The sequence below is a fragment of the Quercus robur genome, chromosome 1 (genome assembly GCF_932294415.1).
Source record: "Quercus robur chromosome 1, dhQueRobu3.1, whole genome shotgun sequence".
Classification (NCBI taxonomy): domain Eukaryota; kingdom Viridiplantae; phylum Streptophyta; class Magnoliopsida; order Fagales; family Fagaceae; genus Quercus; species Quercus robur.
Window position 1 is genome coordinate 44,167,217 of NC_065534.1, and position 71,819 is coordinate 44,239,035.

The following is a 71,819-nucleotide window of genomic DNA, read 5'->3' on the forward strand; positions in this document are numbered from 1 at the left end:
GGGCACAGATCCAACGGTTGATTTTTCTCTTGGAATTTTGAGCGGGATAACTCCCACTCATTTCCGCCCTCTATATAAAGCCTCGATGGAAATGATTTCCTTCATTTCACAAGTCTTCAAGTTCTCTAGAGATCCCAAGCATTCGAATTCACAAAGCGCTTTAAATCACTAAACTTCCCACACCTTTTTCTTAAGAGATCCTTGAAAATCTTCCTAAAGGTTTCAAGGACTAATACACATCTTAGTTCTTGTAAGTTTTTATTTCTTTAAACTTTTTTTCTTCTCCTCGGCCAATCTCCTTGGCCTTCCCGTTCTCATTTCTTCATTTACCAATCTTAGTCGTTTCCCTTTAGCTTGTCTAGATGGGTAGATTTAAGCACCTAGTAGATTCCCCCCCCCCCCCCCAAAAAAAATTGAGGCCTTTAAGGATAAATATCACATACCCCAGGGAGTCGCCCTGCAATACTGTTCCCCAAAACAAATAGTGACGCATAAATAAAGGGGAGAAGTCATCATCCTTATGATGGCTTTCATAGAAGGGGGGATGACTCTCCCCATAGGTAGGATAAGACGAGATTACCTCCTCAACCATAGGACATGCTCCCACCAATGTGCGCCCAACCTTTTTAGGGTCCTAGGTAGTGTTGATGCTCTCAACGAGCATTTGCGCTTGGGGCTCACCTGGCACGATGTGGTCCACATGTACGAATGCCACTCCCTTAAAAACGCAGGATATTATCTCAAGTCTCGATCAAACATTGTTAGATTAGTATCATGTCTACCTAAATCTAACAACGGTATGAAAGACGACCATCTAATAGCTTCGGGAGCGTGGCATGATGGCCTTCCCTGCCCCGTCCAAGAGGGTGAGCCAAGTGGGATACCTTAGAGTTAGGTTCTATAGCAAGAGATCTAGATTCTTTGACCCCGACCATGTCATTATTTCTCTTTCATCCTGCTTTCTTTTGATGATGGATTTTAGCTTTCTAACCATGTTTTTTTTCTCGACTACCTTTGCAGATAAGAGGCATGTGGTGCCTAGGCTCAGCTTTACCAACGTTGTCGCTCTCAATTACCTGCTGAGATCCGAGATTTTTGTAAGTGAGGATAGACAATTGCGAGCCATCCATCTGATTTTGGACTTTGAGCCAATCTTAGAGGTATACCAAGATATCGACAACGCCATAAGGGAAGGTGACCCACGGCTAGCCCGTATTGACGTGTCGCTGCCAAGTTTCTTAGCTCGCGACGCCTTTCCACCGGTTGCACTGCCACTCCAACAGAACCCTCCTCTGATTGTACAACCAGTCCATCAGGTTCTGCCCGAAACAGTAACAGCGAGGGAAGAAATCGCCTCCTCGAACTCCTCGCTTGAAGAGGAAATTGACAAGTTTCGTTTTGAAGAGGAGGAGACCCAAAGAGTACAAGTAATCCCTATCTCAGATGCTGCGGGCAAGCCTGACAGGCATTCAAGTGTCCAAGCTTCGGTTCTAGTAGTTGCCTGTCCGAACAACTCATCAAAGGAAGAAAAGGATGAAATGGCCTTGAACCGGGGGAACAAGAGCTTAAGAGAGCTCATGGCTTCCAGGGGCAAGGTGTCAACTTCGAAAGAAGCCACCAAGTCCTAAGTTCCCACTTATCTTCCCCCTCCTTCTCCTCAGATCCCCACTGACCTCAAGCCAATTCTTGATTTAAAGAAGAAAAGGCCAATTGAGGTGCTTGAGGAAGGTGAGGTGGGTCCTCAGAAGGGGACAAAACAATAGAAGGTGGCCAAAGATGCTCGAGAGAAGAGGTCCCACTCTGTGGACAGTCGAGAGGAGCAAAATAGGGCTGATGTGCACATGACACAACGAACCTAGTCTTCTAGGCTGCAAGTGGATGGGACTCCCATCCCTTGGAATGCCTCAGTCCGAGAGTTCTAAAAGGGTCATGCGGGATACATTGTTTAGGCCCTGGAGCAGCCTTTACTCCTTCCAAAGGATATGGAAGCTTACAGGTGCTTCAAGGAAAACGACCTCTTCTTGCCCCTGAAGAGGGACCTCGCTATGGTAAGCAATCTATCATATCCATGAATTTGAATGCTAAGCTGTATTTTCATTCTTTCTTTACTTTTTAACTCATGATTTTTCCGTTGTCTTTAGGCAGATTGCTCAGCAAGTTTTCGTGGCCGAGGAGTGGGTTCGTGATGCCCGAAGTGAGGCCGAGGCTGAGGCCTTCTCCCGTGCTAATGTTGAAAAATCATTAGGGGCCCTCAAACAGAAGTAGGATGAGATGTCCGAGAAGCTGAAAGCGGCAGACCAGGCTCGCCTGAGTGCTGAGGGGGGTTTAAAGACCATAGAAAGGCAGGCTGAGGACCAGCGCCAAAAACTGCATTTGACCGAGATAAATCAGGCCACCCAAAGACAGTTGGTCATTGATCTTAAGGTTAAGTTGCAGAAGGCCAAGGAGGCAGCTTAACTGGCCAAGGAAGCAGTTGAGGCTGAGAATCAGGCGTCTTATCTGCTTGGCGTGGAGGAGACGCAGATAAGGGTAGTTGAGGAGCTTTCAGAATGCAGGGATTACTGCAATGCGACATGGGATAGGGCCCTTAGCGTTGCAGGAGTCCCTGCAAACCTTGTTTGAAGGCAACCCGGGAGTGTGTACTATCATCTGAATATCCGTGAAGTCCCAAGTGCCATCTCCTCTCCCTCTGCCCTTGCTCCAGAGACCTCTAAGCAGCCCCCGGCTATCCAAGCTGCTCTCCCTCTCCCTGAGGCTTTGAAGGGATCCAGCCAAACTGGTGATCAAGGCCAGGGGGCTGAAGGGGAGAAAGACAAAGGTAAGGGCAAGGAGAAAAAGCCCTCTGCAGAAGCCAAGGATGCTGCCAAGGACAAGGAAGTTGCAGCGAAGGCAAAGGAAGCAGAGGCCAAAACCCAAGAAGTTGATCCTAAGGCCAAGGACGCTCCTACCTCCTAGCCGAGCTAGAAAGAGGATCCTCTTACTCCTAAGGCCAAAGCCTAGCACTTAGGATTTTCTTTGTAATTTCTTTTGTAGTTTTTTTTTTTTTTTTAAATGACAATCTGTTAATGTATGTAATGTACTTTCTATTTCATTTAATGAGAATGTTTTTCTCTTCATCTCTTGCATTTTTGTTCTATGTGCTCCAAGTACCACTATTATAAATAGCATTGAACTTTTTGTTATTTTACCTTTAGTAGAAACTGATAACAATACACTGTTAACAATTTGAGGAGTTTAACTAATACCTGTATTGTGAATTGACCTTTTTGCAATGAAAGCTAGATCTAATGAAGATAAGTAATATACTTTGTAAAGAATAAGAGGGAGAGATGTTCTTCACTCCGTTCAATACTTAGATAAATAATTAAGAACATTAACTTACTCAGAGCTACCAATCTGAGGAGTTGGTTATAATACTGGGTTCGTCTTGACAATTAGTAAGAAACAAAAAAGATATCATAGTGTGTTAATTTTTACTAAAGTATGTGGTCTGAAGAGCCTAGCATAACTTAGGTTCTGTTTAACACTAATAAAAATGAATAGATGTCACAGAGTGTTAATTTCACCCAAGTATGTGGTCCGAGGGACCAGGCATAGCTAAGGTTCTGTTTACCACTTATAAAGATGCTATTGAGCATTAATTTCACCCAAGTATATGGTCCGAGAGACCTGACATAACTTAGGATCTGTTTAACACTTATAAAGATGTCATTGAGCATTAATTTCACCCAAGTATGTGGTCCGAGAGACCTGACATAACTTATGATCTGTTTAACACTTATAAAGATGCCATTGAGTGTTAATTTTGCCAAAGTATGTGGTCCGAGAGACCTGCTATAACTTAGGATCTGTTTAACACTTATAAAGATGTCATTGAGTGTTAATTTTGCCAAAGTATGTGGTCCGAGAGACCTGCCATCACTTAGGATCTGTTTAACACTTATAAAGATACCATTGAGCGTTAATTTCACCCAAGTATGTGGTCCGAGAGACCTGACATAACTTAGTGTTAATTTTGCCAAAGTATATAGTCTGAGAGACCTGCCATAACTTAGGATCTGTTTAACACTTATAAAAATGCCAGTGAGCGTTAATTTCACTCAAGTATGTGGTCCGAGAGACCTGACATAACTTAGGATCTGCTTAACACTTATAAAGATGCCGTTGAGTGTTAATTTTGCCAAAGTATGTGGTCCGAGAGACCTGACATAACTAAGGTTCTGTTTACCACTTATAAAGATGCCATTGAGTGTTAATTTTGCCAAAGTATGTGGTTCGAGAGATCTGACATAACTAAGATTCTGTTTAACACTTATAAAGATTGAATAATGGGAAGTATAATGCCTTTAATAAATGAACATGTTGACAAAAGAGACTTTCATTAATAATAATACATTTTCAGGTTGTTTACATTCCACAAGCGTGGTATTACATTTTTATCTAAGTCTTCAAGAAAGTATGCTCCTATACCAACTACCGAGGAGACGCGGTATGGCCCTTCCCAGTTAGGTCCAAGCTTTCCCCATGCTGGATTCTTTGCCGGACCTAGAACTTTTCTCAACACCAAGTCACCAGGCACTAATGGCCTCAGCTTTACGTTGGCATCATAACCTTGCTTGAGTTTGTATTGGTAGTATGCCAATTGAACCTTTGCACTTTCTATTCTTTCTTCAATAAAGTTTAGGCTCTTTTCCAATAACTCATTGTTACTGCTTGGATTGAACGAGGTGGTCCTTAATGTTGGGAAGCCAGTTTCTAAAGGAATGACAGCCTCGGCTCCATAAGTCATTGAAAAGAGGGTTTCTCCTGTTGACCTACGAGTTGTAGTTCTATATGTCCAGAGGACATGGGACAACTCTTCTACCCATCTTCCCTTCGCGTCATCCAGCCTTTTCTTGAGTTCATTCACTATGACCTTATTAACAGTCTCGGCCTGTCCATTTCCTTGAGGATAGGCTGGAGTGGAATACCTGTTTGTGATTTCAAGATCACAACAGTATCTCCTAAAAGATTTGCTGTCGAATTGAAGGCCATTATCTGAAATAAGGGTACAAGGGACCCCAAACCGTGTGACAATATTTTTCCAAACAAATTTTTTAGCATCCACGTCCCTGATATTTGCCAAAGGTTCAGCTTCAACCCACTTGGTGAAGTAGTCTGTGTCGACCAGCAAATATCTCTTGTTTCCTGCTGCTTTAGGGAAGGGCTAATGATATCTAAGTCCCATTGAGCAAATAGCCAAGGGCTGGATAGGGGGTTAAGGACTCCTCCTGGCTGATGTATATTTGGTGCAAATGTTTGGCACTGATCACACTTCTTCACATATTCTTGCGCTTCTTTTTGCATATTTGGCCACCAATAGCCTTGAGTGATGACTCTGTAAGACAAAGATCTTCCTTCTGTATGGCTTCCATAAATCCCTTCATGTAACTCTTCAAGAGTAGCTCCGATACTTCAAGGTGAATGCAGAGTAGGTATGGCCTAGAAAAAGAGCGCTTGTACAGTTTTTAGTCCTCAGATAGCCAGAAACGAGGCGCCTTTCTCCGTACTTTGTCAGCCTCTGATTTATCCTTTGGCAAGATGTCCTCTCTTAGGAATAGTACTATGGGATCCATCTAGCTAGGCCCTACTCTGACTTGGTGAACATGGACCACCTTTCCCTTAACCTCTGTGGGTTTGCACAAGTCTTCTATAAGGATAACTTGAGGTAAGCTCCGCACCGAGGAGGTTGCAAGCGTGGCTAGGGAATCAGCATGTGTGTTTCCACTTCTACGGACGTGCAGTAGGCTGAATGATTCAAATCTTGATTGCAAATGCCTAACTTGACTTAAGTACTCCTGCATTCTCTCATCTCTTGTTTCTAATTCGCCCTTCACCTGGCCAACGACCAGTCTTAAGTCCAGGAACATTTTTACTGCCTTTCCTCCCATTCTTTGAACCATGGACATTCCTTTCAGCAAAACTTCATATTCAGCCTTATTATTTGTAGCCAAGAAGTCTAGTCTTAATGACTATTCAATAGTGATTTGTTCAGGAGAAACCAAAACTAGCCCCACTCCGGAGCCCCTTTGATTTACTGCACCATTAACATATACCTTCCAGAATAAAGGCTCTTGTAGGGAGATTGTGCCAACTGATTTTCCATCCATGTTCTGTGTTGCTGCCACTTCTTCTAATAGGGGTTCAGCGAACTCGGCCACCAAGTCCGCCAGAACCTGGCCCTTGACAAAGGTACAAGGCATGTACTTGATGTCAAAAGCCCCTAGAATTGTGCCCCATTTAGCAATCCTTCTTGTGTAGTCGGCACTTCGAAGTACAACCCTGAGTGGAAGCTGAGTCAGGACGACAACCGTATGTGCTTGGAAGTAATGGGGAAGCTTTCGTGTACCATGCATTATCACCAAGATGGCTTTCTCCAATGGTAGATAGCGAATCTCGGCCTCATTTAGTAACTTGCTCATATAGTAGACTAGCTGTTATATGCCACTGCCAACTCGTATCAACACCAAACTCACAGCATGAGGGGCCACAGCAATATAGGCAAATAGAACTTCATCAATCTCAGGACTGGACATGATAGGTGGATGAGAGAGATATTCCTTAAGTTGCTGGAAAGCCAAAGCACACTTCTTGGTCCACTCAAATCCCTTCCATTTATTCATCAACAGGAAGAAGGGTCTACATCTATCTGCTGACCGAGAGATAAATTGGTTCAAGGCAGTAGTCATTCCGGTTAGCTTCTGAACTTCTTTGGGATTCCAAGGTGGTTGTAGACTATTTATCGCCTTAACCTGGTCAAGGTGTTAAGGCGTAGCTTGTGTTTTCTCAGAATTTCAAAAATGTTTCCAAGGTCTCCCATATGCTCAGACACCACCTTGCTCTTCACCACTATGTCGTCTATATAGACCTCAATATTCTTGCCCAACTGTGGTTCAACATCTTAGTCATCATCTTTTGATAAGTGGATCCCGTATTTTTCAAGCCAAAGGGCATCACCTTGTAATGGTAATTTCTAATGGGAGTGACAAAAGTTGTCTTCTCTTGATCATCTAGGGCTAGTGGTATTTGATGGTATCCTTGGAAGGCATCTAAAAAGCTCATCCAAGGATGGCCTACAGTGGCATCTACCAGCTAGTCTATTCAAGGCACAGGGAAGGGATCTTTTGGGCAAGCCTTATTTAAATCTGTGAAATCCACACATACTTTCCATTTCCCATTCTTTTTCTTCACTACACAGTATTGGCTAGCCACTCAGGGTAGAAAACTTCCTTGATAGCCCCTGCCTACTTAAGTTTTGTCACTTCATCTTTGACAGCATCAGAATGGTCTCTAGATGAACGCTGAGGAAGTTGTTTTTTTGGGATAATAGATGGATTGACATTCAAATGGTGGCAAATGAAGTTTGGGTCCACCCCCGAAGTTTCATAAGCACTCCACGCAAATACATCAACATTTTTTCTAAGGAACTCAATTAGCTCTTCCCTCTCTTGGGGAGGTAGCTAGGAACCGACCTGAAAGAACTTCTCCGGATCATCGCCAACAACAACCTTTTCTAGATCTTCGCATTTCGCTTCCTCGGTTGATCCATTATCGGGAAACACCGGAGTTTTTTATTGCTATAAGCCCCTTTTAGCAAAGGCCGAGGATTCAGCTCCGAGCCGATGTAAGATGGCAGCCACCATGCACTGCCTATCCATGGATTGATTCCCCACAATCTCTTTAACCTAGCCCTCTGATAGATATTTCACCTTCTGGTGCAGGGTAGAAGAGACGGCTCGTAAGGCATGAAGCTAAGGTCTGGCCACAATAGCTGTGTAGGGTTCTAAACCGGTCTGTATGGGTAGTCTAATCTAACCTCTTGGAGTAACAGTCTTCCCCTCAAAACTTACCAGAGGGGAGTCGTAGGCCATTAGGTCCTCTGGTTTCAAATTCAGCCCCTTGTACAGGTCGGGGTACATAATCTCGATAGCACTACCGTAGTCTACCAACACTTTCTTCACATCATACCCCCTATCCTGAGTGTGACCACCAAAGCATCGTCATGAGGTTGGATGGTTCCAATCTTATCCTCGTCTGAGAAGCCCAGAACCGATTGGATTTCTATTCTAGCTCTTTTTGGCTCCGAATTGTTGTCCTTGGTGGACACCCGAGTCACAGACATCACTCTGAAGGAATAAGAGCCGGTCCTACCTGGAGCAGCAAAGATGACATTGATCGTTCCCAGAGGAGGTCTTGAAAAAGCATCTCTCTCGGGATCTGAACCTGTCTGCTTTGCCTGGCCACTGGAATGGTGCAACAGCTGCTTCAACTTTCCTTCTCGGATAAGCTGGTCCAAATGGTTTCACAAATTCCTGCAATCCTCCGTAGTGTGTCCTTGGTCCTGATGGTATTGGCAATAAAGGCCCTGGTTGTGCCTCATGGGGTTTCCAACCATCTTGTTCGGCCATTTGAAGAACAGCTCATTCTTAATCTTCTCCAGAACCTGATGCACCAGTTCTCCGAACACTGCATTAACCGCCTGGGTGTTAGCAGACCCTGACTGTCCAGGGAAATCTTTCTAAGGTTGGTTATTATTGAATCGGTCCGACTTGAAATCCCTCCTCTCTTAAAGGATAACCTTCACTTTACCTTTCCCTTGCTATTGGTCTTCCTCAACCCTCTTATACTTATCAATCCAGTCCATTAATTGAATCACACTGGTAATAGGTTTGTCAGTCAGAGACTTCCTTAAACCATGCTCTGCAGGGAAGCCAACCTTAAAAGTACTGATGGTCACGTCATCAAAGTCACCATCTATCTCATTGTACATCTCCCAGTATCTGTCCAAGTACGTTTTCAGGGTCTCTCACTCTTGTATGGATAAGGACAGTAGTGAGTCCAAGGGCCGAGGTACCCTACTACACGTGATAAAATGAGAGCCAAAGGCCTGGGTGAGCTCCTTAAAGGAATCTATGGAATTGGCCCTCAGACCATCGAACCATCTCATCGCCACAGGTCCCAAGTTGAAGGGAAATACTTTGCACATCAAAGCCTCGTCCTTAGAGTGGACATCCATCCTCTGGTTGAAATGGCTCACACGTTCTATAAGATCCGTTTGACCATTGTAAATGGTGAACGTGGGCTTATGGAATCGACGAGGAAGTTTTGCCCTCTTTATCTTACACGTGAAAGGTGATTTGGAGATTTGATTCAACGCCTTACTCATAGCGTCTTTTCCCAGGCCTTTACCAAGCGAGCTCTTGTATCTTCACTTGTGGTGGTGCTCTTCATCGTACGAGAAAGACTCGCTTTATGGATTTCTTGACCTTTGCCTATAACTAGCATCTCTTTCATCATTAGGGGAGACATCAGAACTAGAAGGGGTTCGTTTCCGTTGTGCATGGCGTAACTTCTACTTTAAATTGTCAATCTCCCTTTGCATGGCTCTTTTATTCTTCTTTTGAGAGACGTGAGTCCCAACTCGAGAATGACTTTTACTAGTATGTGTGGTGTATGTGCTACCTTCTCGATCTAGCTTGCGTTCAAGGTTAAGGAAGTCATCCTATCACCTAGAACCCATGGATTCTTCTTGATGGGGACCTAATCCTACCATAGCTAAATGTCGTACTCACTATCACACAAGTTCTTCCCACAGATAGCGCCAATTGTAAGGACCCGTTTCACTGCCCAAGCCCAAGATGTATGATCCTGGCCCAGTGAGCCCAGTACAATGAATTTGTAGAGAGTGGGTCAAAGAGCTAGGTCTTAATGAGTTGGACAATAGCTAGTACTGGATTAAATGACAATCAAACACAAATAAGAGATTCTGATATCAATGGACTTACAGTCCGAGGAGGTCTCAATTTTATAAATTGATCACAATTGGATACAAGCACAATTTAGATTGCTATAGTATTCTCTCTCTATTTTTTCGATCCCTTCCTCATGGTAGGTCCCTTACATTATATAATTCCGTTCAGATCATCTTGATCCTACACTTGTTGGTCATCTGAGCCCTTACTTGAATATTTGTCTCATCAAACACTCTTTCTAGCTTTCTGTGAGTTGTGGTGGCCAAAGCAGCACTGTTCAAGGGTCTTCTCCACATAAATGTGGCCAGAAAAGTAGCTGTAGTGCATTTAATGCGGTGGTAGCAGTTTTCCCTTAAATATTTTTAGGTTCCCCTCCTTTTCGTATGTTAATGATGCACGTCCCTATCAATGGAGCTTCTTGGAAGGTTACCTCGATTGTTGGAATACATATCTGAATTGTACTTATCGTATCCAAGGAGTTATTCCTCCTAGGACCAACTTCCCATTCGTATTTTGCTCAGTAAACTCTGAGCTTGAATCATCCAATTACCATTTGCTCCTCCTCGGACTGCTCATACTCGAGGCCTAGGCCCAAAGTCCAACATATGATTTGGGCCCTTAACCCTACAATATGTATCACGTTAACTCCCTTTTTTTTCTTTTTTTTCTTTTTTAAATGTAATTTTGAAATGTTAACTCCTTTTTTTTTTCTTTTTTTTTTTAAATGTAATTTTGACACGTTAACTCCCTTTTTTTTTTCTTTTTTTCTTTTTTTTCTTTTTAGATCTCCATTAGTTATTTATTTAAATAGTTGATGATGTGGTGATAAGATTTTAAAAAGTCCATGATAGAGTTAAATTCTAAAAAATCTTTATCTTTATTCTGAACAGTTTTAATAGGATTTTCAAGAAAAATGAACTCATCAAAATTTAAATCAAACACAAACTCTAACAAACTTATGCAATTATCTTTAATAACACGCATGCTAACTATGGTTTGTTGATTAATTTTATTTTTATTTTTTTTATTTAGGTATGTAGCAACCTTGAGTTCTACTCCTTTTTTTTTATGTATCATGTTAACTCCCTTTTTTTTTTCGTTTTCTTTTTTTAAATGTAATTTTGAAATGTTAACTCCCTTTTTTTTTTCTTTTTTTTTAATGTAATTTTGACACGTTAACTCCCTTTTTTTTTTTTTTTTTAAGATCTCCATTAATTATTTATTTAAATAGTTGATGATGTGGTGATAAGATTTTAAAGAATCCATGATAGAGTTAAATTCTAAAAAAATCTTTATCTTTATTTTGAACAATTTTAATAGGATTTTCAGGAAAAATGATCTCATCAAAATTTAAATCAAACACAAACTCTAACAAACTTATGCAATTATCTTTAATAACACGCACGCTAACTATGGTTTGTTGATTAAATTTTTTATTTATTTAGGTATGTAGCAACCTTGAGTTCTACTTTTTTTTTTTTTTTTTTTTTATATGTATCACGTTAACTCCCTTTTTTTTTCTTTTTCTTTTTTTAAATGTAATTTTGAAATGTTAACTCCCTTCTTTTTCTTCTTTTTTTAATGTAATTTTGAAATGTTAACTCCTGTAGGGACACGTTTTGCGACAAACCGCAGTAGAGTTGGGTTCGCACATGAATGGGCCCATACAATATCATTTGTAGAGAGTGGGATCGAAAGGCTAAGTCATGTTTACCCGGCGGTGGTTTTGTTAAGCTGTTCATACATGGTTCAGGTGTATTCACCTTTGGAACCCCTCTCTTCCCCAGTGGGACTGGAGGCCCCCCCTCCCTTTAGGTTACATATTTTTTCTTTTATACTAGCATGCGTTAAATTTCCTTCGTCCACGTGTAGGGTCGACCTTTCCAAGACTGATACTTGTCCCATCTGTCCCGGACCTAAGTCGTTGGGAGTAGTTGATAAAGCTAAAGAACACGGCTCTGTTAGGTGCAAAGATCAGTCTGGGAAAGGCAGTAAGGGCAGCCTTTCCTAGATATTTCAGATTTTCTTTTAAGATTGTCCCAATGCCGCTTTTGCCCCTTTTCTTGGTGGAGCTTTGGATCAAGCCGAGGGCTGCACCGTCCTCGGCTGCCTCTCTGGGCCCATGTGTGCTTTACACTAATGAGCTTGGACTACCATCTTCTTCGGCTTGGGCCTTAAAGCTTCCTGTGAACAAGTGGGCCTGGCCCATATATTGTTGGGCCCCACAATAGCCCCTCAAAACCCTGATGTCCGACCTCTTGGTTGGAAATGGGGGTTTTGGTAACTCCGAGCCTTCATTACTGTTCATTTAATTCGACCCTTCCCTGGCGTTGGCAATTCTCCAAATACCCAGGAAACGCTCCGACCTACGAGATATCCTTCTTGATTTAGCCTTGATACGTTCTGTCCGTTTGGCTACCCGAAGTAGGTCTTTAATGTTTTCCCTTCACGAGACCTCTCAAATTCAATGGCTACTGATGACGTGGGGGAGCGGAACAGGCGCATTCTCGCTGGTAGATTTCCTTGAAGATCTGAACACATTTAATGCCATCCTTTTCGTCCCTTATATAAAGAGGGTGGACATGAGTTGTTTCTTCCATATGTGAATCCCTTAATCCCCCAGAAAACTGAAGTCCTTAGATTCCTCCCAGAATTTACATTTACCCTCTGATTATACCTCGACTCGTAATACGTTCGCCACCGTCATAGGTGATGAAGAAACCTTCTCCCTCCCAAAAATACCTTGTTCTGGCTAAGCTCGAGATGGCTCGATCGGGGCAAGGATGGCGGAGACTCAAGATTTGTCTCGCCTATCTTTCAGCCAAAATCCGAAGCAGGAACTCGTCACGTCGCACCTTCGACGTGACTGAGCCGAGGACACACAGCATCATCACCACCCGCTCTCTCATGAGCATATCTAATGTGGTGCCGGTGTGCTAGGAGTCAGGACTGGGGCAGGGACTAAATGCCCCTGCTTCTTCCTCTCTTTGTTCACTAGTGCCACCCCTTACTTTTCTTTCTTCTTCTTTCCACCACCAGCTCCATCCTGGGGTTTTTCCTTCTCCCTCTTTTGCTCCTTTCTCCTTCTTTTCATTTCTTCCCTCTTCTTCTCCTTCTTCTCTTGCTCATGTCCTCCATCTTCCTCATTCATCTCCTCCATCTTCTGCTCATGTCCTCCATCTTCTTCTTCCTTTGCGCTCTTTGGTGACAAGAGCTTGCTGAAGTGCTTCCATGTGTTCCAATTCTTCTTCCTTCTCCTTTATCTTTTTCTAAAAAGGTTCTTCTCCTGATACGAGCAGCACTGAGGCAGAGATTGGAGAAGCTTTGAAGGCGAGTTTAAAAGGCAGCTGACTATTTACTTATTTGTATTGCGGATGCTAGTGTTGCTTTGGCAGTTCATTTTTTGTATAGGCTTGTTTAAGCCCTTCTTTGTACGTTGTAATAACTTTTCACAATAATAAAAGTTGTTGTTACCTTATTTCGTGTGTTATGTTTTTATGTTTTTACAAGTTTACCAATGCTGCTCGGCACCGTAATATAGTATTTGAATCAATGATAACTAAGGCTAAAATGTTTGCTAATAAAATGGTGTCACCATAACTTTAATAAAATTATTTAACATAGCAAAGCCGACCAGTGAGGAACGAAACTCACCTTAGAATTAGCCAAGATGAGGACTAAGTGCTCGATATAGTGTAGGAAATAACTATCCGAGGACATTTCACTCGCCAAATGGACAGTTTCCTTAGGTTAATGAAAGTTGGGTCGTTTCGCCATCCTTTTAACACATTGGCTTTAACCTTTTACAGTATTTGAGTCGAGAAACTTCCCCATTCGAGTAGTCGATTTCCCAAAAAGCTTGAGTCCGAGGACCTCGTAACGCCTGGGTTCTGTCTAAGACTTAGATTTGTTCTCATTACTTGGTTTCCCCATAGGCTTGAGTCCGAGGACCATGCAAGCCCTAGGTTCTGTCCAAAACTTAGGTTTTTTCTCATTACTTGGTTTCCCCATAGGCTTGAGTCCGAGGACCATGCAAGCCCTAGGTTCTGCCCAAGACTTTTTGAGTTCAATTTCTCCCTTTCCTCAGGTATTTCACGAGGTGCCGAGCAGCAAGTTGTCCTCGGCAACGGTTATTCCTCGGTGTGGGCCATTGCCCTTGGGCCCCCATGCAGAACAGGCCTGGGCCGTGAATTCATTTGGCCCTCAACTTAAAGGGTATTTATGTAGTTTTTGGTTACGTGGTACTTTCTGGCGTCCCAATGTTCGAGGTGCACCTTCCAGAGACTCCTTTAATCCCCTGGTTACAGGTGGCGTTAGAGATTGAGTCTAAGCCATCTTGTCTGTAGCGTTCCTTGGGACGCTGCGTGAATTAAATGCCGCCACCTTATCTCTTTAAATAAATAGGAGAGAAAGTTACTTCACCCTCGCACCAATTCTTTAGTTTTCTCCCAAATCACAGCTCCCATACTCAGTGCTGTCCTCCCTTAGCACAACATGTTTGAGGCGAGGGTTGAGAAGAAGGAACTCTCTCCGCCACAGAAGCGCCGCGCCCTCATGAAACTCAAAATAGTGAGGTATGGGCACAGGAAGCACAAGTTCAAGAGAATACTCCATTTCGATCGAGGGGAAAGGACGTTTCTCCCTCTTTTAGTCAAAATCCGAAGCAGGTTCTGTTCATGCCAGAATTCTGGTGTGTCAGAAGAAAGATTCTCCGCCATCAGCGCCTCTGCCTTGTGGCGGGCAAATATTTAGAGAAAGCCCCTCAACTTCCAACTCCCTGCACCTTTCCTTCAGCGGTGTCAAGCTCAAGTTGGGTCTCTTTTGCTGTTTGAGTTGTAGGCATGCGAAAGCATTGAGGAAGAACAAGGTCTTGGCGCTGTAGCCAACCTCTCCTCTGATCTACTTCCTCGGCTTTACCTTATTCTCTTGTATCTTTCCTTCTTTTTGGTTATGTAGTGAGCTTTGACACAAACTGATTCCAGCTTTTCATTGTACGCTGTACTATTTCTTTGCTTTAGTAAAAAATGGAAATTACTTTACTTGTTTTGAATGCTGTTCCTTTGACAACACTACTTTGTGAATGGGTGTGCTCCATGTGTGTGTTTCTCCTCGGCGGTATTTAAAGTAAGAACTTTTGAAACACAACCCAACTAATTCTAATCTACCGACTCTATCAGGCATAATAATAATAACTAATAATAAGCTAAACTTAGAAAACTAACCGAGATAACGGTTGAACGTTCTGTAATAAGCGCGAGAGTACTGTCTGAGAACGACGAATTCTAAATAATTCATCCGAGGGAGTGACCGAGCATTGCATGACTTCGATTATGCTTTTGGGGAACACGTTACTCCATTCCATACTGGTCCCTTTGGTGTTGAGGATCTGAGGGCAAACTAGAGAATCCATGTAACGCAGTTTTTTCCTTTAAGTAGTTGGTTTCCCCAGAGGCTTGGGTCCGAGGACCATACAAGGTCTTGGTTCTGTCCAAAACTTGTATTCTCTTTTTAAGTAGTTGGTTTCCCCAGAGGCTTGGGTCCGAGGACCATACAAGGCCTTGGTTCTGTCCAAAACTTGTATTCTCTTTTTAAGTAGTTGGTTTCCCCAGAGGCTTGGGTCCGAGGACCATACAAGGTCTTGGTTCTGTCCAAAACTTGTATTCTCTTTTTAAGTAGTTGGTTTCCCCAGAGGCTTGGATCCGAGGACCATACAAGGCCTTGGTTCTGTCCAAAACTTGGATTCTCTTTTTAAGTAGTTGGTTTCCCCAGAGGCTTGGGTCCGAGGACCATACAAGGCCTTGGTTCTGTCCAAAACTTGGATTCTCTTTTTAAGTAGTTGGTTTCCCCAGAGGCTTGGGTCCGAGGACCATACAAGGCCTTGGTTCTGTCCAAAACTTGTATTCTCTTTTTAAGTAGTTGGTTTCCCCAGAGGCTTGGGTCCGAGGACCATACAAGGCCTTGGTTCTGTCCAAAACTTGTATTCTCTTTTTAAGTAGTTGGTTTCCCCAGAGGCTTGGGTCCGAGGACCATACAAGGCCTTGGTTCTGTCCAAAACTTGGATTCTCTTTTTAAGTAGTTGGTTTCCCCAGAGGCTTGGGCCCGAGGACCATACAAGGTCTTGGTTCTGTCCAAAACTTGTATTCTCTTTTTAAGTAGTTGGTTTCCCCAGAGGCTTGGGTCCGAGGACCATACAAGGCCTTGGTTCTGTCCAAAACTTGTATTCTCTTTTTAAGTAGTTGGTTTCCCTAGAGGCTTGGGTCCGAGGACCATACAAGGCCTTGGTTCTGTCCAAAACTTGGATTCTCTTTTTAAGTAGTTGGTTTCCCCAGAGGCTTGGGTCCGAGGACCATACAAGGCCTTGGTTCTGTCCAAAACTTGTATTCTCTTTTTAAGTAGTTGGTTTCCCCAGAGGCTTGGGTCCGAGGACCATACAAGGCCTTGGTTCTGTCCAAAACTTGTATTCTCTTTTTAAGTAGTTGGTTTCCCCAGAGGCTTGGGTCCGAGGACCATACAAGGCCTTGGTTCTGTCCAAAACTTGTATTCTCTTTTTAAGTAGTTGGTTTCCCCAGAGGTTTGGGTCCGAGGACCATACAAGGCCTTGGTTCTGTCCAAAACTTGGATTCTCTTTTTAAGTAGTTGGTTTCCCCAGAGGCTTGGGTCCGAGGACCATACAAGGCCTTGGTTCTGTCCAAAACTTGTATTCTCTTTTTAAGTAGTTGGTTTCCCCAGAGGCTTGGGTCCGAGGACCATACAAGGCCTTGGTTCTGTCCAAAACTTGTATTCTCTTTTTAAGTAGTTGGTTTCCCCAGAGGCTTGGGTCCGAGGACCATACAAGGCCTTGGTTCTGTCCAAAACTTGTATTCTCTTTTTATTCATTTATCTTCCGAAGGTTTAGCTCTTCGAACAAGGTGGGGGAAGCTAGTCTGATGTTTGAAGCCCCTAGACTTGCCCATGCCATCGACACTGTGAGACGTAGCCCCTAATGGGAACTTATATTGGAATAGCAACAATGTGTCGCTGGTCATAAAGGCACCCCCACAGACCCTTGTTCGACAGAAGCTCAACTTCACCACCGCTCGAGCTAGCGCGCAAGCCTCCCCACAGACGGCGCCAATTGTAGGGACACGTTTTGCGACAAACCGCAGTAGAGTTGGGTTCGCACATGAATGGGCCCATACAATATCATTTGTAGAGAGTGGGATCGAAAGGCTAAGTCATGTTTACCCGGCGGTGGTTTTGTTAAGCTGTTCATACATGGTTCAGGTGTATTGACCTCTGGAACCCCTCTCTTCCCCAGTGGGACTGGAGGCCCCCCCCCCCCCCTTTAGGTTACATATTTTTTCTTTTATACTAGCATGCGTTAAATTTCCTTCGTCCACGTGTAGGGTCGACCTTTCCAAGACTGATACTTGTCCCATCTGTCCCAGACCTAAGTCGTTGGGAGTAGTTGATAAAGCTAAAGAACACGGCTCTGTTAGGTGCAAAGATCAGTCTGGGAAATGCAGTAAGGGCAGCCTTTCCTAGATATTTCAGATTTTCTTTTAAGATTGTCCCAATGCCGCTTTTGCCCCTTTTCTTGGTGGAGCTTTGGATCAAGCCGAGGGCTGCACCGTCCTCGGCTGCCTCTCTGGGCCCATGTGTGCTTTACACTAATGAGCTTGGACTACCATCTTCTTCGGCTTGGGCCTTAAAGCTTCCTGTGAACAAGTGGGCCTGGCCCATATATTGTTGGGCCCCACAACTCCCTTTTTAAAAAAAAAAAAAAATGTAATTTTGACACGTTAACTCCCTTTTTTTTTTTTTTTTTTTTAAGATCTCCATCAGTTATTTATTTAAATAGTTGATGATGTGGTGATAAGATTTTAAAGAGTCCATGATAGAGTTAAATTCTAAAAAATCTTTATCTTTATTCTGAACAATTTTAATAGGATTTTCAGGAAAAATGATCTCATCAAAATTTAAATCAAATACAAACTCTAACAAACTTATGCTATTATCTTTAATAACACGCATGCTAACTTTGGTTTGTTAATTAATTTTTTTTTTTTTTAAATACTTGGTTTAACCCTAATTCTTTTATCTCTCTCAGGTTCACATACACACAAATTTTTTGGATTGCATTGAGAAGTCATTGGAATGGAATATTAGATAAGTTTGGGTGAGAGATTTTACAAGAATTATTATATGTATTAAACCTCACATAAAGTGGTTGTTATCTAAGAAATTGTTGTAAAAAAATTTCTTTTGTAATAGAAACTATATTTATCGTTTGTATAATTCTATGTCAAATTCAATTTAAATTTTATCTTTTAAATTTCCCTAAAATTTAGCCTTTTATTTTCTTTCAAAATCAGATATGTTAGTGTCTAAATATAAGGATATGGATGGAGAAGTTATAGTAGTAGTTGTATAGTAGGAGTCTTTTTTTTTTTTTTTTTTTTTCCAAAATATGGAAGAGATTTAAAAGAGAGAGAGAGAGAGAGAGAGAGAGAGGAAAATCGTGAGTTTGGGGTAAAAAAAATGGTGGTCGGGTAGTTTTTAAATGTGGGATAGAAAGTGGGATTTTTTTTTTAAATAGTTCATGGATAGAACATGGGATTTTTTTTAAACGTGTAGTTTTTTTTTTTAATAAACTTTTAAATAAGGATAGGGTCACACCAATTCCCCACCTTAATCTTTTAAATTTTCCTAAATTTTAACATTTTATTTTCTTTCAAAATCAGATATGTTAGTGCCTAAATATAAGGATATGGATAGAGAAGTTATAGTAGTGGTTTTATAGTAGAAGTCTTTTTTTTTTCCCAAAATATGGAAGAGATTTAAAAGAAGAAGAAAAAAACGTGAATTTGAACTTAAACGTGAATTTGGATGCTGTTTCTACTACTATGAACTTAAACTACATTTAGTGTACTTTTGTTCAATAAAAAATTTAGAAGATCAAAATTGACAAATTAAAATAAAAGTTCATTATTATTCCTATTGAGTTTTTGTTAAACCACCTTTAGTAATACTTTTTTTTTTTCTTCTCAACAAACAATCATGAAGATTTTATACAATTTTTTTTCTACATACTTCTAATCATTAATTCCCAATTGTATTAGCCTTTTGTTAAGGTTAAAGCACCATTTAATACTTTATTAAAAAAAAAAATCTCAAAATACAATTGTGGTTTTATACAATTAACGTGTATCTCTTGCCATAAAATTTTCAATTTAAGCTTTTATTTACTTATGTTATGGATGTGTAATAAATGGCTAAATTTTAGGATTAAAAAAACTACATTTTAGGATTAGACAAAAAATGACAACTGTCATACATAAAATTTGAAAAAAAGAACAACATCAACAACACCAAAAAGGAAAAAACACAACAACAAACAAACAAACAAACAAACAAAAAAAAGGTGAATGGGTAGTTACTAAATTTTAGGATGTTTTTAGGAGCATTTCCTTTAACAAAAATCTTATTAATTTACTACTCCATAGAAAATGTTATGTACCTTATAAAATACAATATAAGTATTGACTAGCCTCTAAGCACGCGCTCACGCGCGTGCTTAGAGACTCTTCTATTTTTTGGGTAAGAGTTAATTTAGAGTATTTATTATAATTTGGAATTACAATATTTTCCAATCACAAAAAAATCTAGGGGTGTGATGAAAAATTATTTCTCCACACATGATACTCATCACACCCCTAGGTTTTTTTTGTGATTGGAAAATGTAGTAATCCCAAATTATAATAAATGATCTAAATTAACCCTTACCCAAAAAATAGAAGAGCCTCTAAGCACGCACATGAGCGCGTGCTCAAAGGCTAGTATTATTTAATGTTGTAGTTTATATTATTTTAATAAGTTATATTTAAAAATAGAAATTGAGATGTTGAGTGAATTGTAAAATAAGATGGTAAAATAGATAAAGTAGGTTTTTAGGGCGTAAAATAGAACTTTTTTTAGCATCCCGGATGTTAGTGCTCAACAAACAAGAACTTTGCAGCTCTAGATTCTAAGAGCATTCGCATCCGGAATTTACAAAAAATTCTATTTTACCATCTTAAAATTTACTTTATCATTTATATCATATCATTTTGCAACACACCTAACATCTCAACTTTTATTTTACCATAGACATTAAAATAATATAAAGTATAATAAAAATAATATAAAAATATTCTCACTACAACCACAACTCAACAAGCCCACTAATCAGCCATAACTCACAGCAATGATCCCCATCAGAATCCCATTGGAACCACCACGCACGAACCCCATCAGAACCATTGGAACCACCATGAACGACCTCACCACGATCCACGCCGACCACCACGCACGACCTCACCACGACCCATGCCAATCCCCACCGTTGTACGAACCCCATCGGAACCCATAACCACCAATCCCAAAACCCATTAAACCCGAAACCCATCAACAAGCCCAACCACCGTGAGAGACCCATCAACAAACCCATCACCACCATGAGAGACCCATCACCACGACGGCAACCCCCACTTCCACCACCATGAACCCATAAAAAAATCCAATCCAAAATCAGCATCTACCTTGCATTTGATCTAGCCAATCAGAATTCAAAGCAGAAAATCAAGCAAAAAAAAAAAAAAAACATGATCACTAGAGAGGGCGATTGCCCCATCGGAACCCACATCGGAACTCACCCTTCACTAGAGAGGCTGATTAGACAGAAAGGGAGGAGAGAGTGCAAGATCCGGAGAAGTGGAAAGAGAAAAGAAGAGAGTAGGGAGAGAGAGGAGATGAGAGGCTGTGGAGACAGAAAGAAGTAGATATTTTAAGGAAAATGAATAAAAAATTATTATTTTGGTTTTACAAGTTGCTACAGTAGATTCTAAATGTAGAATACTACTGTAGCTGGATTGTATATTTTTTTACAATTGGCACGCTGGGTGCCGGGACGTTTTTTTGTTTTGATGGTAAAATATACCTACATTTGGCATATGACAGTCCGGATGCGAATGCTCAAAAAACTTTTAGATAAACTTATTTTTTTCAAATCAAACCCTGAAGCTCATTTTGAGACTTAAAAAAGAAACTTTGCTAGAACATTTTAAAGAGAACAAATAGATCATATCTTCGATCCATTCTCAACAAAGGTATATAATTACAGCATGAGTTATATAAACAGTGACTTCACCGCCACAAATTACAATTCAAGTTTCCAGCAAAAGATTATACCTCGCCCATATAAATATACAGTATTACAGTTCAAACTGCCAAAAAAGCAAACTGTATATAATCCAAAGACATTCTAATAGGTGAAGTCTATACAAAAAGTGGGCACAAAATTACCACAGTTAAAATACCCAAACCGGCTACATTCAGTCAATCACCTTGCCGCCACCCCAAGCTATATAACTGTCCTGCGATCCAAATTCCTACACATTCAGTCAATCATTCAGTCAATCACCTTTCCAGAAAATATTGTAATTAATTCCAAGCACAAAAAAGACAACAATCAAAGATGTTCAGAGGAAATATCAGAATTTGATTACTTTTGCATAATGCAAACAAAATGGTAGAGAAGACAACATACAAGCTGACTAAGTCGGAATTCTGTTGGTGTATCAAGTTCTATGTTTGCTGGATCACACGCAAGGTATTGGCACTCCTCTAGATCCTTCTTTAAATCCTCCGGTCCTAATTGAGCATAATCAGAAAGACGAAGTTTGCCATTCCCATTCTCATTTCCATCCCTACTGGGAGACTGGCTCTGAAAAATATCATCACATAGAGACAGCGCTTCCACAAGTTGTTGAGAATCCAAAAGATGTTGTGACTCACTCTCCCACCATTTTGGATCTTCCTCAACATGAACATCATTGTTATCCATCACTTCACCAGTATGATTTTCTACCTTGGGTTGATCATCAAAATCAGGCATTTTGTATTCAGGTTCAACCTCTTTTTCTATACACTCATTTGCAGGATGCTTCAGTAGAAAAACAAAAAAAGGGTAATAAAATATCAGTATCACATTAGCACTTGTGTTAAAATGTAAAAGGTATATATTTTCAGCAATTTGCTTTTATCTTAGAGTTTTCTGTTATCAATCCAAGCATGCCACGTCTCAGTTCTTCCAGACAAAAGGAGTCCAAAAGTACATCAGAAATGGTAGCCTCCGATTGGTAACTAAAACAATTGTGAAGCGAAGGCAGAAAATATGAAACAGCATGTTTTCATAACAAAAGATGAAGAGTATGTTCATGCTGCCAGAAGAGAGAGAGAGAGAGAGAAGACTCTACCTGAGCCAAGGGAACTTCACTAGTAACAGTAATATCTTGCCCAAGGTCATTCTTTGAACAACGCCTTTCAGTATGAGGAGGTGGGTCAGGAGTGACAGGACCGGCTTTTACAGTCACTGGATCAGTGATTTCAGGGAAATCTTGATCAATCTTTTCAACCTGCTTGACTTGCTGTTGCTGCTGCTGGTAAAATATTTTAGAGATAACATACTCCCCATCCTGTTCCTCCTCTGCAGTTCCTAGGTGATATTGATGCATAACCCAGTTAGTTTTCTCAGCTTTGCCTCCTCTTTCCATGCTCATGTAGAGAACCATAATCTTCTTACACCCCCTTTGAACCCCATCTAAGATCACTGGTTTGGTCCTACCAGTTTTGTGCCAACGGACATCACCAAAATCATCACCATGTATCTTTCTACGCTTTCGAGTTCCTGTATTGTAAGCCTTGATTGCTCTATGAAAAAAGTGGGATACACTTCCATCCTGCTTGACACCTAAAATTATTTACATTTCAAAATTAAAATAATGATATACAATAAAGAAAGAAGAAAAACATGCAAAACTCTTCCTGCCAACCTGGTAGATTTTGAGGATGGGCATAACAGATTCCATCATCTTTTTCAACGGTTTGGATAAACTCGTCAATAAAAGGATGGGGCTTTAAATCCCCTTCTCCAACTTTCGCAAGTAAGTGCCAGATAATCTCATGATCAGATGGATCAAACTTCACACCTCTAGGTAATCCTGGCCACTCCTGAGCAACCTAAAAACAGACAGGATTCATATTATTCCGAATACTTACAAGTGGTACAGTTTATCTTACAAACAGAAAATTTCAGCAACTTAAAAAAATTCTTTTGACAATAATTGCTGGACAAGTTTATTTTCTTCTTCTTTTTTTTTTTTTTTTTCTTTTTTTTTTTTTTTTTTTTTGGTGCACTTCAAGCCTACCCCTGAAATTTGGGCTGAGATCATCAAGATCTCAAAATACAGAACCATTTGCAATCCCAATTCACAAAATGTACCATGTATGTTCTTAAGAAACTAGTCATAAGATGCAAAGAGATATGAGTCTATAATATTTCAAACAGGATATGTAACAATTCAAAAACCTAATAAAATAAATTAACCATTTAAAACTACATTGAAAGGTGATCATGGTAATCCCATATGATGCTGATATCCCAGTTGGGACAAATGTAGTCCAAGTTTTGTATGATAGATATCAAACTCATTAGAGTGGGAAAGTGGTTCAATCCCAATCTCAACCCATGAATGTACAACAACCAGCAAAGAGATACAACATATAGAATGCAATCTTTCAATTTTTCCAGCCTGCATTGGCACAGATTGAGTGGCTAATTACATCGCAGGTTTTCTAATTGGTGCATGGTTATTTATTTCAGAGATGCAATCCGCACATGCAAAAGTGGTAATTCAAATTCAGGTCAATTAATAAATGCATCAAATAGAATGAAATCAACATGAGGTTAATACTCTGCCAGTTCCGAAACAAGTGTTGAGAATATCCAAACCCTAACTCAGTAAAGTTCAGGTTGGGCCACTCAAGTTGCATTAAACCATTCTGACTACTCAAATTCAAAACAGAAAAATTTAACTAGTTCTATTCATCCATACAACAACCTGATATTTCTCATATGAAAGCAGGAGGCGGCCATGGGCACCATACAACTCAGTCAGACTTGTGGAAGAAAGGAAAAAATAACACATACTAACACAGAATAGGACCAATTTTGCAACTTCTATCAACTAGCTATAGGCAACATAGATGTTAACCCAAATATGGTAAGTTATGATCATAACACTATGGACTAAAAGCCCACTCAAACAATGTTCTGGTAGTATACATTATCATATATGCCATATAACATGAGGCATCATCTCTCTAATATGCCCAAAAAGTATGAAAACTGAAAAAGCACCTGTTGTCGCTAATAGCAATTGATAAAAACTTCAAACCAATTACATGTTATCGGAGTACATGTGGGTTAAGGACATTTACAACCATGAAAAATACAAGCATTTTCTTTTCAAATGCAAGTGCATTATGTGAGCTCTAAATCAGCACAAGCATGATAACTTGATAAAGCATGGGAAGTACCATGCATTGAGATTGTGGGGGACTAAATGTTGATTCACATAATTACACTACTGCACTTGTAGAGCTGTTGTAGCCCTATTGGTCACCACTCACCATTTTGAATGCCAAACAAGTAGTTAATTGCCTCAATGCAGTCACTAAAGAATATATCAGTAAAAATTTTGACCAACATAAAGTACAAATTTAGGGCATGGAATGCAAAATTTTCTTACCCGAAATCATCTTCATATCTATGGTAACTATAATGATAACATACAATGTTGACAAGTTATACAACATATGTTACAGAAGTTTTCAGGTTGATATTCTTTAATCACAAGTTATAAATTATTTTGCCTTGTTAACAGCAATTTGTAATTGTTAATGCTAGAATCTCAGTTGCAAGGAAACAATAGATGATTGCGCTAAAAATCTTAAAAGCAAATGTCAGGGGTGCCCATCTGAAATTTGTGATGGGATACTATAAAACTGATAATATGCAGTGAATTAGAAAAAAATTTATATGATCATATTTAATTCCAAATGAAGGACAACAATTTTTCATCCTAAATGTTAAAGCATGGTAGAAAGATAAGGAAAAGTGAAGTATCAATGTTTCAAGACTAAGCACCTCAGCTTCATAGCAGTTCCCACATTCAAGCAGTTGCATAAAAGCAACTCCTCATCTCTATTAGTTATTGTGTAATTACAAGTGAAGTGTATGTCACATGTGACATTGGTTCTACACATCAGTAACCATTTTGATGGAAATAACCAATACCAAAAGAAAACTACAGTAGTTCCCCTATTGGGTATTAGTTTCGACTTTCAACTTCATTTTCATAAAAGCTCAGATATAACGTCCTAGTCCCCCATTTGATTGCTAAGCAGTACAAACCGAACTCATAAATAGTTATCAGCTGATTGTTCAATTTCCATAGTTTCATGTACAAAGAAAAAATGTTAAAAACCAAATCAACAAAGGCAATTTCAAATTCATGTGTGACAACTACTAAATTCAGTCTTATCAAGAACCACCACATACTCATATATAAAAATAAAAACCTGGGTACAATCTTTTGTTTGAAGTTCAGGTAGTTGTGGACCATTCTTATCACTCAAGATGCTGAATTATTTTCATAATGGACCAGGAAAAGAAAGTATTCTGTGTCATTTTCTAAATGTATATTTATATATAATTAATCTTGTTTTAACTTTTGATTATGTGTAACTTTTCACCTACTAGACCATAAGAAACTTCAGGATCATCATACAATACTTTTATCGCAAGTACTTTCATAAAAGCTCAGATATAACGTCCTAGTCCCCCATTTGATTGCTAAGCAGTACAAACCTAACTCATAAATAGTTATCAGCTGATTGTTCAATTTCCATAGTTTCATGTACAAAGAAAAAATGTTAAAACCAAATCAACAAAGGCAATTTCAAATTCATGTGTGACAACTGCTAAATTCAGTCTTATCAAGAACCACCACATACTCGTGGTACAATCTTTTGTTTGAAGTTCAAGTAATTGTGGACCATTCTTATCACTCAAGATGCTGAATTATTTTCATAATGGGCCAGGAAAAGAAAGTATTCTGAGCCATTTTCTAGATGTATATTTATATATAATTAATCTTGTTTTGACTTTTGATTATGTGTAACTTTTCACCTACTAGACCTTAAGAAACTTCAGGATCATCATACAATACTTTTATCACAAATTCTACCACCAAAAAAAAAAAAAAAATTCTAAAGCAGGTAATAAAACTTTATGGTGCAAGTTTTCATACTAATCAGCCTTCATAACTAAAAATCAAACTAGTTTCTACCACTTGAGTAAATAAAATAAACAAAATAAGAAACAAGGGGAATGTATGGGGGTACACATGCAAAGAATTGAGAATCAAATAGAAACTTATGACTCATGAGACACAGGAAAGTTCAAGAAGGGGGGGGGGGGGGAGGGAATTTCTTCAAGAAATATAGGAAAATTAAACAGAAACGATGTTAACAAGCCCTGGAAACAGCAGTAAGCAAAACATTCAAACAAATTTTTATCCTCTTAACAAAATCATATTTAAGCTTAAGAAAAGTTAGAGACTGTACATCACTGTTGTCAATCATAAACTGGCAATTAGGGCAAGCTCTGCTGGGGTTGCTTTTCCATGTAACTCTATCAGGATGACATGTTGCAGATGCACTCTTTATTTTCGTAGCAATTCTGTTACTGTCCACCAACCATGATGGTCTGCATAAATTACACAAATTACTTATAATAAGAATCAAGGCATGCTTTTAATAACACAGAGAAATATTGTAATTACACAGGATTCTAATTTCTTTTTTCCTTTCTAATTGGTAAGTTACACACGCACACAATGGGTCTTGAACTCACAACCTCACCCTCCACCTAGCACTTACAAGGGAAAGAGGTACCAGTTGAGCTAGAGCTCATTGAAATGCAGGATTCTAAGTTGTTAGTACAACAAAGATTAAAAAATAAAATAAAAAAATAAAAAAAGAGAGGTGCCAGTTGAGCTAGAGCTCATTGGCACTCAGGATTCTAAGTTGTTAGTACAACAAAGATAAATGTATAGAAATAACTGATGGCGAAAACGAGAATCACAAGATCAAGAAAAAAAATATTAGGAATCTCAAACAGGTTATAAAAGACAAGCCCATTATATTATTAAATCTAAATTGAAATGTTTCAATTATCTACAGTCTCATTAAAATTTTCTTGGGTCTATGGCATGCTGCCTAAACTAGAGATAACAAGAGAAATGCAATGATCATGTGCTTCAGTCTAACACAATCTATACTGACTATTTGGATTTATAGAAAAGGGAATATTTTTAATTAATAAATAGATAAATATGCGGTGCGGATTGGAGAAAACCAATCCTAACTTACTGCTATGCGGTTGTGGTAACCACGTGGAAATATTTGATTCATCCATCAATAAACCTTTATAAGTTGACAGGACCCAGAAATTCTTTGACAGTTGAAGATTGATTCTTATCTTTTTATGTTTTATTTAGTTTTCTCTAATAATCAATTTCTTCAGCTTGACCCATATACATAATCAGACTCAATGTCATGAAGCTTATTATGCTTCAGTTAAATAATAGCAACCAGGAACAACATCAGATGAGGGCCAATTACAGGTTTCCTTTCACATTATCATCACTATAATCAATTGCAGGTCATTTAAAATGACACCAACATGTCTAAGTAAATTAATGAGACCTGTTACATTTTGTTATCACAATGTAAAGACAAAACCAATATTTGCCCAAAATGGAAAGGATCGATGGCTACAATTTCCAAGTAGTCATCAATTGAGTGATCTCAACATCATGATATCAACAAGAAAACATATGATCGTGATCCTTGTAAGAAGTAAATGACACATAAGACTCAAAAGACAAACTTTATATTTGTAAAATGTAATTCTGAACATAGGTGATGCAACAACAATAAACCATTAATGCTTCCAAAATACATCAACGCGTCACATTAAGGTACTTCAGCAAGAATGGTGACAATATCAGCAAAAAGAAGTATTTTATTAGGCAGCTCTATCTGTGCCCAACCAAGGCATATCTTCTTTTTATTTCTTTTCTTTAAACCCTGAAACTAACCTTCAAAGATCACAGATAACACATAAATACACAGGAAGCACAATAAGAAAGATATAAGAATATAAATGACATTGAGTACCAATATCTGAAATTGAACTTCCCAATAGTGCCTAACATAACAAAAATTCTATCTTCTACTTCTTTGTTTTCCCTTTTTGATTGGTAATTACGGACAACCTAGTGGCACCCTCCACATTGCTCGTCCAAGTGGAGGAGATGCCATGTGAGCCAATGCTCATTTGGCATAACATTATTCCTATATTCTAATAATTCTATACCCAACACAACATACACATAAATTGAGCATAGAAACACATAACAATAATTAACCACTTAAGTAGAAGCTCCTACCCTCCTTCCAACTATGATTCTCAGGGGTCAAGTATGGAAAACAAAAATACATGGAAGGCATAAAATGCTTTTCTGGAGGATTGCTGTAGATTGCCTCCCTACAAAGGAAAAAATTGGGAAATTCTCTGAGCTCCCTGATGATGTGTGTCGGTTGTGCAATTCTCAGAAGGAATCAGCACTACACATTTTCACCAAATGTCCACTGACAAAAGCTCTATGGTTTTGTTGTCAGTTGGGAATCAGACTTGATGATTTTAATTTCAACAACATTACAGATTTTGTTAAGTTTTTGTTGAATCCACCATCAGATCCATATATGGGAATAAATGGAGATGATCTTCTACAATTTGGTGCAATTATATGTGATCAAGTGTGGAAGCTAAGAAATGGAATATTGTTTGAAGGAATTGAACTGAGCCATGAAGACATTAGAGCTCGGCTCTCCAGAACATTTGCAGGGTTCAAAGGTGTTAGAACTAACACATCAACATCATCTCCACCAAGAACTAATGCTCAGTGGATAGTGCCTTGTAGAGGGTCATTGAAAGATAATGTTGATGGAGCGGTTGGAAAGTCAAGATCCATCATTTCTGCAGTGGCTAGAGATTGTAGAGGGGAGTTGGTATTTGCCTGCACCAAATGGGCAAACACCAACCTCCCCCTGCAAGCAGAGGCTAAAGCTCATAGGGGGGCAACCTTCCTTTCAATACAACTTCCATTTGAATCCATATGCATTGAAGGGGACTCCAAAGTGTGCATCCAAGCCATATCCAATCTGAACGTAAATACCCCATGGAGGATCCAAAATATATAATCTCAGAAATCATCTCTCTTGCGAACCATGTAAATAGGCCTTCTTTTTGTTAGATTCCAAGAGTAGCCAATAGGGCCGCCCTAATGGTCTATATGTAATAGGATAATTGGTTTTTTTTATGTTAGTAACTGCCCCCCCTGTCTCAATGATGTTCTAAGGGTGGAGACACGTTCGTTGTCTATTGTGTAGTCTTTGTTGTACAGTCTTTTTCTCTTAATAAAAATTTGCAATTCATAAAAAAAAAATAATAATAATAATTAACCACTTAAGTTCACAAATTGTTTCCCACTGTCGCCACACCATTTTCAGGCATAGAGATTCCATTCCAGAGCTACAAAGTATAATCTCTTTTCCTAGTACATTAGTCAGCGATTAACCAAAAATCATAAAACCCAAATAGTAAATTTGATTCAAAAATCATTTCTTTTTTTTTTCCTAACACAAAAATAACTGCCCAGATGGTCTCCATTCCATTCCGTAAAACACCAATGAATATCAAACGAAATCTCAGTTATAAATAATAACTAAAATAACCAAACAAAAATCCCCCAGATATTAAAACCGTCATTCTGATATGAAACCTAAATAACCCATTAACTAGTTGGTCCGTCCGTACAAAAATAATGGGTCAAGTTGGGCAATACCTAACTAAACAAATATCATAACAACCAAAACCTTTTTTCTTCTAATATGATTTCTGAGGCAACCCAACAAAACAAAACAAAAAAGAGTTTTTGACATTCAATTTATACTGAATCAATGTGATTCCTGCGATGAATAGAGAGAGAAAGAGAGAGAGAGTACCCAGCCATGTGAAAAGGTTAGTGATGACTGATGAAGTTCAGAGATTCAAAACCAACGTCAGTTGTTTGTCTTTCACTGCTTCTACCTCAGCCTTCTTTCTTTGTTGGAAGTTCAGTGTTTATTGAAAGTGAAGTGGTAGTATATTGTATAACTATAAAAAGTAATACCTATTTTCTATTTTCCTTTTGCCTTTTTTTTTTTTTTAATTATTATTATTATTTTGAAATTTGAAACTGTGTTACTGTTATTCAGTACGAATTGCTTGGGGGAAAAGAAATATTGTTTGTGCGTTGTTGCTATTTGTTTTTTGTTTTTTTTTTCTTTTTTAAGAAGTAAGTAACTAATGGCGCCATTTCTTCTTGAGATGGCAAGTGGTAGGGTTTGTGTGACTCAATCGTGTGTCTCTAGTTGGAGACTTGGGGTTAATTTCTGTGATCATTTAGTTCTACGGATTTAGATCATTTAAATAGATTTTCTTAAATTTTAACCACTTTTTTTTATGATTTAAGGGTTTAGATTCTGCCATGTCAGTATTCTATTAACAATACCCTTAAAGATACTCTACCAAATAGATTTATTTAAATCCTAACCACTTTTTTATGATTTAAAGGTCTAGATTCTATCATGTCAACATTCCATTAATAATACTCTTAAAATAATAAAATAATATTGCAAACAAAACAATTAAAATTATTATTAATGGAATACTGACATGGCAAAATATAGACCATTAAATAAATAAAGAGTGATTAAAATTTAAAGAAACCTATTTGGTAGAATACCCTATGAAATCTAAAGGATTTGAATATCTAATCCTACTTATCAACAGTTGACAAGAGTTGGAGTTCAAATTTATAAAAGGGAACTTCACACACATATATTATGTCAACATTCCATTAACAATACTCTTAAAATAATAAAATAATATTGCAAACAAAACAATTAAAATTATTATTAATGGAATACTGACATGGCAAAATATAGACCATTAAATCAATAAAGAATGATTAAAATTTAAGGAAACCTATTTGGTAGAATACCCTATGAAATCTAAAGGATTTGAATATCTAGTCCTACTTATCAACAGTTGACAAGAGTTGGAGTTCAAATTTATAAAAGGGAACTTCACACACGTATATACTTAGATTAGGTTAGAGTAGAATTTCTATCATGTATCAACAAAAAACAAAAAAAAAAAGTAGTTGGGAGGATGGAAAAATGAACCAGTAGAAAATGTTGCGAGGTTAGAAAAATTTTAGATTTTCAACATGTATGTTTGGTAATCAAATGTAGAATACACCATCTGCCACAACATGTCAAGTGTAGAGGTGGCAATTGGGTGGGTCATAAATAATTGGGTACTTAAACACCCACTTTGCTTTATAAATAAATTAAAACACACATTTATTTATTTATGACTCCCATTAGTCCCATATCCAATCCAATTTGACCCAACTATTAAAAGTAAATATCTCCTAAAGCCTCTTAAATGAACAAAATACCATAAAACATCCAAAATGTTCAAAATTTCCCTAAACCTAACAAATTATCAAAATATCCCTAAACAAAAAAATAACCAAACCTAAAAGAACAAAATTTAATTTACTTTCTAAAGGGCTTAGATGAAATTTTCGAAATTTTTAGGGGTTGTCCCCCCCCCCCCCCCAACTCCATAACCTAGCTCTACCCCTAACTAAAAAATGTTTTTTTTTAATAACTAAAATAAGGTTGAGCTTGATTTATTTTAAATCATAAATGTCAAAAATATGACCTCTCCAACATTATAAATTATAAGTGGTAGAATGTTAGACATTTTCACCCACTCGGCACTCAATGATGTGGAATTCATATATGTGTTGAATTACTTACTAGCTTTATCCTTGAGCATTGTGATGGCAACCCCTTCTTTTTTTTTAGTACATCTAAAAAGTTCCAAACTAGCCTTATAAAGTGCTATGATTTCAATAGAGATTAGGACCTATGTTGCACGGACACGAACACAGGGATACGGCAATTTTTGGAAAATAAGGACATGACACGGCGGGGACACGGTGGTTAAATAATTAATTAAATTATATATTTAGGCATATTTTTTAATATTTTTAGACATAAAATACGTTTATGTCTAGAATTTAAAGTATGTAAGAACTACAAATAAGTAAACTAACACCCAAAGTAGTACAATAATAAATAACTTAGTTGATTTTTCACTTTCAGTATTCATTTTAGTAAAATAACCTACAATATTTAACTTTAATAAATAAATAAAACTATAACAGGACACACAAAAATAAAAATCACCAAGTTCATAATAAACATTATAATTTATGAGGCAAAACAAAAGGCTAAGTAAAGAAACACAGTAACAGTGACACTGGGACAGTGAGAGTAGGATTTTAAAAAAAAAAACAAAAAAAAAACAAAACGCGTTATAATAAGTGAGTATTTAAGTAACCCATTCAGTCATTCACCTAAACCAAATGGCCAAATATTTGGAGAAAAAAAAAAACAGAGAGAAGCTTAAAGGGGTCGAACCTGATGCAAAGAGAGAGAGAGATCGAAAGGGACAAGCACGGCGTCAACGTCTATAGAGCTCGCCGATCGGCCCGATCTAGCTCCGAAGAGGGACAGAGGGCAACGCCAGCGGCAGCAGCCTGGCAGAGCAGAGGTCAGAGGGAGAGTGGGTGGGTTGAGAAGTGAGAACTTGAGATGTGGGTTTCGGGACTTCTCAGGCTTGTTGTTTTAGGGTATATCACAAAATCAATGGTATTGGTAAGTCCATCTGTCAAAATCTGTGATTTCCTTCTTCTTTTTTCTTTTTTTTCACCGCTAGCATGTTGAAGCAGTGTCAGAGAAGCAAAAAAAAAAAATAGACACTCGCTGGACACCGGAATCCGGCGAGTCGTACCCGTTCTGGTGTTCGACATGTGTCTGACACCGACACAATGCCAAAAATGGCGTGTTTGTGCAACCTAGATTAGGACTATATTGTAGTTGTATTCAAGATCAGCTGGGCCTCTAGAAACTATATGGAAGAGAGGAACAGTTATAGGAAAAGAATTAACAAACAAGTACATTCTCATTGATTGATTCACATCTAGTTTACACATTCTCTTTTATACCATTCCCTCTCTATCGATAACTAACTTGTACAGTTGTAACATCAACCACTAGTAACTAAGTATTAACTAACTAACTCTCAATGATTCTGTTGTTAACTATGCACAACTAACCAACTAACTGACTTGACTGCTAACTTGGCTGCTATGATGATCCTAACAATACCCCTTCCTTTAAAGCACCTTGCCCACAAGATGAGAAAATTGCTGCTACAGTAGATATAAACCCTCCCAAGTTGCATTTTCCTTACTTTCACATTGCCACTGAACTAAGACTTGAGTAATAGTCCTAGCCCTCAATTGTTGTGACCTTGTCTGCAAAATAGCTACTGGTTCTGGAGTGAGAATTCCATCTGCATCAAGAAGTGGCAATTAGGAAACAAAAGTTACATGCTTGCCCAATTTAGCCTTGAGACAAGCAACGTGGAAAGTTGGGTGGATTTTAGATTCTAGAGGAAGGTCCAACCTGTAAGATACCTTCCCAATTCTCTGCAAAATTTGGAAGGGTCCATAGTATCTAGGTGATAACTTCTCACAGCTCTTAAGCTTCAATGACGTCTATCTATAGGGATGCAACCTGAGAAAAACCCAATCCCTAACTGCAAATTCCCTCTCAGTTCTATGCTTATTAGTATATAGTTTTATTCTCTCCTTAGCTGCTAAAATGTTCTATTTCAAAAAGGTGGTCAGCTATTGTCTAAACTTTAAGTGAACATTCACACTATCAACCTTAGTTGTACCTGGAACATAATCCAGTAATCTAGGAGGTGGATAACCATACAAAGCCTCAAAAGGGGCCAGCTTGGTAGAAGTATGAAAGTTGGTATTAAACCAAAACTCAGCAAGAGGTAACCACTCCACCACCCAAGTAGTTGGTCTATCAGAAACAAAGGCTCTTAGTTAACCACTTCAGTTTGTCCATCAGTTTGAGGTTGGTAAGTTGAAGACATGGCTAATTAGATTCATTGTAATTGCATCAATTCTTGCCAAAAGTGTGAAGTGAAATCAGGGTCCCTGTCACTCACAATTCTAAAAGGCATGTCACGCAATTTAAGTACATTCTGCATATAAAGGCCGGCCACCTTAGAAGTAATATAAGGATAAGACAGTGGTACAAAGTGAACAAACTTAGTAAGCCTATCCTTTTGTTGAGTTGAAAATTAAGATTTTCTTGAGTTTGAAAGTTAGGTTGTGATTCATGTGCAATTTTATATACTTAGGAAGAATTGTCAATAATAAGTTTTTAGTCCTTCATTTAGGTGACGAGAACATGGACACTTAAGCTCCTCTCATTCAAATCTCTCACGTCTTTTGCTTTCAGGTAAGAAATATGTGATATAAGCGTTTGATAAGCATAAAGTTTTTTTAGAAAAATTATTATGCATTAAAATTTTTTAATTAGAGATTTGCATATAATCATGATTTAAGTAAAGATATATGTTTGTGAATTTTGAATCTTATATATAATTTTTAGCATATTAATGTTATACTCATACCACAAACATAATATTTAAGAATGAAGTGGATATGCTACTGTAAGGACACAATTTGGATCCTAAGCTCAAAAGGTAAAAGGATCTAGGCCCAAAGAGCCCAATGCAATGAATTTGTAGAGAGTGGGTTCGAAAATTAGGCTCTAATGAGTTGGGTAATAATTATAATGGATCCAGATCACAATAAAGTAAAGATAGACTGGTTTTATCTAAAGAAAATTGTCCTCGGCACAATCCGAGGAGATCAGTTTTTGTATATATTTCTTGAATTTGGTTACAAGCATAGTTCTTGTTGCTATAATGTTTTTCTCTCCCTTTTCGATCCCTTTTCCTTAAGGTCTTCTTTCTATTCTATACTATCTTCCCTCTTTCATCTCTACCTTTCACGTGTAATTTAGATTGCTGGTGTTGATCCTTGTCCCATCAACACTTTCCTGAAATCTTTAGGGAGTAGATGTAATGCTGAAAATTACTGTTCAGGTATCACTTCCTCATTAATGCGGCCAAAGAGTTAGCTACAGAGTATTTAATGTGGTGATAGCAGCTTTCTTTTACATATTTCATAGCTCCCATGCTTCCATGACGTGTATCCTTATCAATAGAAACTCCCAGAACGTCGCCCTAGATAGCAAACCGCACTTTCTGACCTCTGCCTTGCTTAGCCGAGGAAGCATCCCTCCTCGAACCACCTTCTTTGACCATCATGGCCAGATCCCCTCTTTAATTTCTTAACACCGACCTCCATAACAACGTTTACCCGTCCTCGGACTACTAGGCGTCCTCGGATTAGGCCCCCGGCCCAATATATACTACTAGGCCTATCAACCCTACAATAGCCCCTCGAAATTCTCCTTTTTTGCTCATCGGGAAGAAAGGAGGATTTCGATATCACCGTAATCACCCTGCTCTTACCATACATCACCTCTGTCTACACAAGTGCCTTTTCAACTACCCAACGCACGCTCCTAACACTTCGGAATCCAAGACGCACCTTCATTAAATTTCTACGGCTCCATGTTCCCTGCGTTCTATGGTGCAATGCAAATCCAACAACTGGGGATTTTATTGGAACTCGGGCGGGAATTTTCCCGCTTATCACTCTCTCTCTGACACAAATATTGCCTAAACACTTCATTCACCTTACTTTAGCACTCATACACTGAATCTTTGCACTCATAAACTGAACCTTTGCACTGATAAATATCAAGAGCTAGTCCGAGGAGAATTTCCTACTTTGCGTAAGTTTTTTTAACCCTTTCTATTTACTTTTCCTTCTATTTTTCTTTTCACAAAGTCCTCTTCTCCTTAGCCCTTTTAATTTCCCTTCCCCTTCTTCTCACCTTCACCTATCTCTAATCAAATGGGTAGATTTGCTTACTTGGTAGACTCCGCAGAGAGTATTGAGAGCTTTAAAGCTCAATACAGAATCCCGTCAGGAGTCTCCATTAGGTATTGTAAGGAAGCGGATTGGCACACCGATAAGCAGGAGGGAGAAGTGGTAATCCCGATGATTGCCTTCATAGAGGGAAGGATGAGAATCCCCATGGGTACAGTCACTAGGGATTAACTAAGGGCCCATAGGCTAGCTCCCACCCAATGCGTCTCAAACATGTTTAAGATCTTAGGTAGTGTAAACGCCCTTAATGAGAGAATGGGCTTAAACCTTACCCACCATGATGTCAACTGGGTCTATAACCTTCACCACATAGTAAAAAAAAAAAAAAAAAAAAAAAAAAAACCTCATTTTGGCTTGATTTCTAGCCAAACCGGAATGGGAAAGTTCAAAAAAGAGATAAAAAAATTTTCTTTTTGAGAGCCATTTCGACTCGACCCAAGCTAGAGCGTTCCCAAAAAAATAGAAAAAAATTTTCAAAAAACTAAAAAACGTTATTCTAGAATCATTTCTAGCCAAACTGGGATGGGACAGGCCGAAAAAAAGATAAAAATTTTCATTCCGGGAACCATTTTTTCCTGACCTAGGCTAGAGCATTCCAAAAAAAATTCAAAAAATTCAAAACGTTAATCTGGCTTTATTTCTAGCCAAACTGGGCCGGGATTAGCCAAAAAAGAGATTAAAAAAAAAAAAAAAAAAAAAAAAATTCATTCTGAGTGTCGTTTCTACTTGACTCGGGCGGGAGTGTTCCCAAAAAAATAGTCAAAAATTCAAAAATTCAAAAACGTTATTCTAGCTTTATTTCTAGCCAAACCGGTTTAGGAACGGCCTAAAAAGAGATGAAAAAAAAAAATTGATCCGAGTGTCGTTTCTTCCAGACCAAGGCTGGAGCATTCTTAAAAAAATTGAAAAAACTAAAAAAATTCATTCTGGCTTCATTTCTAGCCAAACTTGGCCAAGACCGGCCAAAAAAAGAAAAAAAAAATTCATTCACAGTACCTGTAGGGATAACGGCCCAAAATCATATATTGGGCCTTGGGATCTGTCTGAGGACGTTGAATGAACCGAGGAGGGACAAATAGTCATTAGGGGTTCCAATTTAAAGTCTCATAACTAAGGGACAAGTGGAAGGCGGTCTGAGGAGGAACTCCTCCTCGGATATGATGAGTGCTCCAACTATAGGAACATGCTTCTTGAACATACAAGAAGGAAGGAAACCAAAAATATCTAAGGGAAAGCTACTACCATCCCATTAAATACACTGCAACTACTTTTCTGGCTGCATTTATGTGAAGAAGACTTTTGAACAGTACTGCCTTTGCTACCACAACTCACAGGAAGCCCCAGAGGAGTCTGATGGGACAGGTACTCAAGTAATGGCTCAGATGATCAACAAGTGTAGGACCAAGATGGTCTAAGGAGAGTTATATAATGTAAGAAACCCTCCATGAGGAAGTGGATTAGAAAAATAGAGAGAGAACACTGTAACAATCTAAATTGTTCTTGTATTCAATTGTGACCAATTTATAAAGTGTGACCTCCTTAGACGGTGAAGTCGTTCAGCTTTACTTTCTTTGTTCTTGCTTGATCATTTTCCAAACCCATACTAGCCATTCTCAAATTCATTAGAGCCTAGTTCTTCGACTCACTCTCTACAAATTTATTATATTGGGCTCATTGGGCCAAGATCCCATACATTTTGGGCTCGGGCTGTAAACCGTGTCCCTACAGTACCGTTTCTACACGACCCGGTTTGGAGCATTCCTAAAAGAATAGTAAAAAAATTAAAAAATGTCATTCCATCTTCAATTCTAGCCAAACCAGGCTAAGACATGTTGGAAATGAGATAATATAAAATAAAAAATAAAAAATTTGGTTCAAGTACCGTTTCTCCCGATCCAAGCAAGAGCAATCCCCCAAAAAATAGTAAAAAAAATTAAAAAAACATTATTGTGGCACCATTTCTAACCAAACTAGGTCAGGACAGGCCGAAAAAGAGATAAAAAAATATTTGTTTCGGGAACCGTTTTTGCCTGACTTAAGGTGGAGCATTCCCAAAAAAATTCAACAAAAATTGTAAAAAAGTTCAAAAAAAATTAAAAACGTCATTCTAGCTTCATTTAATGCCAAACCAGGCCAAGACAGGTTGAAAAAGAGATAAAATATATACATATATATATATATATATATATATATATATATATTTCATTTCGGGTACCGTTTCTCCCAATCCAAGCCGAAGCGTTCCCAAAACAATAGTTAAAAAATTCAAAAAATAAAAAAATATTATTCTGGCTTTATTTCTAGCCAAACCAAGTCGAGATCGGCCAAAAAAGAGATTAAAAATTTTTTCATTTCGAGTGCCATTTCTTCCCGACTAGGGCTGGAGAATTCCTAAAAAAATAGTAGAAAAATTCAAAAAATTAAAAAAAAAAAAATTCATTCTAGCTTCATTTCAAGCCAAACCGGGCCATCACAAGCCGAAAAATAAATAAATAAATAAATTTTGAACCGAGTACCGTTTCTACCTAACCCGAGATGGAGCATTCCCAAAAAAAATGGAAAAAAGATTCAAATTTTTTTATAAAAAAAAAAAAAAAAAAAAAAAAAAAAAAATCATTCTGGCTTCATTTCTAGACAAACCAGGCTGGGACAAGCCAAAAAAGAGAAAAAAAAATATTGTTCCCAGTATCGTTTCTACACGACCTGGGCAGGAGCATTCCTAAAAAAATAGTAAAAAAATTGAAAAAACTAAAAAACGTCATTATGGCTTCATTGAATGCCAAACCAAGCTGGGACAGGCTGAAAAAGAGATAAAAAAAAAGAAAAAAAAAAAGAAAAAAAATCGTTGCGGGTACCTTTTTCACAAACAAAGCTGCGTTCCCCAAAAAATAGTAAAAAATTTTGAAAAAAAAAAAAAAAAAAAACTCATTCTGGCCTCATTTCTAGCCAAATCGGGCCTGGCCGGGCTGAAAAAGAAATAAAAAAAGGTTTTCGTTTTGAATACCGTTCCTACTCGACTCGGGCTGGAGCATTCCCAAGAAAATAGTAAATAAATTCAAAAACTTAAAAAACGACATTCTGGCTTCATTTTAAGCCAAACCGGGCTAGGAGAGGCCGAAAAAGAGATTAAAAAAAAAAATCATTTCGAGAACCGTTTTTTCGGGACCTAGGATGGAAAACTCCCAAAAAATAGTAAAAAATTTCAAAAAAATTAAAAAGTCATCCTGGCTTCATTTAAAGCCAATACGAGCCGGGACAGGCTGAAAAGGAGAAAAAAAAATTTCATTCTAAGTACCGTTTCTACCCGACCCGGGCTGGAGCATTCCCAAAAAAATAGTAAAAAAAATTCAAAAATATCATTCTGGCTTCATTTCTGGCCAAACCAGGCCAGGAGAGGCTGAAAAAGAGATAAAACAATTACGTTCCCACTACTATTTCAACCCGACCCGGGCTGGAGCATTCCCAAAAGAATAGTAAAATAACAAAAAAACACGTCATTCTAGCCTCATTTCTAGACAATCTGGGCCATGCCAAGCCAAAAAAGAGAAGAAAAAAAATTCCGTTCCCAATACCTTTTCTACACGACCCGAGCAAGATCATTCCTAAAAAAATAGTAAAATAAAATTAAAAAATTAAAAAAAAAAAAAGACATTCTGGCTTCAATTCTAGCCAAATCGAGCTAGGATATGCTGGAAAAGAGATAAAAATAAATAAATAATTTCGGTACTAGTACCGTTTCTCCCGATCCAAGTAAGAGCATTTTTAAAAAAATAGTAAAAAAAATCAAAAAATTAAAAAACGTTATTTTGCCATCATTTCTCGCCAAACTGGGGTGGGACAGGCTGAAAATGAGATAAAAAAATTTCCATTCCGGGAACCGTTTCTGCCTGACCTAGGCTGGAGTGTTCCCAAAAAAATTCAAAAAATATAGTAAAAAAAAAATCAAAAAATTCGTTTAATGCCAAACCAAGCTGGGACAGGTCGAAAAAGAGATTAAAAAAAATTCGTTCCAGGTACCATCTCTCTCAACCTAAGCCGATGCATTCCCGAAAAAATAGTAAAAAAATTCAAAAACATTAAAAAAAAAAAAAATCATTCTGGCCACATTTCTAGTCAAACTGGGCCAGGACAGGCTGAAAATGAGATAAAAAAGATTTTCGTTCTAAATGTCGTTCCAACTCGACTCAGCTGGAGCATTCCCAAGAAAATAGTAAATAAATTTAAAAAATTTAAAAACGTCATTTTGGCTTCGTTTCTAGCCAAACCGGGCCAGGAGAGGCCGAAAAAGTGATAAAAAAATTTCGTTCCAGGAACTGTTTTTGTCGGACCTAGGCTTGAAAATTTCGAAAAAAAATAGTAAAATAATTCAAAAAAAAATTAAACCTTATTCTGGCTTCATTTGAAGCCAATCCGGGTCAGGACAGGCCAAAAAAGAGATTAAAAAAAAAAATTTCATCTCCGGATAGCGTTTCTCCTAACCTAAGTAGGAGCATTCCCAAAATAATTGTAAAAAATCTTAAAATTTTTTTTTTAAAAAAAGGTCATTATGGCTTCATTTCTAGACAATCCGAACCAAGACAAGCCGAAAAAGAGAAAAAAAAATTTTCGTTTCCAATACTGTTTCTACACAACTTGGGCTGGAGCATTCCTAAAAAAAATAGTAAAAAAATTAAAAAATGTCATTTTATGTTCAATTCTAGCCAAACCGGGTCAGGACATGTTGGAAAAGAGTGAAAAAAAAAAAAAATCAGTTTGGGTACAGTGCCTCCTAATCCAAGCAAGAGCAGTCCCTAAAAAAATAGTAAAAAAAATTAAAAAACATTTTTGTGGCATCATTTCTAGCCAAACCGGGTCGGGACAGGCCTAAAAAGAGATAAAAAAAAAAATTCTTTCTAGGAACCATTTTTGCCTAACCTAGAGTGGAGCGTTCCTAAAAAAATTCAACAAAAATTGTAAAAAAATTCAAAAACAAAAAAAAAAAAACAAAAAAAAACGTCATTCTGGCTTAATTCAATGCCAAACCGGGCCGAGACAGGTTGAAAAAGAGATAAAAAAAAAATATTTTGTTTCGGGTGCTGTTTCTCCCAATCCAAGCCGGAGCGTTCCCAAAACAATAGTTAAAAAATTCAAAAATTTTAAAAACATTATTCTGGCTTTATTTCTAGCCAAACCGGGTCGAGACTGGCCAAAAAAGAGATTAAATTTTTTTTTCGTTTCGAGTGCAGTTTCTTCCTGACCAAGGCTAAAGAATTCCCAAAAAAATAGTAGAAAATTAAAAAAAAAAAAAAAATCATTCTAGCTTCATTTCTAGCCAAACCGGGCCGTCACAGGCCGAAAAATAAATAAATAAAAAAATTTCGAACTGAATACCGTTTCTAACCAACCCGAGATGGAGCATTCCCAAAAAAAATGGAAAAAAGATTCAAAAAATTTTTTTTGAAAAAAAAAAAAGTCATTTTGGCTTCATTTTTGGACAAACCAAGCTGGGACAAGCCAGAAAAGAGAGGAAAAAAAAATTCGTTCCCAGTATCGTTTCTACACGACCCGGGCAGGAGCATTCCTAAAAAAATAGCAAAAAAATTCAAAAAATTTAAAAATATCATTATGGCTTCATTGAATACCAAACCAGGTTGGGACAGGCTAAAAAGAGATAAAAAAAATAAATAAAAAAATTGTTCCGGGTACCTTTTTCACAACCCAAGCCACGTTCCCCAAAAAATAGTACAAAAATTTGAAAAAAAAAAAAAAAAACCCATTTTGGCCTCATTTCTAGCCAAACTAGGCTGGGACGGGCTTAAAAAGAGAAAAAAAAGGTTTTCGTTTCGAATACCATTCCTACTCGACTTGGGTTGGAGCATTCCCAAGAAAATAGTAAATAAATTCAAAAACTTAAAAAATGTCATTCTGGCTTCATTTTAAGCCAAACTGGGCTAGGAGAGGCTGAAAAAGAGATTAAAAAAAAATTTCATTCTACGAACCGTTTTTTCCAGACCTTGGATGGAAAACTCCAAAAAAAATAGTATAAAAATTCAAAAAAAATTTAAAAGTCATTCTGGCTTCGTTTAAAGCCAATACGGGCTGGGACAAGTCGAAAAAGAGAAAAAAAAAAAACATTTCGTTCTGAGTACCGTTTCTACCCGACCCAGGCTAGAGCATTCCCAAAAAATAGTAAAAAAAACTTCAAAAAATTAAAAAAACATAATTCTGGCTTCATTTCTGGCCAAAGCAAGCTAGGAGAGGCCGAAAAAGAGATAAAACAATTACATTCCCACTACTGTTTCTACCCGACCCGGGCTGGAGTGTTCCCAAAAGAATAGTAAAAAAACTAAAAAACACTTCATTCTAACTTCATTTCTAGACAATCTGGGCCATGCCAAGCCGAAAAAGAGAGAAAAGTTTTTTTTCATTCCCAATACCGTTTCTACACAACCCGAGCAGGAGCATTCCTAAAAAAATAGTAAAAAAAAAAATTAAAAAACTAAAAAAAACGTCATTCTGGCTTCAATTCTAGCCAAACCGAGCCAGGACATGCCGGAAAAGAGATAAAAATAAATAAATAATTTCAGTACTGGTTCCGTTTCTCCAGATCCAAGCAAGAGCATTTTCAAAAAAATAGTAAAAAAAATCAAAAAATTAAAAAATGTTATTTTGGCATCATTTCTCGCCAAACCTGGCCGGGACAGGCCGAAAATGAGATAAAAAAATTTCCATTCCGAGAACCGTTTCTGCCTGACCTAGGCTGGAGTGTTCCCTAAAAATTCAAAAAATATAGTAAAAAAAAATCAAAAAATTCGTTTAATGCCAAACCAAGCTGGGACAGGCCGAAAAAAAGATTTTAAAAAAAATTCGTTCTGGGTACCATCTCTCTCAACCTAAGCCGATGCGTTCCTAAAAAAAACTCATTCTGGCCTTATTTCTAGTCAAACTGGGCCGGGACAGGCTGAAAATGAGATAAAAAAGATTTTCGTTCCGAATACCATTCCTACTCGACTTGGGTTGGAGCATTCCCAAGAAAATAGTAAATAAATTTAAAAAATTAAAAAACGTCATTCTGGCTCCGTTTCTAGCCAAACTGGGCCAATTGAGGCGGACAAAGTGATAAAAAAAATTTCGTTCCAGGAACTGTTTTTGTTGGACCTAGGCTTGAAAATTCCGAAAAAAATAGTAAAATAATTCAAAAAAAATTAAAACCTTATTCTAGCTTCATTCGAAGCCAATCCGGGCTGGGATAGGTTGAAAAAAGAGATAAAAAAAAAATTCATCTCCAGATACCATTTCTCCCGACCCAAGCAGAAGCATTCCCAAAATAATAGTAAAAAAAATTTAAAAAAATAAAAAATGTCATTCTAGCCTCATTTCTAGCCAGACCAAGCTGGAACAGGCCAAAAAAGGGATAAAAAATTTCATTCCGAGTAATGTTTCTACCCGACCTAGCCTGAAGTATTCCCAAAAAAATTGTAAGAAGATTTTAAAAAATTAAAAAAGTCATTCTGGCTTCATTTCTGGTTAAATCGGGCCGGGATAGGCTAAAAGAGAGATAAAAAAGTTTTCGTTCCGGGAATAGCTTTTGCTGGAACTAGGTTGGAAAATTCCAAAAAAATTCCAAAAAATTAAAAACGTCATTCTGGCTTCATTAAAAGCCAATCTAGGCCGGGATAGGCCGAAAAATAAAAAGAAAAAATTCATTCCAAGTACCGTTTCTACCTTACTCGGGCCGGGGTATTCCCAAAAAAATAGTAAAAAAATTAAAAAACGTCATTCTAGCTTTGTTTCTAGTTAAACCAGGTCAGGAGAGGCCGAAAAAGAGATAAAAAAAATTTCATTCCCAATACTGTTTCCACCCGAGTCGGGCTGGAGCATTCCCAAAAAAATAGTAAAAAATCTTTAAAAATTAAAAAAAAGGGTCATTAAGGCGTCATTTCTAGACAATCCGGACCAGGACAAGCTGAAAAAGAGAAAAAAAAAATTCATTTCCAGTACTGTTTCTACACAACTCGGGCTGGAGCATTCCTAAAAAAATAGTAAAAAAATTAAAAAATGTCATTCTATCTTCAATTCTAGCCAAACCGGGCTAGGACATGTTGGAAAAGAGTTAAAAAAAAAGAAAAAAGATCGGTTTGGGTACCGTTTCTCCTAATCCAAGCAAGAGCAATCCCTAAAAAAATAGTAAAAAAAACTAAAAAATATTATTGTGACATCATTTCTAGGAAAACCGGGCCGAGACAGGCCTAAAAAGAGATAAAAAAAAATATTCTTTCTAGGAACCGTTTTTGCCTGACCTAGGCCGGAGCTTTCCCAAAAAAATTCAACAAAAATTGTAAAAGAATTCAAAACGTCATTCTGCCTTCATTTAATGCCAAACCAGGCTGAGACAGGTTGAAAAAGAGATAAAAAAATATTTCGTTTTGGGTACCGTTTCTCCCATTCCAAGCCAAAGCGTTCCCAAAAAAATAGTTAAAAATTCAAAAAATTTAAAAACAATATTCTGGCTTTCTTTCTAGCCAAACCAGGCCTGGACTGGCTGAAAAGAGATAAATTTTTTTTTTTCATTCCGAGTGCCATTTCTTCTCGACCAGGGCTGGAGAATTCCCAAAAAAATAGTAGAAAAATTCAAATTAAAAAAAAAAAGAAGTCATTCTGGCTTTATTTCTAGCCAAACTAAGCTATCACAGGCTGAAAAATAGATAAAAAAAATAAAAAATAAAAAATTAAACCGAGTACCATTTCTACCCGACCCAAGATGGAGGAGCATTCCCAAAATAATGGAAAAAAGATTCTTTTTTTTTTTTTTAAAAAAAAGAAGTCATTTTGGCTTCATTTCTAGACAAACCAGGCCGAGACAAGCCAAAAAAGAGAGAAAAAAAAAATTTTTCGTTCCCAGTTTCGTTTCTACACGACTCAGGCAAGAGCATTCCTAAAAAAATAGTAGAAAAATTTTAAAAGTTAAAAAACGTCATTATGGCTTCATTGAATGCCAAACCAGGCTGGGACAGGCTGAAAAAGAGATAAAAAAAATCGTTCCAGGTACCGTTTCTCACAAACCAAGCCGCGTTCCCAAAAAAAATAGTAAAAAAATTTGAAAAATTAAAAAAAAAAACTCATTCTAGTCTCATTTCTAGCCAAATTGGGCTGGGACAAGCTAAAAAAGAGATAAAAAGGTTTTCATTTCAAATACCGTTCCTACTTGACTCGGGCTGGAGCATTCCCAAGAAAATAGTAAATAAATTCAAAACTTAAAAAACATCATTCTGGCTTCGTTTCAAGCCAAACCGAGCTAGGAGAGGCCGAAAAAGAGATAAAAAAAAAAAAAATTTGTTCCGACAACTGTTTCTGCCGGACCTAGGCTGGAAAATTCCAAAAAAAATAGTAAAATAATTTAAAAAATTAAAAACATCATTCTGGCATCATTAAAAGCCAATCCGCACGAGCACAGTTTGAAAAAGAGAAAAAAAAAATTCGTTCTGAGTACTGTTTCTACCGGACCTAGGCTAGAAAACTCCGAAAAAAATAGTAAAATAATTCAAAAAAATTAAAAAGTCATTCTGGCTTCGTTTAAAGCCAATACGGGCCGGGACAGGCCAAAGAAGAGAAAAAAAAAATTCATTCCAAGTACGGTTTCTACCCGACCCGGGCTAGAGCATTCCCAAAAAAATAGTAAAAAAAAAATTCAAAAAATTAAAAAACATCATTCTTGCTTCGTTTCTTGCCAAACTAGGCCAGGAGAGGCCGAAAAAGAGATAAAACATTTTAGTTTCCAGTACTGTTTCTACCCAACCCGAGCTAGAGCATTCCCAAAAGAATAGTAAAAAATCTAAAAAAACTGAAAAAACACGTCATTCTGGCTTCATTTCTAGACAATCCGGGCCAGGACAAGCCGAAAAGGAGAGAATTTTTTATTTATTTATTTATTCCCAGTACCATTTCTACACGACTTGGGCAAAAGCATTCCTAAAAAGGTAGTAAAAAAATTAAAAAAAAAAATTAAAAAAACGTCATTCTAGCTTCACTTCTAGCCAAACTGGGCCAGGACATACCAAAAAAGAGATAAAAAATAATAATTTCAGTACTGGTATCGTTTCTCCCGATCCAAGCAAGAGCATTTTCAAAAAAATAGTAAAAAAAATAAAAAAAATTTAAAAACGTTATTTTGGCATCATTTCTAGCCAAACCGGGCTGGGACAAGTCGAAAATGAGATAAAAAAAATTTCATTTCGAAACTGTTTCTGTCTAACCTAGGTTGGAGCGTTCCTAAAAAAATTCAAAAAAAATGGTAAAAAAATTCAAAAAATTAAAAACGTCATTCTGGCTTCATTTAATGCCAAGGCAGGCTAGGATAGGCCGTGATAAGGATAATTTTGTAATATTGGGACTTACCCATGGCAAGGCATAGAGTGACGCGCCAAATCAACCCATCAGCCTTACGTTTATCAACACATGACAAACAATAAGTCTACAAAGCTGATGGGATTAACTTAGGACGGGGATTGAAAGCTAACGCCGAGATGATGAAGGGAGGAACTAGGCTGATGGTTCTGACGTAACCTAAACTTGGTCTCCACGCATATGTATAAGGACATTTGTTGTGCCCCATGCCCAATGTTGATCAAAAAGACTCTTACAAGGAAAGGATTTCGAAAAATACGCCCATGAGAATTCCTATATGGAAAAGACTTCTAAACCAAGGAAAGAGAGGTCAACCTTTTTCTACTATAAAAGCCCCAATACCCTCACTAACCAAGGTACGCATAATTTACCCGCTCTGACACTCTAGAGTTGTGAGAAATTTTAACTTGACCTTCGGAGAGTACTTGGCCGACACCACACCGGTGCTCTCTGTGAGGTCTTCTCTTTTTATGTTGTGCAGGTCTTGTTTCGAGCACGTGAGGACCGTGTAGCTTACTGTTGATTTTTCGGCATCATTAGTTGGCGCTGTCTGTGGGAAAGTTACTTTAGCCTATCACCTCCCAGACGAAGAGTTGCATGGTACTTAATCGCTCGATGGCGACCACCAATAACATTCAAGGAGATGAACCGTGACCCACTACCCTGGAAAGGTAGGTCCAAACCCTCACAACAGCAATGGAATGTCTCACCAAACAGAATCATAACCTAGAGGAATAGCTGTGGCAGAAGAATGTAACAATGGGGACCCAAGAGGAGAACCAAGAAGTACCAGTGCTGAGAGAAAAGACCAAGAGGAGCCGGAGGGCAGCAACGCCCCAAGCAGACCAGAACAACAAGACATGAGCTGCCCTTCCATCGTAAACACGGCTCCCCCTCACATTGTCGCAGAGATGCAGATGATGAAGGAACAGATGAACCTTATAATGAACGCCCTCAAATGATGGGTGTCCAGCGAACTCGATGATCTGGTCCACCAAATCGATTTGCCTTTCACCACATCCGTCAACTCCTTCCCCCTACCACAGAAGTTTCACATACCACAAATTGAAAGCTACGACGGAGCCAAGGACCCTTTTGATCACCTAGAGACTTTTAAGACCTTCATGCACCTTCAAGGAGTAGCAGATGAGATCATGTGTAGGGCCTTCCTTACAACGTTGAAGGGTCCTGTGAGAATTTGGTTTAGCCTACTGATGCTTAACTCCATCAGCACTTTCAAGGAGCTAAGTGCCCAGTTCACTTCGCACTTTATTGGGGAGGGGGGGCATAGGTATAAGAAGTCTACTGCATGCTTGATGAGTATTAGGCAGCGAGAGGAAGAGATGCTAAGATCTTACATAGCCCGCTTTAACAAGGAAGCGCTCTTGATCGATGAAGCTGACGACAAAATACTTGTAGCAACCTTCACAAATGGGTTGCAGAAGGATAAGTTTTTGTTTTCTTTATACAAGAACGACCTAAAAACCATGTTGGATGTACTTTACAGGGCCACCAAGTACATGAATGCCGAAGACATGCTGCTGGCTTGAGAGGAAAAGCATAAGAAGAAAGAGAGGCAGGAAGACACACGATAGGATAGAGGGCAGAAGATGGCAAGAATTGGAGAGCGAAGGGATGACAGGCACTCTAAGCCCCCTGTAAGGAGGTTCACGAGCTTTACCTCGCTGACCGCCCCAATCGACCAAGTCCTAATGCAAATCAAGAACGAAGGAGCCTTAACCTTCCCTGGGAAGCTGAAGGGGGATCCCAACAAACGATCTAGAGACAGATACTACCGTTTCTACGATGATCATGGTCACGACACGGTTGACTGCTACGACTTAAAACAGCAGATCGAAGCCCTTATCAGGCAAGGGAAGTTACAGAAGTTCATCAGCAAGGAGAGAACAAATTCACCTCCTCAAGAGCAAGCCCCCCAATGGGACAACGAGGGTCATAAACCACCCCTAAGCAACATAAGGATGATTATGGGAGGCACGGTGACCATCGACTCATCCAAAAAGGCCCGAAAGACTTACCTCAGAATAATCAGAATGTTCAGCTGACAGGTGTTGTCTCGAAAATGCCGTGGGTTATAACCTAATTATTGGTTTCTCAGAAGAAGATGTTCGATGTCTTTACCACCCGTATGACGACGCGTTGGTCGTTAGCATCCGAGTAGGAGATTATAACACAAATCAGGTTGGGAATAGCCAAAAAAGAGATAAAATTTTTTTTCGTTACGAGTGCCATTTCTTCCCGACCCGAGTTGGACCATTCCTAAAAAAATAGTAAAAAAATTAAAAAAAAAGAAGGTAATTCTGGGTTCGTTTCTAGGCAAACCGAGCCATCACAGAACGAAAAATAGATAAAAAAAGAATTTCAATCCGAATATTGCTTCTACCCGGCCTGAGATGAAGCATTCCCAAAAGAAAAAAAAAAGATTCAAAAAATTAAAAAAATTAAAAAACGTAATTCTGGCTTCATTTCTAGACAAATCGAGTTGAGACAGGCCGAAAAAGAGTTTAAAATTTTTTCATTTCAGGAACCGTTTTTGTCGAACTCGGGCTGGAGCATTCCCAAAAAAATACTATTAAAAATTCAAAAATTTTAAAAATATCATTCTGGCTTTGTTTATAGCCAAACTAGGCCAAGAGAGGTCGAAGAAGAGATAAAAAATTTCCGTTCCCAATACTGTTTCTACCTGACTCTAGTTGGAGCATTCCCAACAAAAATAGTAAAAAATCTAAAAAAATAATAATAAAAAAAAGTCATTCTGGCTTCATTTCTAGACAATCTAGGCTAGAACAAGTCGAAATAGAGAGATTTTTTTTTTTTTTTTTTCGTTCCCAATACAGTTTCTACACGACCTGGGCTGGAGCATTCCTAAAAAAATTCAAAAAATAAAAAAACGTTATTCTAACTTCAATTATAGCAAAACTAGGCTAGGACATGCCAAAAAAGAGATTAAAAAAAAAAATCAGTACGAGTACTGTTTCTCCCGATCCAAGAAAGAGTATTTCCAAAAAAATAGTAAAAAAAAATCAAAAAATTAAAAAACGTTATTCTGGCATTATTTCTAGCCAAACCGAGCCAGCACTGGCTGAAAAATAGATAAAAAAAAATTCGTTCTGGGAACCGTTTCTGCCTAACCTAGGCTGGAGCGTTCCCAAAAAAATAGTAAAAAAATTTTAAAAAATTAAAAATGTCATTCTGGCTTCATTTAATGCCAAACCAAGCTGGGATAGGCTGAAAAAGAGATATATTAAAAAAAAAAAAATCGTTCTGGGTACCGTTTCTCTCAACCTAAGCCGGTTCTTGAAAAAATAGTAAAAAAATTCGAAAAATTAAAAAAAAAAAACTCATTCTGGCCTCATTTCTAGCCAAACCAAGTCGGGATAGGCTGAAAATGAGATAAAAAAAATTTTGTTCCGGGAACCGTTTAGGCTGGAAAATTCTGAAAAAAACTAGTAAAATAATTCAAAAAAAGTTAAAACCTTATTCTAGCTTCATTTGAAGCCAATCCGGGTTGGGACAGGCCGAAAAAGAGATAAAAAAAATTTTAATCTCCGGATATTGTTTCTCCCGACCCAAGTTGGAGCATTCCCAAAATAATAGTAAGAAAATTCAAAAAATTAAAAAAAAAAACGTCATTCTAGCTTCATTTCTAGCCAAAACCAGGCTAGGATAGGCCGAAAAAGGGATAAAAATTTTCATTTTGAGTACCATTTCTACCCGACCCCTGCTGGAGCATTCTCAAAAAAATTGTAAGAAGATTTAAAAAAATTTAAAAAGTCATTCTAGCTTCATTTCTGGTTAAATCGAGCTGAGACAAGCAAAAAAAAAGTTAAAAAAAAATTAATTAATTCCAAGAACCGTTTTTGCCGGACGTAGGCTAGAAAATTTTGAAAAAAAGTAGCAAAAAAATTAAAAACGTCATTCTGGCTTCATTAAAAGTCAATCTGGGCCGGGACAGGCCGAAAAAAAAAAAAAAAAAATCGTTCTGAGTACCATTTCTGCCTAACCCGGGCTGGGGCTTTCCCAAAAAAATAGAAAAAAAAATTTGAAAAATTCAAAAACGTCATTCTAGCCATGCTTGGCCAGGAGAGGCCGAAAGTGAGAAATTTTTTTTTCTTTCCTAGTACCATTTATACCTGACTCGAGCTAGAGCATTCCCAAAAAAATAAAATCTATAAAAATTATATAAAAAAAAAAAAACGACATTCTGACTTCATTTCTAGAAATTCGGGCCAGGACAAGTCGAAAAAGAGAGAAATTTTTTTCATACCTAGTAACGTTTCTACACGACCTGAGCTGGAGCATCCCTAAAAAAGTAGCAAAAAAATTAAAAAAATGTCATTCTAGCTTCAATTCTAGCCAAGCTGGGCTAGGACATGGCCGAAAAAAAAAAAAAAAAAAAAAAAAGATAAAAAAATTTCGGTCCAGGTACCATTTCTCCCAATCCAGGCAAGAGCATTCCCAAAAAAATAGTAAAAAAAAATTAAAAAACATTATTCAGGCATCAAGCCGGAAGGTTCACCAAAAACATTTCATTTTGGGTACCGTTTCTTCTGATCCAAGCCTGAGCATTCCCAAAAAAGTAGTTTAAAAATTCAAAAAAATTAAAATACGTTATGCTGGCTATATTTCTAGCCAAACCGGATTGGGGCCGACCGAAAAAGTGGTAAAAAAAATTTTGTTCTGAGTGTCGTTTCTTCTCAAGCAGGACTAGAGCATTCCTATAAAGATAGTAAAAAAATTCAAAAAAAAAAAAAAAGTCATCCTGGCTTCATTTCTAGCCAACCGGGTCGTCACAGGCCGAAAAATAGATAAAATACTTTTCAAACTCAGTACCATTTCTACCCGACCTAGGATGGAGCATTCCCAAAAAAATGGAAAAAAGATTCAAAAAATTAAAAAAACATCATTCTGGCTTCATTCCTGGACAAATCGGGCCAAGAAAGGCTAAAAAAGAGACAATTTTTTTTTTTTCATTCCGGGAACCATAACCTGACCTAAGTTGGAAAATTCCCAAAAAATAGTAAATTAATTTTTAAAAATTAAAAATGTCATTCTGGCATCATTAAAAGCCAATCCACGTCGGGACAAGTCAAAAAATAGACAAAAAAAAAAAAAAATTACGTTCCGAGTACCATTTCTACCTGACCCGAGCTGGAGTATCCCTAAAAAATAGTCTGAAAATTCAAAAATTTAAAAAACGTCATTCTGGCTTTGTTTCTAGCCAAACTAGCCCAGGAGAGGCCGAAAATGAGATATATAAATTTTCATTCCCAATACTGTTTCTTCTCAACCCAGCTTGAGTATTCCCATAAAAATAGTAAAAAAATCTAAAAAATTAAAAAAAAAAAAAAAAAAACCGTCATTCTGGCTCCATTTCTAGACAATCTTTGCCACGACAAGCCGAAAAAGAGAGAAAAAATTTTCGTTCCTAGTATCGTTTCTACACAACCGGGCTGTAGCATTCCTAAAAAAATCGTAAAAAAATTCTAGCCAAACCAGAGCAGGGCATGCTAGAAAAGAGAAAAAATATATTTCGTTTCGGGTACCGTTTCTCCCGATCCAAGCTAGAGCATTCCCAAAAAAAAATAGTAAAAAAAAATCAAAAAACTTTATTTCGGCATCATTTCTAGCCAAGCCAGGCTGGGACAGGCCAAAAAAAGTAAAAATAATTTTCGTTCCGGGAACTATTTATGCCTAACCTAGGATGGAGCTTTCCCAAAAAAATTAAAAAAAAATACTAAAAAAAATTCAAAACGTCATTCTGCTTCATTTAATACCAAACCAGGCCAGGATAGGCTGAAAAAGAGAAAAAAAAGTAAAAAATTCGTTTCGGATTCCGTTTCTCCTAACCCAAGCTAGATGACAATCTAGCTTCATTTCTAGCTAAACTGGGCTGGGGTAGGCTGAAAAAGGGATAACAAATTTTGTTCCAAGTACCGTTTCTACCTGACCCAGGCTGGAGCATTCCCAAAAAAATAGTAAAATGATTCAAAAAATTAAGAAACATCTGGCTACGTTTCTAAACAATTCGAGCCAGGATAGACCGAAAAAGTGAGAAAAAAATAATTTGTTTCCAGTACCGTTTCTGCACGACCCTTTGCTGGAGCACTCCCAAAAAAAAAAAGTAAAAAAATTCAAAAAATTAGAAAACATCGTTTTATCTTCATTTCTAGCCAAACTGGGCCAGGACATGCTGAAAAAGTGATAAAAATAAATTTCGTTCAGGGTACCTTTTCTCCCGATCCAAGCAAGAGTATTCCCCAAAACATAGTAAAAAATTCAAAAAAAAAAAAAAAAAAAAAAACCTCATTCTGGCTTCATTTCTAGCCAAACTACAATCGGAAAATCCGAAAAAGAGATAAAAAATATTTCATTCAAGTACCATTTCGACTCGACCTAGGTTGGAGAATTCCCAAAAAAATAGAAAGAAAATTAAAAAAAAAAAAACGTTATTCTAGCATCATTTCGTTTTGGGAACCATTTTAACTCGACCCAAGATAGAGCATTCCCAAAAAAAATACAAAAAAATAGTAAAATAATTCAAAAAATTTAAAACGTCATTCTGGCTTTATTTCTAGCCAATCCAGGTTGGGACCGGCCAAAAAAGAGAAAAAAAAAATTTTCATTCCGAGTGCCATTTCTACCCGACTCAGGCTGGAGTGTTCCCGAAAAAATATTAAACAACTAAAAAACATTATTCTGGCCTTATTTCAAGCCAAACTGGGCTGGGACCGGCGAAAAAAGAGATTAAAAAAAAAAAAATCATTTCGAGTGCCGTTTCTTCCTGGCCAGGGCTAGAGCATTCCCAAAAAAATAATAAAAAAAATTCAAAAAACTAAAGAAACGTTATTCTAGCTTCATTTCTAGCCAAATCGGCCGAAATAGAGTTGAAATTTTTTTCGTTCTGAGAGTCGTTTCTATTCGACCTAGGCTGGAGCATTCCCAAATAAATTGTAAAAAAATTAAAAAAATGTCATTCTGGCTTCATTTCTAACCAAATCAGGCCATCACAGAACGAAAAATAGATTAAAAAAAAAGGTTTTTGATCTGAGTACTATTTCTACTCGACCCGAGATGGAGAATTCCCAAAAGAAATTTAAAAAAGATTCAAAAAATTAAAAAAAAAAAAATGTAATGCTAGCTTCATTTCTGGACAAATTGGGCCAGGACAAGCCGTAAAGGACATAAAAAAATTTTCGTTTCGGGAACCGTTTCTACTGGACCTATGTTGGAAAATTTCAAAAAAAAAATAGTAAAATAATTCAAAAAAGTTAAAAACGTCATTCTAGCTTCGCTTAAAGCCAATACATATCAGGACAGGCCGAGAAAGGGAAAAAAATTTGGTTATGAGTATCGTTTCCACCCGACCTGGGCTGGAGCATTCCCAAAAAAAAGTAAAAAATTTTCAAAAATTTAAAAAAGGTCATTCTGGCTTCATTTCTAGCCAAACTAGGCCAGGAGAGGCAGAAAAAGTGATAAAAAATTTTCATTCCGAATACTATTTCTACCCAACCTGGGTTGGAGCATTCTCAAAAAAATAGTAAAAAATTAAAAAACGTCATTCTGGCTACGACTCTAGACAATTCGAGACAGGACAAGCCGAAAAAGTGAGAATTTTTTTTTTTTCATTTTTAGTACCGTTTAAATACAACCTTTGCTGGAGCATTCCCAAGAAAACAGTAAAAAATTTAAAAATGGTCATCTTATCTTCATTTCTAGCCAACCCGGGCAAGAACATGCCGAAAAAGAGATAAAAAAATCTCGTTCCAGGTACCATTTCTCTCAATCCAGGCAAGAGCATTCCCAAAAATATTGTAAAAAATTCAAAAAAAAAAAAAAAAACCCCAATTTGGCTCATTTCTAGCCAAACCGGATTGGGAACGTCCAAAAAAGAGATAAAAGAAATTTCGTTATAAGTACGGTTTTGACTCGACCCAGGATGGAGCATTCCCAAAAAAATAGAAAAAAAATTCAAAAAACTAAAAAGTCATTCTGGCTTCATTTCTTGCCAAACCTAGCCAGGACTAGCCAAAAAAGAGATGAAAATTTTTCTTTCCAAGTTCCGTTTCTACCCCACCCGAGTTGGAGTGTTCCCAAAAAAATGGTAAAAAATTAAAAAATGTTATTGTGGCTTTATCTCTAGCCAAACTAGGCTAGGACCGGCCAAAAAAGAGATAAAATTTTTTTTTGATCCGAGTGCTGTTTCTCCTCGATAAGGGCTTGACCATTCCCAAAAAAATAGTAAAAAAATTCAGAAAAAAAAAAAAAAAAAAAACATCATTCTAGCTTCATTTCTAGCCAAACCAAGCCAGGACCGGCCGAAAAAGAGATGAAAAATTTTGGCTCCGAGTGCCATTTCTACTCAACCTGGGCTGGAGCATTCCAAAAAAAATATTAAAAGGTCATTCTAGGTTCGTTTCTTGCCAAATCGAGCCATCACAGAATGAAAAATAGATAAAAATAAATTCAATCCGAATATTGTTTCTACCCAACCCGGGATGGAGCATTCCAAAAAATATAGAAAAAAGATTCAAAAAAATTAAAAAAACGAAATTTTGGCTTCATTTCTATACAAATTGAGCCGGGATAGGCCAAAAAAGAGAGAAATTTTTTTTTCTTTCGGGAACTGTTTCTACTGGACCTAGGCCGGAAAATTCTAAAAAAATAGTAAAAGGTCATTCTAGGTTCGTTTCTCGCCAAATCGGGCCATCATAGAATGAAAAATAGATAAAAATCAATTCAATCTAAATATTGTTTCTACCCGACCCGGGATGGAGCATTCCAAAAAATATAGAAAAAAGATTCAAAAAATTAAAAAAAAACATAATTTTGGCTTCATTTCTAGACAAATTGAGTCGAGACAGGCCAAAAAAGAGAGAAAAAAAATTTTGTTTCAGGAACTGTTTCTACTGGACTTAGGCCGGAAAATTCTAAAAAAATAGTAATATAATTCAAAGAAAATTAAAAACGTCATTCTGGCTTCGTTTAAAGCCAATACGGCCCGGGACAAGCCGAAAAAGAGAAAATAAAATTTTGTTCCGAGTACCGTTTCTACTTGACTCAGGCTAGAGCAATCCCAAAAAAATAGTAATAAAATTTGAAAACATCATTCAGGCTTTGTTTCTAGCCAAACTAGGCCGAAAAAGAGATAAAAAATTTTCGTTCACAATACTGTTTCTACCCAATCTGAGATGGAGCATTCCCAAAAAAAGAGTAAAAAATCTATTAAAAAAAAAAAAGTCATTTTGGCTTCGTTTATAAACAATTTGGGCTAGGACAAACCAAAATCGAGAGAAATTTTTTTTTTTTTTCCCGTTCCCAGTACAGTTTCTACACGACCTGGGTAGGAGCATTCTTAAAAAAAATTCAAAACATTAAAAAACGTTATTCTATCTTCAGTTATAGCCAATTCGAACTAGGACATGCCGGAAAAGAGATTAAAAAAAAAAAATCGGTGCAGGTATCGTTTTTCCCGATCGAAGCAAGAGCATTTCCACAAAAATAGTAAAAAAATTAAAAAATGTTGTTATGGCATCATTTCTAGCCAAACTAGCCCGAGACGGGCTGAAAAGAGACAAAAAAAATTCGTTCTGCGAACTGTTTATGCCTGACCTAGGTTGGAGAGTTCCCAAAAAAATTCAAAAAAATAGTAAAAAAATTCAAAAAAATTAAAAACGTCGTTCTGGCTTTATTTAATGCCAAACCAGGTTGGGACAGGTTGAAAAAGAGATAAAAAAAAAATGTTCAAAGTACCGTTTCTCTCAACCCAAGCCGGAGCGTTCCTGAAAATATAGTAAAAAAAATTGAAAAATTAAAAAAAAAAAAAAAACTCATTACGGCCTCATTTCTGGCCAAACCAGGCCGGGATAGGCTGAAAATGAGATAAAAAAAGATTTTTGTTCCGAATATCATTCCTACTCAAATCGGGCTGGATCATTCCCAAGAAAATAGTAAATAAATTCCAAAAATTAAAAAACGTCATTCTAACTTCATTTCTAGCCAAACTGGGCCAGGAGAGGTCGAAAAAGAGATAAAAAAAATTTCGTTCCAGGAACCATTTCTACCGGACCTAGGCTGGGAAATTCCAAAAAAAACTGGTAAAATAATTCAAAAAAATTAAAACTTTATTCTAGCTTCATTTGAAGCCAATCCAGGCTGGGACAGGTCGAAAAAGAGATAAAAAAAATATTTTAATCTCCAGACCCAAGCTGGAGCAGTCCCAAAATAATAGTAAAAAAATTCAAAAAATTAAAAAAAAATGTCATTCTAGTTTCATTTCTAGCCAGACCAGGCTAGGACAGGCTGAAAAAGGGATAAAAAATTTCATTCTGAGTACCGTTTCTACCCGACCACGGTCAGAGCATTCCCAAAAAAATTGTAAGAAGATTTAAAAAAAAAAAAAAAATCATTCCGGGAACCATTTCTGCCGGACCTAGGTTGGAAATTTCTAAAAAACATAGCAAAAAAATTCAAAAAAATTTAAAACGTCATTCTGGCTTCGTTAAAAGCCAATTTGGGCTAGGATAGGCCGAAAAAGAGAAATAAAAATGAAAACGTCATTTTGGCTTCATTTCTAGCCAAGCTAGGCCAGGACATGCTAAAAACGAGATAAAAAAAATTTCATTCCTAGTACCATTTCTCCCGATCCAAGCCAGAGCATTCCCAAAAACATAGTAAAAAATTCAAAAAAAAAAACCTCATTCTGGCTTCATTTCTAGCCAAATCGGAATGGGAAAGTCTGAAAAGAGATAAAAAAAGAAATTTCTTTTCAAGTACCATTTCAACCCGACCAAGGCTCTCATTCCCAAAAAAATAGAAAAAAAATTCAAAAAATTAAAAAACATTATTCTGGCAATGTTTCTAGCCAAACTAGGTCAGGAGAGGCTAAAAAAGTGATAAAAAAAATTTCGTTCACAATACTATTTCTACCCGATCTGGGCTAGAGCATTCCCAAAAAAATAGTAAAAAATCTTTGATAAATTAAAAAAAAAAAAAAGTCATTCGGGCTTCATTTTTAGACAATCCGGGCCAGGACAAGCCGAAAAAGAGAGAAAAAAACCTTTCATTCCTAGTATCATTTTTGCACAAACTAGGCTGGAGCATTCCTTAAAAAATAGTAAAAAAATTCAAAAAAAATAAAAACATGTCATTGTAGCTCAAATTTAGCCAAATTGGGCATCAATTCTAGCCAAACTGGGCCAGGACATGCCCAGAAAGAGATTAAAAAAAAATTTTGGTTCGAGTACCGTTTCTCCCGATCCAAGCATAAGCATTCCCAAAAAAAATACTAAAAAAAATCAAAAAATTAATAAAAAATATTATGGCATCATTTCTAGCCAAATTGGGCTGAGACAGGCCAAAAAAAGAGATAAAAAAAAAAAAAAAATCGTTCCAAGAACCGTTTTTGCACGACCTAGGCTGGAGTGTTCCCAAAAAAAATCAACAAAAATACTAAAAAAAATTAAAAATGTTGTTCTCAATTCATTTAATGCCAAATCAGGCCGGGACAGGTTGAAACAGTGATTACAAAAAAAATTTCGTTTCGGTTACCGTTTCTCTTAATCCAAGCTGCGTTCCCAAAAAAGTAGTTAAAAAATTCAAAAAAATTAAAAAACGTTATTTTGGCTATATTCTAGCCAAACTGGATTGGGACTGACTGAAAAAGAGGTAAAAAAAAAAATTTTCGTTTTGAGTGCCGTTTCTTCCCGAACAGGGCTGGGGCATTCCCAAAAAAATAGTTAAAAAATTCAAAAAAGTCATTCTGGCTTCATTCCTAGTCAAACCAGGCCGTCACATGCCGAAAAATAGATAAAAAAATTTCGAACTGAGTACTGTTTCTACTTGACACGGGATGGAGCATTCCCAAAAAAATGGAAAAAAGATTCAAAAAATTTTAAAAAATCATTCTGGCTTCATTTCTTGACAAATTGGGCCGGGGCAGGCAAAAAAAGAGATAAAAGAAATTTCATTAAGGGAACCGCTTCAACCGGACCTAAGTTGGAAAATTCCAAAAAAATAGTAAATAATTTAAAAAAATTAAAAACATCATTCTGGCATTATTAAAAGCCAATCCGTGCTGGGACAGGTCGAAAAAGAGAAAAAAAATTCGTTCCAAGTACCGTTTCTGCCCAACCCGGGCTGGAGCATTCCCAAAAAAATTCAAAAATTTAAAAAACATCATCTTGACTTTGTTTCTAGCCATACCAGGCAAGGAGAGGCTGAAAAAGAGATAAAAAAAATTTCAATCCCAATACTATTTCTACCTGACTCGGGCAAGAGCTTTCCCAAAAAAAATAGTAAAAAATTCAAAAAATTAAAAAAAAGGTCATTCTGCCTTTATTTCTAGCCAATTCGGTTTGGGACTGGCTGAAATAGAGATAAAAAATAAAATAAAAAAATTCTTTCCCAGCACCGTTTCTAAACAACCCATGTTAGAGCATTCCTAAAAAAAAGTAAAAAAATTTTAAAAATTAAAATAACGTCACTTTGGCTTCAATTCTAGCCAAACTGGGCCAGGATATGTCGGAAAAGAGATTAAAATTTTTTTTTCGTTCCAGTTACCGTTTCTCTTGATCCAAGCAAGAGCATTCCCAAAAAAATAGTAAAAAATCGTTATTCTAGCATCATTTCTAGTCAAACCGGGCCAGGACAGGCCAAAAAAGAGTTTAAAAAAATGTTTGTTCCAGGAACCGTTTCTGCCTTACCTAGGCTGGAGCTTTCCCAAAAAAAATCAAAATAATAGTAAAAAAATTAAAAACGTCATTCTGGCTTCATTTAATGCAAAACCAGGCCAGGATATGCTGAAAATGAGATAAAATAAAAAAATTTCGTTCCGTATATCGTTTCTCCCGACCCAAGCTGGTGCGTTCCAAAAAAACTAGTAAAAAAATTAAAAAACACAATTTTGGCTTCATTTCTAGCCAAACCTGGCCAGGACAGGTTGAAAAAGAGATAATTTTTTTTTTTTTTTTTCATTTCAGATACCGTTCCTACTTGACTCAAGCTGGAGCATTCCCATAAAAATAGTAAATAAATTGAAAAAAGAGATAAAAAAATTTTCGTTTCATGTACCGTTTCTACCTGACATGGGTTGGGGCATTCCCAAAAAAATAGATCAAAAATTCAAAAAATTAAAGTACATCATTCTTTCATTTCTAGACAAATTGGGCCGGGATAGGCCGAAAAAGAGAATAAAAAATTTTCGTTTCAGGAATTGTTTCTGTCAGACCTAGGCTGGAAAATTCAGAAAAAAATAATAAAATAATTCAAAAAAATTATAAATGTCATTCTGGCTTAAATAAAATCCAATCCAGGCCGGGACAGGCCTAAAAAGAGATTAAAAAAAAAAAATTCATTTGTGGGTACTGTTTCTCCCAACCCGGGCTGGAGCATTCCCAAAAAAATAGTAAAAAAATTCAAAAAATTAAAAAACATCATTCTGGCTACGTTTTTAGACAATTCGAGACAGGACAGACCGAAAAAGTGAGAAAAAAAATATTCGTTTCCAATACCGTTTGTATACGACCTTTGTTAGAGCATTTCCAAGAAAATAGTAAAATATAAAAAATGTTGTTTTATCTTCATTTCTAGCTAACCCGGGCAAGAAAATGCTGAAAAAGAGATAAAAAAAAATTTTCGTTCCAGGTACCATTTCTCTCGATCCAAGCAAGAGCATTCCCAAAAACATTGTAAAAAATTCAAAAAATTAAAAAAAAAAAAAAAAAAAACCTCATTTTGGCTCATTTCTAGCCAAACTAGAATGGGAACGTCCAAAAAAGAGATAAAAGAAATTTCGTTCCGAGTACGGTTTCGACCCGACCCAGGATGGAGCATTCCCAAAAAAATAGAAAAAAAAATTCAAAAAACTAAAAATTCATTCTAGCTTCATTTCTTGCCAAACCTAGCCAGGACTGGCCAAAAAAGAGATGAAAAATTTTCTTTCCAAGTGTCGTTTCTACCAAACCCGGGCTGGAGTGTTCCCAAAAAAATAGTAAAAAATTAAAAAACGTTATTTTGGCTTTATTTCAAGCCAAATTGGGCTAGGACCGGCTAAAAAAGAGATAAAAAAAAAATTTTCGTTTCGAGTGCCGTTTCTTCCCAACCAGGTCTTGACCATTCCCAAAAAAATAGTAAAAAAATTCAGAAAAAAAAAAAAAACATCATTCTAGCTTTATTTCTAGCCAAACCAAGTCAAGAACGGCCGAAAAAGAGATGAAAAATTATCGTTTTGAGTGCCATTTCTACCCGACCTGGGCTGGAGCATTCCAAAAAAAAAAAAAGTAAAAAAATTCAAAAAACATTATAAAAGGTCATTCTGGGTTCGTTTCTCGCCAAACCAGGCCATCACTGAACGAAAAATAGATGAAAAAAAATGTCAATCCAAATACTGTTTCTACCTGACTCGGGATGGAGCATTCCCAAAAAAATAGAAAAAAGATTCAAAAAATCAAAAAACGTAATTCTGGCTTCATTTCTAGACAAATTGAGTCGGGACAGGTCGAAAAAAAGAGAAAAAAATTTTCATTTCGGGAACCGTTCGGACCTAGGCTGGAAAATTCTAAAAAAATAGTAATATAATTCAAAGAAAATTAAAAGCATCATTCTAGCTTCGTTTAAAGCCAATATGGCCCGGGACAGGCCGAAAAAGAGAAAATGAAATTTCATTTCGAGTATCGTTTCTACCTGACCCGGGCTAGAGCATTCCCAAGAAAATAGTAATAAAAATTAAAAAAAATTAAAAAACATCATTCTGGCTTCGTTTCTAGCCAAACTAGGCCAAGAGAGGCCGAAAAAGAGATAAAAAATTTTCGTTTCCAATATTGCTTCTACCCGACCCGGGCTAGAGCAGTCCCGAAAAAAAAAAAAAAAAAAAAAAAAAAAAAAAAAAAAAAAAAAGGTCATTTTGGCTTCATTTATAGACAATTTGGGCCAGGACAAACCAAAATAGAGAGAAAATTTTTTTTTTCGTTCCCAGTACAGTTTCTACACGACTTGGGTAGGAGCATTCTTAAAAATATTCAAAAAATTAAAAAAAACTTTATTCTAGCTTCAATTATAGCCAAATCGGACTAGGACATGCCGGAAAAGAGATTAAAAAAAAAAAAATTCGGTACAGGTATCATTTCTCTTGATCCAAGCAAGAGCATTTCCAAAAAAATAGTAAAAAAAATAATAAATCGTTATTCTAGCATCATTTCTAGTCAAACCAGGCTAGGACAGGCCAAAAAAGAGTTTAAAAGATATTTGTTCCAGGAACCATTTCTGCCTTACCTAGGCTGGAGCTTTCCCAAAAGAATTCAAAAAAATAGTAAAAAAAATTAAAAACGTCATTTTGGCTTCATTTAATGCAAAACCAGGGCAAGACAGGCTGAAAATGAGATAAAAGAAAAAAATTTCGTTCCGTATACTGTTTCTCTTGACCCAAGCTAGAGCGTTCCAAAAAAAGCTAGTAAAAAAATTTAAAAAATTAAAAAAACACAATTCTGGCTTCATTTCTAGCCAAACTCGGCCGGGACAGGCTGAAAAAGAGATTAAAAAAAAAATTCTTTTTGGATACCATTCCTACTTGACTCGGGCTGGAGCATTCCCATGAAAATAGTAAATAAATTGAAAAAATTAAAAAAAACGTCATTCTGCCTTGTTTCTAACCAGGCTAGAAGAGGCTGTAAAAGAGATAAAAAAATATTCGTTTCAAGTATCGTTTCTACCTGGCATGGGCTGGGGCATTCCCAAGAAAATAGAACAAAAATTCAAAAAACTAAAGTACATCATTCTGGCTTTTCATTTCTAGAAAAATCGGGTTGAGACAAGCCAAAAAAGAGAATAAAAAATTTTGGTTTCGGGAATCATTTCTATCAGACCTAGGCTGGAAAATTCTGAAAATAAAAAAAGTAAAATAATGCAAAAAACTTAAAACGTCATTCTGGCCTCATTTAAATCCAATCCAAGTCGGGACATGTCGAAAAAGAGATAAAAAAAAAAATTTCATCTCCGAGTACCGTTTCTCCCAACCCAGGCTGGAGCATTCCCAAAAAAATAGTAAAAAAATTCAAAAAATTAAAAAACATCATTCTAGCTACGTTTCTAGACAATTCGAGCTAGGACAGACCGAAAAAGTGAAATTTTTTTTTTTTTGTTTCCAGTACTGTTTGTATCCGACCTTTGCTGGAGCGTTCCCCAAAAAATAGTAAAAAAATTAAAAAAAACGTCGTTTTATGTTCATTTCTAGCAAACTCGGGCCAGGACATGCTGAAAAAGAGATAAAGAAAATTTCGTTCTAAGTACCATTTCTCCTGATCCAAGCAAGAGCATTCCCAAAAATGTAGTAAAAAATTCAAAAAAAAAAAAAAAAAAAACCTCATTCTGGCTCATTTCTAGCCAAATCGAAATGGGAACGTCTGAAAAGTGATAATAAAAAAAATTCGTTCCGAGTACCATTTGGACTTGACCTAGGTTGGAGCATTCCTAAAAAAATAGAAAAAAGTTCAAAAAATGTTATTATGGCATCATTTCTAGCCAAACTGGGCCAAGATAGGCTAAAAAAGAGATTAAAAAAAAAAAAATTGTTTCAGGAATCGTGCCTGACCTAGGCTGGGGTGTTCCCAAAAAAATTCGAAAAAAAATAGTAAAAAAAATCAAAAAAATTAAAAACGTCATTCTGGCTTCATTTAATGCCAAACTAGGCTGGGATAGGCTAAAAAAGAGATTAAAAAAAAAAAATCATTCTGGGTACCGTTTCTCTCAACTCGAGCCAGAGCGTTGCTGAAAAAATAGTAAAAAAATTTGAAAAATTAAAAAAATCTCATTCCGGCCTCATTTCTAGCTCATAATCTCTTTTTCATTTTGAGATTTACATTTGGTGATGTAAGGTTAAATTTTATCAACCATCTTGTTGGTTTTATTCCGTGCTAAATTTGTTTGTATTTTAGCAATTAATAATCTTGTATTTAGGTGGGAAACATGTAAGGGTAGTGAGTGAGAGAGCGTGAAGAAATGCTCAAGATTGTGCAAAGATACAGAGACTCGTGGCTGGGACTCGCGGCTGACTCGTAACTGGCAAGCTACCAAAATTGGCACATGTGTGAAGCATGCAGGGGAGCTGAAGAGTCATGCCAGCTGTTGCACTACAAGACAAAAGTCCCAAGCTGGCCAGGCCGTTAGCTCACGACTTGAACTCGCGACTCAGTCTAGTTGTGAGGCTAAGTCACCAGACCACCCTGTTTGGGAAAAACTGACTCTTCACATTTCTTTCTCACCCCACTATATATAGACCTTTATACCCACGAAATATAGAGAGCTTCCAAAGAGAATTTTGAGAGAGAAACCCTAAAGAAAAGCAAGATTGATTCATACACAATCTTCACATAGAGACTCTTCAAATTCCTCTACTCTCTTCCTCTTCAATGTTACATCCTTGAGAGGTACATTACCAAAACCTTTTCTCATCATACCTATATCTGTGAGAAGGCCATTTGGTGTTTGGGAAGCAGTTAAGAATGGACCAATTTCTTATTGGTTGATGCTATGGTCAAGTAGCAAAACTTGGTAAGCTAAAGAAGAAATATGTTCGGCGTAACCTCGTTGGAGTAGGAGCTCGGAGGGCTTAGGTACATTGGGTAGATTAGGCTTGGAGGGTCTTCTGTCGTTCATGTATCCCAACTACATTCTTTAGTGGATTGTTTACCGCTTGGAGGGCGGCGAAGAGATTTTATGCCGAGGGCTTTGATTTCCTCTTCGATAACACATCATGTGTTGTCCTTGTGTTTGCATCTCTCTTCCCTTAATCTTTTCCATTTAATTTTTGCTGTGGATGTGATTTTATTTGGTTTAGATTGTTTATCAATTCTGTATTAAGCTTATGTTCATATTCCGCACATTAATTGTTTAACATTAAACTTGAATTAGTAATTTGTAAATTGGGGGTCTAAACGTTCATAGTGTTTTATACACTAATTGAACTTTCAGGTGAGCTCTATTGCAAAAACATAAAAGAATGAACGTTGGAAGATATATAGGCATAAGTCTATGCAAGTATCAAGACCAACAAGACTATTGACCAATCATTCATGACAAGCTTGAAAATCTATTTACAACAATCACACATAGTTTTCAAGATATTTCCCACAAAGATATATGTGCAAACATAACAAGCTAAGCTCGTAAATGTACTACGCCATAAGTACGAAGGTACTACGCCAAACTCACATGTGATATGTGCTCAAACATATACAATCAAACTTTTTCAATTTTTCACTTTTTATGCGGTTTTGGATTTTTACTCACACAAAACAAAACAATAAAGTAAGATTAAACACAAAAACAAAAAAATAATTCATAAAAAGAGATGCAAGATGCACAAATGCATGATAATGAAGCATCTAATGCATGAAAGGTCCTATAAAAATCGAAAGAATAAGATTAAGGACCAAAAGAACAAAAGCTCAACCATAGGAACCCTTCCTCATCCAAACGAAGTGATTGTTTGGAATGAGTGTCTTATGAGAAGTGAGACGAGGGTTGGAAGAACGAGAACCGGAGATGCACATAGACAAGGAGTTAAGAACATTAAAAACATTCTTCAACAACTTACCATTTTCCTCCAAATCCGATTTTGCTTTTAAAGCACAACTTCCAAAAAACTCAAGTTTCTCTTTTCTTTTGATTCTTTTAAGAGCTTGAAACTTAGAGCAATGAGGTCTAAGATGACCAATGACACCACAATGGTGACAAACAATGTGTTTAGGTCCACTAGGCTTTTTGGGAAGGGATCTAGCAACATGGTTTTGTTTTTGTTTTCTCTTCAACTTAGGACATTGAGATCTTATATGACCAATCACACCACAATGGTGACAAGTTAGAACAAACTTAGATCCATCCAAAACCTTAGGTTGAGGCCTAAACAGAGTCTTTGGCTTAAGAGTCTTTCTCTCCACTTTTTGGTTTCTTTTGTGTGGAGGAATGTACATCAATTTGTCCTTTGAGGTAGAACACACAATAGGCACAAAATTGGGTACCACAACATGATTGCAACAAATATTTTCATCCTTTTTAGTAATAGGTTCAGCAATCAAACACTTGACATGCATCTTAAGAGATTCATTTTCACATTTCAGCTGATCAACAAATTTGTTAGATAAAACAAGTTTAGCATCCAAGTCCATATTCAAACATTCAAACTCTTTCAGCTTTTCAAGAGAATTTTCAGCAAGCTTCTTATACTTTTCAACTAATTTATTGGATTCATTGAGCTTAGCAATCAAGTCATCCTTCTCACAATAAAACTTTCTCAAATTCTTATGAAACTTCTTAAACTTTTTCTTTAAGAGTTTGACATTTGGAATATCAACAACACCCATAGATTCATGTAACATGTCATCACAATCATGTGGATAAACACTCATAGAGGCATTTTCACAAACATATGGCATGTTACAATCAACAATATCCATAGAAGCATACAAAGCATTATCTATGGCAAAACACAAAAGGGGTCAAGGATCATACTTAGGTAATGAAACCAAAACAAGTGTACCCGCTCTGATACCAATTGAAAGCTTGAATTTGTGTTAAAACACAAGAGCTGTTTAGACCCTCAAATTAAAATTACGACTAGATTGCTTTTACTCTAACTTATCTAAGTACGGAACAAGAGTAAATGAGGCGTAATAAATCGATAACTAATCTAGTGCATAAATATGAATAACAAACAATAAATATAAAGTACAAGAGTAAAGGAAGAGAGAATGCAAACACAAGATAAAACACCGATGTGTTATCGAAGAGGAAACCGAAAAACTCGGTGAAAAATCTCTCTGCCGCCCTCCAAGCAGTAATCGATCCACTAGACAATCAGTTGGGATACATGGGTTAGTAAGAGACCCTCCAAGCCTAATCTACCTAATGTACCTAAGCCCTCTAAGCTCCTACTCCAACAAGGCTTCTCGAAACCGTGTCTTGTCTAGCTTTTCGGATCCCATAATACGCCCAATTGCATCCGCCAAGCCTCATCGATTTCTTTTGGCAATTCCTCAAAAATTCCCAAGCTCCAAAACACTCTCTACACTCTGAATATGTGTGGATTGTGTTTGTGTACAAATCTCCTCTCAAGGTATGACAATGGGAGAGGGAAGGAGAAGAGGCTACAATGATTTCTTACTAAGGATGAGTAGCTCTCTCTAAAAGATGGGTGTGTGTGTGTTGTAGAAAACCTATTTAGGTTTTCCTCTCTGAATGGTCTCCTTACAATTTGTAGGTAATGAGGGTATATATAGTATGGGTGAAGGGTAAGAAAGTTACACATAAAAATCCTTCAGGCAGAGAGTCTTGCGGGTATCACATGGGAAGGCCTTACCCGCGAAATACTCGCGAAATTGACAGTGCATGACTCTTCAGCTTCCAGTCATGTACTTCTCACATACCCTTTTCACAGGAACTCTTCTCGCGAACTTCTCGTGAGCTAGTCATGAAATGCACTGATCTTCATTTAAGCTTGATTCTTCACCAACTTAATACTAAACTCAATACAATAAAATCCCACAAAATACAATGAACAAAATTAAAACAATTATAACACTTTTTTTCATGGAATAAAGCCAATATAAAATATAGTTGTAAATCACAACTTTACACTTTTCACTTGGTAAGTGTCTAAATCCCTCATTTTCATGCATTTCATGTTTTTTTTACCTAAGTTTTTGGAATTTTTGAAAATTATGGGGTTTTTCAAAATCAAAGAGCTTTTTTGTGAAAATTTTAGGATGGGTTTTAAAGATTTGATCTTAAAAACTTCATGCATTGCATCTCATGAGCATTATAACAATATTGTCATGCATTTAGATGTGTGCAATTGATTGTGTGCTAGTAGGTTTGGATTGGGCTGAGCCCATGATGCTTTTTATATTGCATGTCACATGTTCATGCATTCCCATGCATACGTTCTTTCCTTTCAATATATTCTTTGATATTTTGAACTGCTTTGGGACTTTTCTGATTGTCTTCTCTCTCTCTCTCTCTCTCTCTCTCTCTCTCTCTCTCTCTCTCTCTCTCTCCATTTATGTTAGTCTGCTTCTATGGCACCCAAATGTAAATCTGCTCCGTCCCAGAACCCTTTTTGTTCCAGGGCATCCTCTTCTGCTGACATTACTCCTTTCTCTGTCTGGTTCCATGATGAGAAGGCCAAATCAGACTTCTTTGAGCACTTTTCTTGACAAGGCATTCATTCTGAACACCAAGTCATCTTGTCGAACTTCTTCGACACTGACCTACCCATTGTCATCTACAGTAGGGGATGGGGCCACTGTGACGCCTCGGTCACTTGTCCATCCGTGCTGATCTAGGAGTTTTACTCCACCATGCATGGCTTCGATTATTCTGTACTTCATTTCATTACTAGCGTTTGAGGTACGCACATAGTCGTCACACCACAGATTGTTGTGAATGTGCTTCATGTCCCTAGGGTTGAGTTTCCTGACTACCTTGGTTGTGATCGTCTTAAGACAGTGTCTAAAGACGAGCTCAATTCTGCTTTCTATGAGCGTCCATCTGATTAGGGTGAGCGTCAATTCACTTACTGTTCGGGCTTTGCAAAAGGCCCTCGGTTTTTGAACATGATCATGACTTTTGTTTTGCACCCTCTCTCTCACTGTAACTCTATCACAGAGCCTCATGCTCAGTTTTTGCTTTCTCTTATTGAGGGTCTTACCATAGATTTTCCTTCTCACTTCATTCTTTCTATCATAGATGTCTATAAAGATATGGTGACCCGTGATAAGCTCATCTTCCCTTCAGCTATCACAAGGCTTTTATGCCATTTTGAGGTTCGTTTTCCCTTTTCTGATCCCTTTCCTATCATGGGTGATATAGATGCTGGTAGCGTTAAATGCAGTGAGGTGCAGTTTCGTTTGAGATGGTTCGGATCAACAGCCACTCCGACTCCTTTTGCTCCATCCACATCCACTCCCTCCTCTTCTATGAGCGAAATGACACTCGAGGACATCATGGCATAGCTTTAGCGCATGGATGCTCGCCTCAACACTCTCAATGATGAGTTGTGTTAGGTGAACACCCGTGTTGGACGTATTGCTCGACGCCAGGCTGAGATGGGCAGTTACACCATGCCTTCCACTCTTACGGCCTCTACGGATGAGAGTGATGACTCTAATGGTGCTAATGATGCTAATGATGATACTACTGCTTTCGATGATAAGGATGATGGAGATGCTAGCTCACCCAGCGATGACGAGATGTCTACTTGACACTCTTACCCATTGTCACTCGTGACAAAAAGGGGGAGTAGTTTTGGTTATGAGAGTAGTCATAGTTAGGGGGAGAGTTAGCATAGGAGATTTTTGATAGGGGGAGTGTTCTTACTGAGGGATGTAGTGAGGATTATTTGTATCTTTTTCTTTTCTCCATTTTAGATACATTATATCTTGTACATGGGTCTTGTGACCATTTTTGACATACATTGTACTTATGTTCTTTATATAGTGATGTATGTTTTTCTTTCATCTATCCTTACATGTGTTGTTTCTTTTCTCTCTTTATGCACATGTTTCTTAATTTTGTATGCAATCTATTATTTCTGTTTCACATTAAGATGCCGTGATGAGTTTTGTTTAAATTAGGATAGATTTTATTGTATTCAACAAGTGAATATGAGTTGAGTGATTTATGACTTCTCTCATATGTTCATTTGTTTTCTATGGTTTTGTCACGGATTGCCAAAGGGGGAGATTGTTAGGATTCACTTGTTAGGAACATATGTTACTATTTTATGTAATTGGTTAATCTTTTGACAAAACGCACTTTACTTGTAATTGGGTAAATCTAGGATGTGTTTAACTGTAATACCCCAAAAAAAAAAAAAATAAATAAAAGGAGGGGTATTTAAGTAAATTTGTTTATGGGGTCAACCTTTATAATTAATATTACTAAGGATTTTTTTAGAAAAAAAGGTTGAAACCCTAGTTTACATAGTCTAATTTTAAGTCAGCGTATATTGACAGATGTTTTGAGAGAGGAGACTACCCAAGATACTGAAGTAGATAAGGTTTGACTGCACAATTGAGGTAAGAGCCTAAAAATCTTTTCTTGCCAAATCTAAACTTTATTCAGAATTAGAATGTTTTCTTATGTGAGTATTTTGGCCAACACATGACTTGGAGTTAGCTGCAGTGGTTTTTGCTCTAAAAATTTGGAGGCACTATTTGTATGGAGAACAGTGTGAGATATTCATTGACCACAAGAGCCTCAAGTACCTCTTTACTTAAAAAAAGTTGAATATGAGACAAAGAAGATTGTTGGAGCTATTAAAGGACTATGACCTGACTATTAGTTACCATCTTAGAAAAGCCAATGTGGTAGTTGATGCCTTAAGTAGGAAGTCTGCAGGAAATTTGGCAGCATTGTTGACTACAGAAAAACACATCCTAGAAGAGTTGAGGAAAATGAGGATAGAAGTACGATTTCATGAAGTAGAGGCACATCTGACAAACCTTAGAGTTCAGCCTACCTTGATTGAAAGGATAAAGATTGCACAAAGTAATGATCCATAGTGGCAGAAGATAAGAGATTTGATAAATCTAGGCTCTCAATTTGAGTTTTGCATTCATAAGGATGGATCCTTGAGGTTTGGCAATCGACTTTGTGTACCAAATGATCCAGACCTTAAGGCAGAAATTCTAAAGGAGGCTCATAACACGAGTTACACGATACACCCAGGAGGCACTAAGATGTATCGGGATTTAAGGGAGACTTTTTGGTGGAACAACATGAAGAGGGAGATTGCTCAATATGTTGCTCAATGTCTAGTGTGTCAAAAAGTCAAGATGGAGCATCAAAGACCAGCTGGATTATTGCAACCTCTTCCCATTCTAGAACGGAAGTGGGAGGACATTACTATGGACTTTGTGACGGGGATGCCTAGAACCCCTACTGGTAAAGATACAATTTGGGTGATTGTGGATCGGTTGACAAGATCTGCACACTTTTTGGCCATTAGGGTGGACTTCTCACTCGAAATGTTAGCTAGATTGTATATTAATAAAATAGTGAGATTGCATGGTGCACCTATATCCGTTGTGTCTAATAGAGACTGAAGATGTGTGTCTCAATTTTGGGAGAGCGTGCATAAGGCAATGGGTACTAACTTGAAGTTTAGCACAACCTTTCACCCTCAAATAGATGGACTTTCAAAAAGAATTATACAAACATTGGAAGATATGCTGAGAGCTTGTGTAATTGATTTCAAAGGTTCATGGGATGAACATCTACCTTTGGTGGGATGATGTTGGAGAAAGAAGATTGCTGGGATGATGTTGGAGAAAGAAGATTGTTGGGTCTTGAGATTGTACAGCAAAAAGTAGATAAAATTCAAGTGATTAAAAAGCGGCTCCAAACAGCTCAGAGTAGGCAAAAGAGTTATGCAGACGTTAGAAGAAGGAAATTAGAGTTCCAAGTGGGTGATCATGTGTTCTTGAGGATTTCACCTACCAAAGGAGTTATGAGATTTGGTTTTCGAGGTAAGTTGAGCCCTCGTTTTGTAGGACCTTTTGAAGTCTTGGAGAGGATGGGTAAAGTTGCTTATAGGATCGCCTTACCACCTTCTTTATCAGGGGTACATAATGTTTTCCATGTCTCAATGTTGAGGAAATATGTTCTAGACCCCAGTCATGTAGTGGATTATGAGCCTCTAAAATTAAGAGATGATTTAACTTATGAAGAGCAACCAGTTAAAATTGTGGACAAGAAGGAGCAAGAGTTGAAGCGTCGTACCATACATTATGTCAAGGTTCAGTGGAGGAACCAGTCTGTGAGAGAGGCTACATGGGATTTAGAAGCTGAAATGAAGGAGAAATACCCATATCTTTTTGAGGACTCAGGTATGTCAAGTTTAGAGGACTAAACTTCTTTTAAGGGGGGGGGGGGGGGGGGGGAGGGGGGAGAATGTAATACCCGAAAAAAAAATAAAAATAAAAGGAGGGGTATTTAAGTAAATTCGTTTATGGGGTCAACCTTTATAATTAATATTACTAAGGGGTTTTTTAGAAAATAAGGTTGAAACCCAAGTTTACATAGTCTAATTTTAAGTCAGCGTATACTGACAGATGTTTTGAAAGAGGAGACTACCCAAGATACTGAAGTAGATAAGTTTTGACTGCACAATTGAGGTAAGAGCCTAAAAATCTCTTCTTGCCAAATCTAAACTTTATTCAGAATTAGAATGTTTTCTTATGTGAGTATTTTGGCCAACAATGAGACTTTCTTTAGCCATGGCTGCATGGGTGTGTTCTACGAAATTTTCTTAGAAGAATTGAATCAGATTGATGGAGGAAAAAAAAGAAAAAGAAAAGAAAAAGAAAACACGCTTGACGAAAAGAAGGGACACGAACTTCCTTTCTAATATATTATTCTTTGTTTATTGACTTGGTAGAGGAAGAATAGAGCTTCAATAAAAGCTTGTGTCAAAGATTTGTCCTCATGCCAAAAGAAAACTAGAGGCGGCAGTGGCAGTAGAAAAAAAAAAATGAAGAAGAAGAAAGCTGTAAAGTGTAGCACATGTCCTTGTCTAGTGTGACATAGTACTACTTCTAGGTACTGTAGCCTTATCTTTTAAGGCATA

At 37.2% G+C, this 71,819-nt stretch overlaps 4 protein-coding genes across 4 annotated transcripts; 2 read left to right on the plus strand and 2 right to left on the minus strand.

Moving 5' to 3' along the window:
- Positions 1-7,996: 7,996 nt before the first annotated feature.
- Positions 7,997-8,809, minus strand: LOC126712467 (uncharacterized). The gene is made up of 3 exons (XM_050411800.1): positions 8,657-8,809; positions 8,483-8,539; positions 7,997-8,326 (listed from the first exon to the last, which is right to left on the minus strand). The coding sequence occupies exons 1-3, from the start codon at positions 8,807-8,809 to the stop codon at positions 7,997-7,999; spliced, it is 540 nt and encodes a 179-aa protein (XP_050267757.1).
- Positions 8,810-20,869: 12,060 nt separating this feature from the next.
- On the minus strand, positions 20,870-29,945 carry LOC126690508 (SUPPRESSOR OF GAMMA RESPONSE 1). The gene is made up of 6 exons (XM_050385697.1): positions 29,787-29,945; positions 26,280-26,421; positions 22,643-22,829; positions 22,067-22,560; positions 21,358-21,753; positions 20,870-21,199 (listed from the first exon to the last, which is right to left on the minus strand). The coding sequence occupies exons 1-6, from the start codon at positions 29,792-29,794 to the stop codon at positions 21,143-21,145; spliced, it is 1,284 nt and encodes a 427-aa protein (XP_050241654.1). The 5' UTR covers positions 29,795-29,945; the 3' UTR covers positions 20,870-21,142.
- Positions 29,946-47,301: 17,356 nt separating this feature from the next.
- LOC126712474 (uncharacterized) lies at positions 47,302-47,727 on the plus strand. The gene has a single exon (XM_050411811.1). It carries the CDS (start codon positions 47,302-47,304, stop codon positions 47,725-47,727), a length of 426 nt encoding a protein of 141 aa, XP_050267768.1.
- Positions 47,728-70,484: 22,757 nt separating this feature from the next.
- On the plus strand, positions 70,485-71,102 carry LOC126712491 (uncharacterized). Its single transcript, XM_050411835.1, has one exon. The coding sequence runs from the start codon at positions 70,485-70,487 to the stop codon at positions 71,100-71,102; it is 618 nt and encodes a 205-aa protein (XP_050267792.1).
- The last annotated feature ends 717 nt before the right edge of the window (positions 71,103-71,819 follow it).

Bases quoted from the DNA above. Each gene is read 5' to 3' on its own strand.
- LOC126690508 (XM_050385697.1), bottom strand. The intron at 22,830-26,279 runs GTACAGTCTCTA...GTCTGTTTTTAG, and splicing joins TTATGATTGACAACAGTGAT to GTTGCTCAGGAGTGGCCAGG. The intron at 22,561-22,642 runs GTTGGCAGGAAG...AAATAATTTTAG, and splicing joins CCATCCTCAAAATCTACCAG to GTGTCAAGCAGGATGGAAGT.
- LOC126712474 (XM_050411811.1), top strand. From the start codon at position 47,302: ATGCACCTTCAAGGAGTAGCAGATGAGATCATGTGTAGGGCCTTCCTT.
- LOC126712467 (XM_050411800.1), bottom strand. From the start codon at position 8,809: ATGTACAATGAGATAGATGGTGACTTTGATGACGTGACCATCAGTACT. The intron at 8,540-8,656 runs GTTGAGGAAGAC...TTCCCTGGACAG, and splicing joins GGATTGATAAGTATAAGAGG to TCAGGGTCTGCTAACACCCA. The intron at 8,327-8,482 runs GTTCTGGAGAAG...CATTTGGACCAG, and splicing joins TCGGAGAACTGGTGCATCAG to CTTATCCGAGAAGGAAAGTT.
- LOC126712491 (XM_050411835.1), top strand. From the start codon at position 70,485: ATGTTGGAGAAAGAAGATTGCTGGGATGATGTTGGAGAAAGAAGATTG.